The sequence below is a fragment of the Corythoichthys intestinalis genome, chromosome 3 (genome assembly GCF_030265065.1).
Source record: "Corythoichthys intestinalis isolate RoL2023-P3 chromosome 3, ASM3026506v1, whole genome shotgun sequence".
In the NCBI taxonomy this organism is placed as follows: Eukaryota; Metazoa; Chordata; class Actinopteri; order Syngnathiformes; family Syngnathidae; genus Corythoichthys; species Corythoichthys intestinalis.
The window spans coordinates 825103-897191 of NC_080397.1; positions in this window are offsets into that span (position 1 = coordinate 825103).

The following is a 72089-nucleotide window of genomic DNA, read 5'->3' on the forward strand; positions in this document are numbered from 1 at the left end:
AAAGCCATTTAAGCCTTTTCACAGTGAGATCTATGCGATATGGCCGAGAAATGTAATTTTGATGTTAACTCCCAAACCGCTGCGCAGAAGTCAACCAAACTTCACCCAATAGTGTATTGTATCACAATCTAGTAGTTACATTTGAAAATTTTGTTCTATGACATTTTGTTTGAACGCAATCATCAAACTTAATTAAAAAAGTCATTTAAGCCTTATCACAGTGAGATCTATGCGATATGGCCGAGAAATGTAATTTTGATGTTAACTCCCAAACCGCTGCGCAGAAGTCAACCAAACTTCACCCATTAGTGTATTGTATCACAATCTAGTAGTTACATGTGGAAATTTGGTTCTAGGACATTTGATTTGAGCGCAATCCTCAAACTTAGGTCAAAAAAGCCATTTAAGCCTTTTCACAGTGAGATCTATGCGATATGGCCGAGAAATGTAATTTTGATGTTAACTCCCAAACCGCTGCGCAGAAGTCAACCAAACTTCACCCATTAGTGTATTGTATCACAATCTAGTAGTTACATGTGGAAATTTGGTTATTGGACATTTGGTTTGAGCGCAATCATTAAACTTAGGTCAAAAAAGCCATTTAAGCCTTTTCACAGTGAGATCTATGCGATATGGCCGAGAAATGTAATTTTGATGTTAACTCCCAAACCGCTGCGCAGAAGTCAACCAAACTTCACCCATTAGTGTATTGTATCACAATCTAGTAGTTACATGTGGAAATTTGGTTCTAGGACATTTGATTTGAGCGCAATCCTCAAACTTAGGTCAAAAAAGCCATTTAAGCCTTTTCACAGTGAGATCTATGCGATATGGCCGAGAAATGTAATTTTGATGTTAACTCCCAAACCGCTGCGCAGAAGTCAACCAAACTTCACCCAATAGTGTATTGTATCACAATCTAGTAGTTACATTTGAAAATTTCGTTCTATGACATTTTGTTTGAACGCAATCATCAAACTTAATTAAAAAAGTCATTTAAGCCTTTTCACAGTGAGATCTATGCGATATGGCCGAGAAATGTAATTTTGATGTTAACTCCCAAACCTCTGCGCAGAAGTCAACCAAACTTCACCCATTAGTGTATTGTATCACAATCTAGTAGTTACATGTGGAAATTTGGTTCTAGGACATTTGATTTGAGCGCAATCCTCAAACTTAGGTCAAAAAAGCCATTTAAGCCTTTTCACAGTGAGATCTATGCGATATGGCCGAGAAATGTAATTTTGATGTTAACTCCCAAACCGCTGCGCAGAAGTCAACCAAACTTCACCCAATAGTGTATTGTATCACATTCTAGTAGTTACATTTGAAAATTTCGTTCTAGGACATTTGGTTTGAGCGCAATCTTTAAACTTAGGTCAAAAAAGCCATTTAAGCCTTTTCACAGTGAGATCTATGCGATATGGCCGAGAAATGTAATTTTGATGTTAACTCCCAAACCGCTGCGCAGAAGTCAACCAAACTTCACCCAATAGTGTATTGTATCACAATCTAGTAGTTACATTTGAAAATTTTGTTCTAGGACATTTTGTTTGAACGCAATCATCAAACTTAATTAAAAAAGTCATTTAAGCCTTTTCACAGTGAGATCTATGCGATATGGCCGAGAAATGTAATTTTGATGTTAACTCCCAAACCGCTGCGCAGAAGTCAACCAAACTTCACCCAATAGTGTATTGTATCACAATCTAGTAGTTACATTTGGAAATTTGGTTCTTGGACATTTGATTTGAGCGCAATCCTCAAACTTAGGTCAAAAAAGCCATTTAAGCCTTTTCACAGTGAGATCTATGCGATATGGCCGAGAAATGTAATTTTGATGTTAACTCCCAAACCGCTGCGCAGAAGTCAACCAAACTTCACCCAATAGTGTATTGTATCACAATCTAGTAGTTACATTTGAAAATTTTGTTCTAGGACATTTTGTTTGAACGCAATCATCAAACTTTATTAAAAAAGTCATTTAAGCCTTTTCACAGTGAGATCTATGCGATATGGCCGAGAAATGTAATTTTGATGTTAACTCCCAAACCGCTGCGCAGAAGTCAACCAAACTTCACCCAATAGTGTATTTTATCACAATCTAGTAGTTACATTTGGAAATTTAGTTCTTGGACATTTGATTTGAGCGCAATCATTAAACTTAATTAAAAAAGTCATTTAAGCCTTTTCACAGTGAGATCTATGCGATATGGCCGAGAAATGTAATTTTGATGTTAACTCCCAAACCGCTGCGCAGAAGTCAACCAAACTTCACCCAATAGTGTATTGTATCACAATCTAGTAATTACATGTGGAAATTTGGTTCTAGGACATATGATTTGAGCGCAATCCTCAAACTTAGGTCAAAAAAGCCATTTAAGCCTTTTCACAGTGAGATCTATGCGATATGGCCGAGAAATGTAATTTTGATGTTAACTCCCAAACCGCTGCGCAGAAGTCAACCAAACTTCACCCAATAGTGTATTGTATCACAATCTAGTAGTTACATTTGGAAATTTGGTTCTTGGACATTTGATTTGAGCGCAATCCTCAAACTTAGGTCAAAAAAGCCATTTAAGCCTTTTCACAGTGAGATCTATGCGATATGGCCGAGAAATGTAATTTTGATGTTAACTCCCAAACCGCTGCGCAGAAGTCAACCAAACTTCACCCAATAGTGTATTGTATCACAATCTAGTAGTTACATTTGAAAATTTTGTTCTAGGAAATTTTGTTTGAGCGCAATCATCAAACTTAATTAAAAATGTCATTTAAGCCTTTTCACAGTGAGATCTATGCGATATGGCCGAGAAATGTAATTTTGATGTTAACTCCCAAACCGCTGCGCAGAAGTCAACCAAACTTCACCCATTAGTGTATTGTATCACAATCTAGTAGTTACATGTGAAAATTTGGTTCTAGGACATTTGATTTGAGCGCAATCCTCAAACTTAGGTCAAAAAAGCCATTTAAGCCTTTTCACAGTGAGATCTATGCGATATGGCCGAGAAATGTAATTTTGATGTTAACTCCCAAACCGCTGCGCAGAAGTCAACCAAACTTCACCCAATAGTGTATTGTATCACATTCTAGTAGTTACATTTGAAAATTTCGTTCTAGGACATTTGGTTTGAGCGCAATCATTAAACTTAGGTCAAAAAAGCCATTTAAGCCTTTTCACAGTGAGATCTATGCGATATGGCCGAGAAATGTAATTTTGATGTTAACTCCCAAACCGCTGCGCAGAAGTCAACTAAACTTCACCCAATAGTGTATTGTATCACATTCTAGTAGTTACATTTGAAAATTTCGTTCTAGGACATTTGGTTTGAGCGCAATCATTAAACTTAATTAAAAAAGTCATTTAAGCCTTTTCACAGTGAGATCTATGCGATATGGCCGAGAAATGTAATTTTGATGTTAACTCCCAAACCGCTGCGCAGAAGTCAACCAAACTTCACCCAATAGTGTATTGTATCACAATCTAGTAGTTACATGTGGAAATTTGGTTCTAGGACATTTGATTTGAGCGCAATCCTCAAACTTAGGTCAAAAAAGCCATTTAAGCCTTTTCACAGTGAGATCTATGCGATATGGCCGAGAAATGTAATTTTGATGTTAACTCCCAAACCGCTGCGCAGAAGTCAACCAAACTTCACCCAATAGTGTATTGTATCACAATCTAGTAGTTACATTTGAAAATTTTGTTCTAGGAAATTTTGTTTGAGCGCAATCATCAAACTTAATTAAAAATGTCATTTAAGCCTTTTCACAGTGAGATCTATGCGATATGGCCGAGAAATGTAATTTTGATGTTAACTCCCAAACCGCTGCGCAGAAGTCAACCAAACTTCACCCATTAGTGTATTGTATCACAATCTAGTAATTACATGTGGAAATTTGGTTCTAGGACATTTGATTTGAGCGCAATCCTCAAACTTAGGTCAAAAAAGCCATTTAAGCCTTTTCACAGTGAGATCTATGCGATATGGCCGAGAAATGTAATTTTGATGTTAACTCCCAAACCGCTGCGCAGAAGTCAAACAAACTTCACCCAATAGTGTATTGTATCACAATCTAGTAGTTACATTTGAAAATTTTGTTCTATGACATTTTGTTTGAACGCAATCATCAAACTTAATTAAAAAAGTCATTTAAGCCTTTTCACAGTGAGATCTATGCGATATGGCCGAGAAATGTAATTTTGATGTTAACTCCCAAACCGCTGCGCAGAAGTCAACCAAACTTCACCCATTAGTGTATTGTATCACAATCTAGTAGTTACATGTGGAAATTTGGTTATTGGACATTTGGTTTGAGCGCAATCATTAAACTTAGGTCAAAAAAGCCATTTAAGCCTTTTCACAGTGAGATCTATGCGATATGGCCGAGAAATGTAATTTTGATGTTAACTCCCAAACCGCTGCGCAGAAGTCAACCAAACTTCACCCAATAGTGTATTGTATCACAATCTAGTAGTTACATTTGAAAATTTTGTTCTAGGAAATTTTGTTTGAGCGCAATCATCAAACTTAATTAAAAAAGTCATTTAAGCCTTTTCACAGTGAGATCTATGCGATATGGCCGAGAAATGTAATTTTGATGTTAACTCCCAAACCTCTGCGCAGAAGTCAACCAAACTTCACCCATTAGTGTATTGTATCACAATCTAGTAGTTACATGTGGAAATTTGGTTCTAGGACATTTGATTTGAGCGCAATCCTCAAACTTAGGTCAAAAAAGCCATTTAAGCCTTTTCACAGTGAGATCTATGCGATATGGCCGAGAAATGTAATTTTGATGTTAACTCCCAAACCGCTGCGCAGAAGTCAACCAAACTTCACCCAATAGTGTATTGTATCACATTCTAGTAGTTACATTGGAAAATTTCGTTATAGGACATTTGGTTTGAGCGCAATCTTTAAACTTAGGTCAAAAAAGCCATTTAAGCCTTTTCACAGTGAGATCTATGCGATATGGCCGAGAAATGTAATTTTGATGTTAACTCCCAAACCGCTGCGCAGAAGTCAACCAAACTTCACCCAATAGTGTATTGTATCACAATCTAGTAGTTACATTTGAAAATTTTGTTCTAGGACATTTTGTTTGAACGCAATCATCAAACTTAATTAAAAAAGTCATTTAAGCCTTTTCACAGTGAGATCTATGCGATATGGCCGAGAAATGTAATTTTGATGTTAACTCCCAAACCGCTGCGCAGAAGTCAACCAAACTTCACCCAATAGTGTATTGTATCACAATCTAGTAGTTACATTTGGAAATTTGGTTCTTGGACATTTGATTTGAGCGCAATCCTCAAACTTAGGTCAAAAAAGCCATTTAAGCCTTTTCACAGTGAGATCTATGCGATATGGCCGAGAAATGTAATTTTGATGTTAACTCCCAAACCGCTGCGCAGAAGTCAACCAAACTTCACCCAATAGTGTATTGTATCACAATCTAGTAGTTACATTTGAAAATTTTGTTCTAGGACATTTTGTTTGAACGCAATCATCAAACTTAATTAAAAAAGTCATTTAAGCCTTTTCACAGTGAGATCTATGCGATATGGCCGAGAAATGTAATTTTGATGTTAACTCCCAAACCGCTGCGCAGAAGTCAACCAAACTTCACCCAATAGTGTATTTTATCACAATCTAGTAGTTACATTTGGAAATTTAGTTCTTGGACATTTGATTTGAGCGCAATCATTAAACTTAATTAAAAAAGTCATTTAAGCCTTTTCACAGTGAGATCTATGCGATATGGCCGAGAAATGTAATTTTGATGTTAACTCCCAAACCGCTGCGCAGAAGTCAACCAAACTTCACCCATTAGTGTATTGTATCACAATCTAGTAATTACATGTGGAAATTTGGTTCTAGGACATATGATTTGAGCGCAATCCTCAAACTTAGGTCAAAAAAGCCATTTAAGCCTTTTCACAGTGAGATCTATGCGATATGGCCGAGAAATGTAATTTTGATGTTAACTCCCAAACCGCTGCGCAGAAGTCAACCAAACTTCACCCAATAGTGTATTGTATCACAATCTAGTAGTTACATTTGAAAATTTTGTTCTATGACATTTTGTTTGAACGCAATCATCAAACTTAATTAAAAAAGTCATTTCAGCCTTTTCACAGTGAGATCTATGCGATATGGCCGAGAAATGTAATTTTGATGTTAACTCCCAAACCGCTGCGCAGAAGTCAACCAAACTTCACCCATTAGTGTATTGTATCACAATCTAGTAGTTATATGTGGAAATTTGGTTATTGGAAATTTGGTTTGAGCGCAATCATTAAACTTAGGTCAAAAAAGCCATTTAAGCCTTTTCACAGTGAGATCTATACGATATGGCCGAGAAATGTAATTTTGATGTTAACTCCCAAACCTCTGCGCAGAAGTCAACCAAACTTCACCCATTAGTGTATTGTAACACAATCTAGTAGTTATATGTGGAAATTTGGTTCTAGGACATTTGATTTGAGCGCAATCCTCAAACTTAGGTCAAAAAAGCCATTTAAGCCTTTTCACAGTGAGATCTATGCGATATGGCCGAGAAATGTAATTTTGATGTTAACTCCCAAACCGCTGCGCAGAAGTCAACCAAACTTCACCCAATAGTGTATTGTATCACATTCTAGTAGTTACATTTGAAAATTTCGTTCTAGGACATTTGGTTTGAGCGCAATCTTTAAACTTAGGTCAAAAAAGCCATTTAAGCCTTTTCACAGTGAGATCTATGCGATATGGCCGAGAAATGTAATTTTGATGTTAACTCCCAAACCGCTGCGCAGAAGTCAACCAAACTTCACCCAATAGTGTATTGTATCACAATCTAGTAGTTACATTTGAAAATTTTGTTCTAGGACATTTTGTTTGAACGCAATCATCAAACTTAATTAAAAAAGTCATTTAAGCCTTTTCACAGTGAGATCTATGCGATATGGCCGAGAAATGTAATTTTGATGTTAACTCCCAAACCGCTGCGCAGAAGTCAACCAAACTTCACCCAATAGTGTATTGTATCACAATCTAGTAGTTACATTTGAAAATTTTGTTCTATGACATTTTGTTTGAACGCAATCATCAAACTTAATTAAAAAAGTCATTTAAGCCTTTTCACAGTGAGATCTATGCGATATGGCCGAGAAATGTAATTTTGATGTTAACTCCCAAACCGCTGCGCAGAAGTCAACCAAACTTCACCCATTAGTGTATTGTATCACAATCTAGTAGTTACATGTGGAAATTTGGTTATTGGACATTTGGTTTGAGCGCAATCATTAAACTTAGGTCAAAAAAGCCATTTAAGCCTTTTCACAGTGAGATCTATGCGATATGGCCGAGAAATGTAATTTTGATGTTAACTCCCAAACCGCTGCGCAGAAGTCAACCAAACTTCACCCAATAGTGTATTGTATCACAATCTAGTAGTTACATTTGAAAATTTTTTTTCTAGGAAATTTTGTTTGAGCGCAATCATCAAACTTAATTAAAAAAGTCATTTAAGCCTTTTCACAGTGAGATCTATGCGATATGGCCGAGAAATGTAATTTTGATGTTAACTCCCAAACCTCTGCGCAGAAGTCAACCAAACTTCACCCAATAGTGTATTGTATCACAATCTAGTAGTTACATGTGGAAATTTGGTTCTAGGACATTTGATTTGAGAGCAATCTTTAAACTTAGGTCAAAAAAGCCATTTAAGCCTTTTCACAGTGAGATCTATGCGATATGGCCGAGAAATGTAATTTTGATGTTAACTCCCAAACCGCTGCGCAGAAGTCAACCAAACTTCACCCAATAGTGTATTGTATCACAATCTAGTAGTTACATTTGAAAATTTTGTTCTAGGACATTTTGTTTGAACGCAATCATCAAACTTAATTAAAAAAGTCATTTAAGCCTTTTCACAGTGAGATCTATGCGATATGGCCGAGAAATGTAATTTTGATGTTAACTCCCAAACCGCTGCGCAGAAGTCAACCAAACTTCACCCAATAGTGTATTGTATCACAATCTAGTAGTTACATTTGGAAATTTGGTTCTTGGACATTTGATTTGAGCGCAATCCTAAAACTTAGGTCAAAAAAGCCATTTAAGCCTTTTCACAGTGAGATCTATGCGATATGGCCGAGAAATGTAATTTTGATGTTAACTCCCAAACCGCTGCGCAGAAGTCAACCAAACTTCACCCAATAGTGTATTGTATCACATTCTAGTAGTTACATTTGAAAATTTCGTTATAGGACATTTGGTTTGAGCGCAATCTTTAAACTTAGGTCAAAAAAGCCATTTAAGCCTTTTCACAGTGAGATCTATGCGATATGGCCGAGAAATGTAATTTTGATGTTAACTCCCAAACCGCTGCGCAGAAGTCAACCAAACTTCACCCAATAGTGTATTGTATCACAATCTAGTAGTTACATTTGAAAATTTTGTTCTAGGACATTTTGTTTGAACGCAATCATCAAACTTAATTAAAAAAGTCATTTAAGCCTTTTCACAGTGAGATCTATGCGATATGGCCGAGAAATGTAATTTTGATGTTAACTCCCAAACCGCTGCGCAGAAGTCAACCAAACTTCACCCAATAGTGTATTGTATCACAATCTAGTAGTTACATTTGGAAATTTGGTTCTTGGACATTTGATTTGAGCGCAATCCTCAAACTTAGGTCAAAAAAGCCATTTAAGCCTTTTCACAGTGAGATCTATGCGATATGGCCGAGAAATGTAATTTTGATGTTAACTCCCAAACCGCTGCGCAGAAGTCAACCAAACTTCACCCAATAGTGTATTGTATCACAATCTAGTAGTTACATTTGAAAATTTTGTTCTAGGACATTTTGTTTGAACGCAATCATCAAACTTAATTAAAAAAGTCATTTAAGCCTTTTCACAGTGAGATCTATGCGATATGGCCGAGAAATGTAATTTTGATGTTAACTCCCAAACCGCTGCGCAGAAGTCAACCAAACTTCACCCAATAGTGTATTTTATCACAATCTAGTAGTTACATTTGGAAATTTAGTTCTTGGACATTTGATTTGAGCGCAATCATTAAACTTAATTAAAAAAGTCATTTAAGCCTTTTCACAGTGAGATCTATGCGATATGGCCGAGAAATGTAATTTTGATGTTAACTCCCAAACCGCTGCGCAGAAGTCAACCAAACTTCACCCATTAGTGTATTGTATCACAATCTAGTAATTACATGTGGAAATTTGGTTCTAGGACATATGATTTGAGCGCAATCCTCAAACTTAGGTCAAAAAAGCCATTTAAGCCTTTTCACAGTGAGATCTATGCGATATGGCCGAGAAATGTAATTTTGATGTTAACTCCCAAACCGCTGCGCAGAAGTCAACCAAACTTCACCCAATAGTGTATTGTATCACAATCTAGTAGTTACATTTGAAAATTTTGTTCTATGACATTTTGTTTGAACGCAATCATCAAACTTAATTAAAAAAGTCATTTAAGCCTTTTCACAGTGAGATCTATGCGATATGGCCGAGAAATGTAATTTTGATGTTAACTCCCAAACCGCTGCGCAGAAGTCAACCAAACTTCACCCATTAGTGTATTGTATCACAATCTAGTAGTTATATGTGGAAATTTGGTTATTGGAAATTTGGTTTGAGCGCAATCATTAAACTTAGGTCAAAAAAGCCATTTAAGCCTTTTCACAGTGAGATCTATACGATATGGCCGAGAAATGTAATTTTGATGTTAACTCCCAAACCTCTGCGCAGAAGTCAACCAAACTTCACCCAATAGTGTATTGTATCACAATCTAGTAGTTACATTTGAAAATTTTGTTCTATGACATTTTGTTTGACCGCAATCATCAAACTTAATTAAAAAAGTCATTTAAGCCTTTTCACAGTGAGATCTATGCGATATGGCCGAGAAATGTAATTTTGATGTTAACTCCCAAACCGCTGCGCAGAAGTCAACCAAACTTCACCCATTAGTGTATTGTATCACAATCTAGTAGTTACATGTGGAAATTTGGTTATTGGACATTTGGTTTGAGCGCAATCATTAAACTTAGGTCAAAAAAGCCATTTAAGCCTTTTCACAGTGAGATCTATGCGATATGGCCGAGAAATGTAATTTTGATGTTAACTCCCAAACCGCTGCGCAGAAGTCAACCAAACTTCACCCAATAGTGTATTGTATCACAATCTAGTAGTTACATTTGAAAATTTTTTTTCTAGGAAATTTTGTTTGAGCGCAATCATCAAACTTAATTAAAAAAGTCATTTAAGCCTTTTCACAGTGAGATCTATGCGATATGGCCGAGAAATGTAATTTTGATGTTAACTCCCAAACCTCTGCGCAGAAGTCAACCAAACTTCACCCAATAGTGTATTGTATCACAATCTAGTAGTTACATGTGGAAATTTGGTTCTAGGACATTTGATTTGAGCGCAATCCTCAAACTTAGGTCAAAAAAGCCATTTAAGCCTTTTCACAGTGAGATCTATGCGATATGGCCGAGAAATGTAATTTTGATGTTAACTCCCAAACCTCTGCGCAGAAGTCAACCAAACTTCACCCATTAGTGTATTGTATCACAATCTAGTAGTTATATGTGGAAATTTGGTTATTGGAAATTTGGTTTGAGCGCAATCATTAAACTTAGGTCAAAAAAGCCATTTAAGCCTTTTCACAGTGAGATCTATACGATATGGCCGAGAAATGTAATTTTGATGTTAACTCCCAAACCTCTGCGCAGAAGTCAACCAAACTTCACCCATTAGTGTATTGTATCACAATCTAGTAGTTACATGTGGAAATTTGGTTCTAGGACATTTGATTTGAGCGCAATCCTCAAACTTAGGTCAAAAAAGCCATTTAAGCCTTTTCACAGTGAGATCTATGCGATATGGCCGAGAAATGTAATTTTGATGTTAACTCCCAAACCTCTGCGCAGAAGTCAACCAAACTTCACCCATTAGTGTATTGTATCACAATCTAGTAGTTACATGTGGAAATTTGGTTCTAGGACATTTGATTTGAGCGCAATCCTCAAACTTAGGTCAAAAAAGCCATTTAAGCCTTTTCACAGTGAGATCTATGCGATATGGCCGAGAAATGTAATTTTGATGTTAACTCCCAAACCGCTGCGCAGAAGTCAACCAAACTTCACCCAATAGTGTATTGTATCACATTCTAGTAGTTACATTTGAAAATTTCGTTCTAGGACATTTGGTTTGAGCGCAATCTTTAAACTTAGGTCAAAAAAGCCATTTAAGCCTTTTCACAGTGAGATCTATGCGATATGGCCGAGAAATGTAATTTTGATGTTAACTCCCAAACCGCTGCGCAGAAGTCAACCAAACTTCACCCAATAGTGTATTGTATCACAATCTAGTAGTTACATTTGAAAATTTTGTTCTAGGACATTTTGTTTGAACGCAATCATCAAACTTAATTAAAAAAGTCATTTAAGCCTTTTCACAGTGAGATCTATGCGATATGGCCGAGAAATGTAATTTTGATGTTAACTCCCAAACCGCTGCGCAGAAGTCAACCAAACTTCACCCAATAGTGTATTGTATCACAATCTAGTAGTTACATTTGAAAATTTTGTTCTAGGACATTTTGTTTGAACGCAATCATCAAACTTAATTAAAAAAGTCATTTAAGCCTTTTCACAGTGAGATCTATGCGATATGGCCGAGAAATGTAATTTTGATGTTAACTCCCAAACCGCTGCGCAGAAGTCAACCAAACTTCACCCAATAGTGTATTTTATCACAATCTAGTAGTTACATTTGGAAATTTAGTTCTTGGACATTTGATTTGAGCGCAATCATTAAACTTAATTAAAAAAGTCATTTAAGCCTTTTCACAGTGAGATCTATGCGATATGGCCGAGAAATGTAATTTTGATGTTAACTCCCAAACCGCTGCGCAGAAGTCAACCAAACTTCACCCATTAGTGTATTGTATCACAATCTAGTAATTACATGTGGAAATTTGGTTCTAGGACATATGATTTGAGCGCAATCCTCAAACTTAGGTCAAAAAAGCCATTTAAGCCTTTTCACAGTGAGATCTATGCGATATGGCCGAGAAATGTAATTTTGATGTTAACTCCCAAACCGCTGCGCAGAAGTCAACCAAACTTCACCCAATAGTGTATTGTATCACAATCTAGTAGTTACATTTGGAAATTTGGTTCTTGGACATTTGATTTGAGCGCAATCCTCAAACTTAGGTCAAAAAAGCCATTTAAGCCTTTTCACAGTGAGATCTATGCGATATGGCCGAGAAATGTAATTTTGATGTTAACTCCCAAACCGCTGCGCAGAAGTCAACCAAACTTCACCCAATAGTGTATTGTATCACAATCTAGTAGTTACATTTGAAAATTTTGTTCTAGGAAATTTTGTTTGAGCGCAATCATCAAACTTAATTAAAAATGTCATTTAAGCCTTTTCACAGTGAGATCTATGCGATATGGCCGAGAAATGTAATTTTGATGTTAACTCCCAAACCGCTGCGCAGAAGTCAACCAAACTTCACCCATTAGTGTATTGTATCACAATCTAGTAGTTACATGTGAAAATTTGGTTCTAGGACATTTGATTTGAGCGCAATCCTCAAACTTAGGTCAAAAAAGCCATTTAAGCCTTTTCACAGTGAGATCTATGCGATATGGCCGAGAAATGTAATTTTGATGTTAACTCCCAAACCGCTGCGCAGAAGTCAACCAAACTTCACCCAATAGTGTATTGTATCACATTCTAGTAGTTACATTTGAAAATTTCGTTCTAGGACATTTGGTTTGAGCGCAATCATTAAACTTAGGTCAAAAAAGCCATTTAAGCCTTTTCACAGTGAGATCTATGCGATATGGCCGAGAAATGTAATTTTGATGTTAACTCCCAAACCGCTGCGCAGAAGTCAACTAAACTTCACCCAATAGTGTATTGTATCACATTCTAGTAGTTACATTTGAAAATTTCGTTCTAGGACATTTGGTTTGAGCGCAATCATTAAACTTAATTAAAAAAGTCATTTAAGCCTTTTCACAGTGAGATCTATGCGATATGGCCGAGAAATGTAATTTTGATGTTAACTCCCAAACCGCTGCGCAGAAGTCAACCAAACTTCACCCATTAGTGTATTGTATCACAATCTAGTAATTACATGTGGAAATTTGGTTCTAGGACATTTGATTTGAGCGCAATCCTCAAACTTAGGTCAAAAAAGCCATTTAAGCCTTTTCACAGTGAGATCTATGCGATATGGCCGAGAAATGTAATTTTGATGTTAACTCCCAAACCGCTGCGCAGAAGTCAACCAAACTTCACCCAATAGTGTATTGTATCACAATCTAGTAGTTACATTTGAAAATTTTGTTCTATGACATTTTGTTTGAACGCAATCATCAAACTTAATTAAAAAAGTCATTTAAGCCTTTTCACAGTGAGATCTATGCGATATGGCCGAGAAATGTAATTTTGATGTTAACTCCCAAACCGCTGCGCAGAAGTCAACCAAACTTCACCCATTAGTGTATTGTATCACAATCTAGTAGTTACATGTGGAAATTTGGTTATTGGACATTTGGTTTGAGCGCAATCATTAAACTTAGGTCAAAAAAGCCATTTAAGCCTTTTCACAGTGAGATCTATGCGATATGGCCGAGAAATGTAATTTTGATGTTAACTCCCAAACCGCTGCGCAGAAGTCAACCAAACTTCACCCAATAGTGTATTGTATCACAATCTAGTAGTTACATTTGAAAATTTTGTTCTAGGAAATTTTGTTTGAGCGCAATCATCAAACTTAATTAAAAAAGTCATTTAAGCCTTTTCACAGTGAGATCTATGCGATATGGCCGAGAAATGTAATTTTGATGTTAACTCCCAAACCGCTGCGCAGAAATCAACCAAACTTCACCCATTAGTGTATTGTATCACAATCTAGTAGTTACATGTGAAAATTTGGTTCTAGGACATTTGATTTGAGCGCAATCCTCAAACTTAGGTCAAAAAAGCCATTTAAGCCTTTTCACAGTGAGATCTATGCGATATGGCCGAGAAATGTAATTTTGATGTTAACTCCCAAACCGCTGCGCAGAAGTCAACCAAACTTCACCCAATAGTGTATTGTATCACAATCTAGTAGTTACATTTGGAAATTTGGTTCTTGGACATTTGATTTGAGCGCAATCCTCAAACTTAGGTCAAAAAAGCCATTTAAGCCTTTTCACAGTGAGATCTATGCGATATGGCCGAGAAATGTAATTTTGATGTTAACTCCCAAACCGCTGCGCAGAAGTCAACCAAACTTCACCCAATAGTGTATTGTATCACAATCTAGTAGTTACATTTGAAAATTTTGTTCTAGGAAATTTTGTTTGAGCGCAATCATCAAACTTAATTAAAAATGTCATTTAAGCCTTTTCACAGTGAGATCTATGCGATATGGCCGAGAAATGTAATTTTGATGTTAACTCCCAAACCGCTGCGCAGAAGTCAACCAAACTTCACCCATTAGTGTATTGTATCACAATCTAGTAGTTACATGTGAAAATTTGGTTCTAGGACATTTGATTTGAGCGCAATCCTCAAACTTAGGTCAAAAAAGCCATTTAAGCCTTTTCACAGTGAGATCTATGCGATATGGCCGAGAAATGTAATTTTGATGTTAACTCCCAAACCGCTGCGCAGAAGTCAACCAAACTTCACCCAATAGTGTATTGTATCACATTCTAGTAGTTACATTTGAAAATTTCGTTCTAGGACATTTGGTTTGAGCGCAATCATTAAACTTAGGTCAAAAAAGCCATTTAAGCCTTTTCACAGTGAGAACTATGCGATATGGCCGAGAAATGTAATTTTGATGTTAACTCCCAAACCGCTGCGCAGAAGTCAACCAAACTTCACCCAATAGTGTATTGTATCACATTCTAGTAGTTACATTTGAAAATTTCGTTCTAGGACATTTGGTTTGAGCGCAATCATTAAACTTAATTAAAAAAGTCATTTAAGCCTTTTCACAGTGAGATCTATGCGATATGGCCGAGAAATGTAATTTTGATGTTAACTCCCAAACCGCTGCGCAGAAGTCAACCAAACTTCACCCATTAGTGTATTGTATCACAATCTAGTAATTACATGTGGAAATTTGGTTCTAGGACATTTGATTTGAGCGCAATCCTCAAACTTAGGTCAAAAAAGCCATTTAAGCCTTTTCACAGTGAGATCTATGCGATATGGCCGAGAAATGTAATTTTGATGTTAACTCCCAAACCGCTGCGCAGAAGTCAACCAAACTTCACCCAATAGTGTATTGTATCACAATCTAGTAGTTACATTTGAAAATTTTGTTCTATGACATTTTGTTTGAACGCAATCATCAAACTTAATTAAAAAAGTCATTTAAGCCTTATCACAGTGAGATCTATGCGATATGGCCGAGAAATGTAATTTTGATGTTAACTCCCAAACCGCTGCGCAGAAGTCAACCAAACTTCACCCATTAGTGTATTGTATCACAATCTAGTAGTTACATGTGGAAATTTGGTTCTAGGACATTTGATTTGAGCGCAATCCTCAAACTTAGGTCAAAAAAGCCATTTAAGCCTTTTCACAGTGAGATCTATGCGATATGGCCGAGAAATGTAATTTTGATGTTAACTCCCAAACCGCTGCGCAGAAGTCAACCAAACTTCACCCATTAGTGTATTGTATCACAATCTAGTAGTTACATGTGGAAATTTGGTTATTGGACATTTGGTTTGAGCGCATTCATTAAACTTAGGTCAAAAAAGCCATTTAAGCCTTTTCACAGTGAGATCTATGCGATATGGCCGAGAAATGTAATTTTGATGTTAACTCCCAAACCGCTGCGCAGAAGTCAACCAAACTTCACCCATTAGTGTATTGTATCACAATCTAGTAGTTACATGTGGAAATTTGGTTCTAGGACATTTGATTTGAGCGCAATCCTCAAACTTAGGTCAAAAAAGCCATTTAAGCCTTTTCACAGTGAGATCTATGCGATATGGCCGAGAAATGTAATTTTGATGTTAACTCCCAAACCGCTGCGCAGAAGTCAACCAAACTTCACCCAATAGTGTATTGTATCACAATCTAGTAGTTACATTTGAAAATTTTGTTCTATGACATTTTGTTTGAACGCAATCATCAAACTTAATTAAAAAAGTCATTTAAGCCTTTTCACAGTGAGATCTATGCGATATGGCCGAGAAATGTAATTTTGATGTTAACTCCCAAACCTCTGCGCAGAAGTCAACCAAACTTCACCCATTAGTGTATTGTATCACAATCTAGTAGTTACATGTGGAAATTTGGTTCTAGGACATTTGATTTGAGCGCAATCCTCAAACTTAGGTCAAAAAAGCCATTTAAGCCTTTTCACAGTGAGATCTATGCGATATGGCCGAGAAATGTAATTTTGATGTTAACTCCCAAACCGCTGCGCAGAAGTCAACCAAACTTCACCCAATAGTGTATTGTATCACATTCTAGTAGTTACATTTGAAAATTTCGTTCTAGGACATTTGGTTTGAGCGCAATCTTTAAACTTAGGTCAAAAAAGCCATTTAAGCCTTTTCACAGTGAGATCTATGCGATATGGCCGAGAAATGTAATTTTGATGTTAACTCCCAAACCGCTGCGCAGAAGTCAACCAAACTTCACCCAATAGTGTATTGTATCACAATCTAGTAGTTACATTTGAAAATTTTGTTCTAGGACATTTTGTTTGAACGCAATCATCAAACTTAATTAAAAAAGTCATTTAAGCCTTTTCACAGTGAGATCTATGCGATATGGCCGAGAAATGTAATTTTGATGTTAACTCCCAAACCGCTGCGCAGAAGTCAACCAAACTTCACCCAATAGTGTATTGTATCACAATCTAGTAGTTACATTTGGAAATTTGGTTCTTGGACATTTGATTTGAGCGCAATCCTCAAACTTAGGTCAAAAAAGCCATTTAAGCCTTTTCACAGTGAGATCTATGCGATATGGCCGAGAAATGTAATTTTGATGTTAACTCCCAAACCGCTGCGCAGAAGTCAACCAAACTTCACCCAATAGTGTATTGTATCACAATCTAGTAGTTACATTTGAAAATTTTGTTCTAGGACATTTTGTTTGAACGCAATCATCAAACTTTATTAAAAAAGTCATTTAAGCCTTTTCACAGTGAGATCTATGCGATATGGCCGAGAAATGTAATTTTGATGTTAACTCCCAAACCGCTGCGCAGAAGTCAACCAAACTTCACCCAATAGTGTATTTTATCACAATCTAGTAGTTACATTTGGAAATTTAGTTCTTGGACATTTGATTTGAGCGCAATCATTAAACTTAATTAAAAAAGTCATTTAAGCCTTTTCACAGTGAGATCTATGCGATATGGCCGAGAAATGTAATTTTGATGTTAACTCCCAAACCGCTGCGCAGAAGTCAACCAAACTTCACCCAATAGTGTATTGTATCACAATCTAGTAATTACATGTGGAAATTTGGTTCTAGGACATATGATTTGAGCGCAATCCTCAAACTTAGGTCAAAAAAGCCATTTAAGCCTTTTCACAGTGAGATCTATGCGATATGGCCGAGAAATGTAATTTTGATGTTAACTCCCAAACCGCTGCGCAGAAGTCAACCAAACTTCACCCAATAGTGTATTGTATCACAATCTAGTAGTTACATTTGGAAATTTGGTTCTTGGACATTTGATTTGAGCGCAATCCTCAAACTTAGGTCAAAAAAGCCATTTAAGCCTTTTCACAGTGAGATCTATGCGATATGGCCGAGAAATGTAATTTTGATGTTAACTCCCAAACCGCTGCGCAGAAGTCAACCAAACTTCACCCAATAGTGTATTGTATCACAATCTAGTAGTTACATTTGAAAATTTTGTTCTAGGAAATTTTGTTTGAGCGCAATCATCAAACTTAATTAAAAATGTCATTTAAGCCTTTTCACAGTGAGATCTATGCGATATGGCCGAGAAATGTAATTTTGATGTTAACTCCCAAACCGCTGCGCAGAAGTCAACCAAACTTCACCCATTAGTGTATTGTATCACAATCTAGTAGTTACATGTGAAAATTTGGTTCTAGGACATTTGATTTGAGCGCAATCCTCAAACTTAGGTCAAAAAAGCCATTTAAGCCTTTTCACAGTGAGATCTATGCGATATGGCCGAGAAATGTAATTTTGATGTTAACTCCCAAACCGCTGCGCAGAAGTCAACCAAACTTCACCCAATAGTGTATTGTATCACATTCTAGTAGTTACATTTGAAAATTTCGTTCTAGGACATTTGGTTTGAGCGCAATCATTAAACTTAGGTCAAAAAAGCCATTTAAGCCTTTTCACAGTGAGATCTATGCGATATGGCCGAGAAATGTAATTTTGATGTTAACTCCCAAACCGCTGCGCAGAAGTCAACTAAACTTCACCCAATAGTGTATTGTATCACATTCTAGTAGTTACATTTGAAAATTTCGTTCTAGGACATTTGGTTTGAGCGCAATCATTAAACTTAATTAAAAAAGTCATTTAAGCCTTTTCACAGTGAGATCTATGCGATATGGCCGAGAAATGTAATTTTGATGTTAACTCCCAAACCGCTGCGCAGAAGTCAACCAAACTTCACCCATTAGTGTATTGTATCACAATCTAGTAATTACATGTGGAAATTTGGTTCTAGGACATTTGATTTGAGCGCAATCCTCAAACTTAGGTCAAAAAAGCCATTTAAGCCTTTTCACAGTGAGATCTATGCGATATGGCCGAGAAATGTAATTTTGATGTTAACTCCCAAACCGCTGCGCAGAAGTCAAACAAACTTCACCCAATAGTGTATTGTATCACAATCTAGTAGTTACATTTGAAAATTTTGTTCTATGACATTTTGTTTGAACGCAATCATCAAACTTAATTAAAAAAGTCATTTAAGCCTTTTCACAGTGAGATCTATGCGATATGGCCGAGAAATGTAATTTTGATGTTAACTCCCAAACCGCTGCGCAGAAGTCAACCAAACTTCACCCATTAGTGTATTGTATCACAATCTAGTAGTTACATGTGGAAATTTGGTTATTGGACATTTGGTTTGAGCGCAATCATTAAACTTAGGTCAAAAAAGCCATTTAAGCCTTTTCACAGTGAGATCTATGCGATATGGCCGAGAAATGTAATTTTGATGTTAACTCCCAAACCGCTGCGCAGAAGTCAACCAAACTTCACCCAATAGTGTATTGTATCACAATCTAGTAGTTACATTTGAAAATTTTGTTCTAGGAAATTTTGTTTGAGCGCAATCATCAAACTTAATTAAAAAAGCCATTTAAGCCTTTTCACAGTGAGATCTATGCGATATGGCCGAGAAATGTAATTTTGATGTTAACTCCCAAACCTCTGCGCAGAAGTCAACCAAACTTCACCCATTAGTGTATTGTATCACAATCTAGTAGTTACATGTGGAAATTTGGTTCTAGGACATTTGATTTGAGCGCAATCCTCAAACTTAGGTCAAAAAAGCCATTTAAGCCTTTTCACAGTGAGATCTATGCGATATGGCCGAGAAATGTAATTTTGATGTTAACTCCCAAACCGCTGCGCAGAAGTCAACCAAACTTCACCCAATAGTGTATTGTATCACATTCTAGTAGTTACATTTGAAAATTTCGTTATAGGACATTTGGTTTGAGCGCAATCTTTAAACTTAGGTCAAAAAAGCCATTTAAGCCTTTTCACAGTGAGATCTATGCGATATGGCCGAGAAATGTAATTTTGATGTTAACTCCCAAACCGCTGCGCAGAAGTCAACCAAACTTCACCCAATAGTGTATTGTATCACAATCTAGTAGTTACATTTGAAAATTTTGTTCTAGGACATTTTGTTTGAACGCAATCATCAAACTTAATTAAAAAAGTCATTTAAGCCTTTTCACAGTGAGATCTATGCGATATGGCCGAGAAATGTAATTTTGATGTTAACTCCCAAACCGCTGCGCAGAAGTCAACCAAACTTCACCCAATAGTGTATTGTATCACAATCTAGTAGTTACATTTGGAAATTTGGTTCTTGGACATTTGATTTGAGCGCAATCCTCAAACTTAGGTCAAAAAAGCCATTTAAGCCTTTTCACAGTGAGATCTATGCGATATGGCCGAGAAATGTAATTTTGATGTTAACTCCCAAACCGCTGCGCAGAAGTCAACCAAACTTCACCCAATAGTGTATTGTATCACAATCTAGTAGTTACATTTGAAAATTTTGTTCTAGGACATTTTGTTTGAACGCAATCATCAAACTTAATTAAAAAAGTCATTTAAGCCTTTTCACAGTGAGATCTATGCGATATGGCCGAGAAATGTAATTTTGATGTTAACTCCCAAACCGCTGCGCAGAAGTCAACCAAACTTCACCCAATAGTGTATTTTATGACAATCTAGTAGTTACATTTGGAAATTTAGTTCTTGGACATTTGATTTGAGCGCAATCATTAAACTTAATTAAAAAAGTCATTTAAGCCTTTTCACAGTGAGATCTATGCGATATGGCCGAGAAATGTAATTTTGATGTTAACTCCCAAACCGCTGCGCAGAAGTCAACCAAACTTCACCCATTAGTGTATTGTATCACAATCTAGTAATTACATGTGGAAATTTGGTTCTAGGACATATGATTTGAGCGCAATCCTCAAACTTAGGTCAAAAAAGCCATTTAAGCCTTTTCACAGTGAGATCTATGCGATATGGCCGAGAAATGTAATTTTGATGTTAACTCCCAAACCGCTGCGCAGAAGTCAACCAGACTTCACCCAATAGTGTATTGTATCACAATCTAGTAGTTACATTTGAAAATTTTGTTCTATGACATTTTGTTTGAACGCAATCATCAAACTTAATTAAAAAAGTCATTTCAGCCTTTTCACAGTGAGATCTATGCGATATGGCCGAGAAATGTAATTTTGATGTTAACTCCCAAACCGCTGCGCAGAAGTCAACCAAACTTCACCCATTAGTGTATTGTATCACAATCTAGTAGTTACATGTGAAAATTTGGTTCTAGGACATTTGATTTGAGCGCAATCCTCAAACTTAGGTCAAAAAAGCCATTTAAGCCTTTTCACAGTGAGATCTATGCGATATGGCCGAGAAATGTAATTTTGATGTTAACTCCCAAACCGCTGCGCAGAAGTCAACCAAACTTCACCCAATAGTGTATTGTATCACAATCTAGTAGTTACATTTGGAAATTTGGTTCTTGGACATTTGATTTGAGCGCAATCCTCAAACTTAGGTCAAAAAAGCCATTTAAGCCTTTTCACAGTGAGATCTATGCGATATGGCCGAGAAATGTAATTTTGATGTTAACTCCCAAACCGCTGCGCAGAAGTCAACCAAACTTCACCCAATAGTGTATTGTATCACAATCTAGTAGTTACATTTGAAAATTTTGTTCTAGGAAATTTTGTTTGAGCGCAATCATCAAACTTAATTAAAAATGTCATTTAAGCCTTTTCACAGTGAGATCTATGCGATATGGCCGAGAAATGTAATTTTGATGTTAACTCCCAAACCGCTGCGCAGAAGTCAACCAAACTTCACCCATTAGTGTATTGTATCACAATCTAGTAGTTACATGTGAAAATTTGGTTCTAGGACATTTGATTTGAGCGCAATCCTCAAACTTAGGTCAAAAAAGCCATTTAAGCCTTTTCACAGTGAGATCTATGCGATATGGCCGAGAAATGTAATTTTGATGTTAACTCCCAAACCGCTGCGCAGAAGTCAACCAAACTTCACCCAATAGTGTATTGTATCACATTCTAGTAGTTACATTTGAAAATTTCGTTCTAGGACATTTGGTTTGAGCGCAATCATTAAACTTAGGTCAAAAAAGCCATTTAAGCCTTTTCACAGTGAGAACTATGCGATATGGCCGAGAAATGTAATTTTGATGTTAACTCCCAAACCGCTGCGCAGAAGTCAACCAAACTTCACCCAATAGTGTATTGTATCACATTCTAGTAGTTACATTTGAAAATTTCGTTCTAGGACATTTGGTTTGAGCGCAATCATTAAACTTAATTAAAAAAGTCATTTAAGCCTTTTCACAGTGAGATCTATGCGATATGGCCGAGAAATGTAATTTTGATGTTAACTCCCAAACCGCTGCGCAGAAGTCAACCAAACTTCACCCATTAGTGTATTGTATCACAATCTAGTAATTACATGTGGAAATTTGGTTCTAGGACATTTGATTTGAGCGCAATCCTCAAACTTAGGTCAAAAAAGCCATTTAAGCCTTTTCACAGTGAGATCTATGCGATATGGCCGAGAAATGTAATTTTGATGTTAACTCCCAAACCGCTGCGCAGAAGTCAACCAAACTTCACCCAATAGTGTATTGTATCACAATCTAGTAGTTACATTTGAAAATTTTGTTCTATGACATTTTGTTTGAACGCAATCATCAAACTTAATTAAAAAAGTCATTTAAGCCTTATCACAGTGAGATCTATGCGATATGGCCGAGAAATGTAATTTTGATGTTAACTCCCAAACCGCTGCGCAGAAGTCAACCAAACTTCACCCATTAGTGTATTGTATCACAATCTAGTAGTTACATGTGGAAATTTGGTTCTAGGACATTTGATTTGAGCGCAATCCTCAAACTTAGGTCAAAAAAGCCATTTAAGCCTTTTCACAGTGAGATCTATGCGATATGGCCGAGAAATGTAATTTTGATGTTAACTCCCAAACCGCTGCGCAGAAGTCAACCAAACTTCACCCATTAGTGTATTGTATCACAATCTAGTAGTTACATGTGGAAATTTGGTTATTGGACATTTGGTTTGAGCGCATTCATTAAACTTAGGTCAAAAAAGCCATTTAAGCCTTTTCACAGTGAGATCTATGCGATATGGCCGAGAAATGTAATTTTGATGTTAACTCCCAAACCGCTGCGCAGAAGTCAACCAAACTTCACCCATTAGTGTATTGTATCACAATCTAGTAGTTACATGTGGAAATTTGGTTCTAGGACATTTGATTTGAGCGCAATCCTCAAACTTAGGTCAAAAAAGCCATTTAAGCCTTTTCACAGTGAGATCTATGCGATATGGCCGAGAAATGTAATTTTGATGTTAACTCCCAAACCGCTGCGCAGAAGTCAACCAAACTTCACCCAATAGTGTATTGTATCACAATCTAGTAGTTACATTTGAAAATTTTGTTCTATGACATTTTGTTTGAACGCAATCATCAAACTTAATTAAAAAAGTCATTTAAGCCTTTTCACAGTGAGATCTATGCGATATGGCCGAGAAATGTAATTTTGATGTTAACTCCCAAACCTCTGCGCAGAAGTCAACCAAACTTCACCCATTAGTGTATTGTATCACAATCTAGTAGTTACATGTGGAAATTTGGTTCTAGGACATTTGATTTGAGCGCAATCCTCAAACTTAGGTCAAAAAAGCCATTTAAGCCTTTTCACAGTGAGATCTATGCGATATGGCCGAGAAATGTAATTTTGATGTTAACTCCCAAACCGCTGCGCAGAAGTCAACCAAACTTCACCCAATAGTGTATTGTATCACATTCTAGTAGTTACATTTGAAAATTTCGTTCTAGGACATTTGGTTTGAGCGCAATCTTTAAACTTAGGTCAAAAAAGCCATTTAAGCCTTTTCACAGTGAGATCTATGCGATATGGCCGAGAAATGTAATTTTGATGTTAACTCCCAAACCGCTGCGCAGAAGTCAACCAAACTTCACCCAATAGTGTATTGTATCACAATCTAGTAGTTACATTTGAAAATTTTGTTCTAGGACATTTTGTTTGAACGCAATCATCAAACTTAATTAAAAAAGTCATTTAAGCCTTTTCACAGTGAGATCTATGCGATATGGCCGAGAAATGTAATTTTGATGTTAACTCCCAAACCGCTGCGCAGAAGTCAACCAAACTTCACCCAATAGTGTATTGTATCACAATCTAGTAGTTACATTTGGAAATTTGGTTCTTGGACATTTGATTTGAGCGCAATCCTCAAACTTAGGTCAAAAAAGCCATTTAAGCCTTTTCACAGTGAGATCTATGCGATATGGCCGAGAAATGTAATTTTGATGTTAACTCCCAAACCGCTGCGCAGAAGTCAACCAAACTTCACCCAATAGTGTATTGTATCACAATCTAGTAGTTACATTTGAAAATTTTGTTCTAGGACATTTTGTTTGAACGCAATCATCAAACTTTATTAAAAAAGTCATTTAAGCCTTTTCACAGTGAGATCTATGCGATATGGCCGAGAAATGTAATTTTGATGTTAACTCCCAAACCGCTGCGCAGAAGTCAACCAAACTTCACCCAATAGTGTATTTTATCACAATCTAGTAGTTACATTTGGAAATTTAGTTCTTGGACATTTGATTTGAGCGCAATCATTAAACTTAATTAAAAAAGTCATTTAAGCCTTTTCACAGTGAGATCTATGCGATATGGCCGAGAAATGTAATTTTGATGTTAACTCCCAAACCGCTGCGCAGAAGTCAACCAAACTTCACCCAATAGTGTATTGTATCACAATCTAGTAATTACATGTGGAAATTTGGTTCTAGGACATATGATTTGAGCGCAATCCTCAAACTTAGGTCAAAAAAGCCATTTAAGCCTTTTCACAGTGAGATCTATGCGATATGGCCGAGAAATGTAATTTTGATGTTAACTCCCAAACCGCTGCGCAGAAGTCAACCAAACTTCACCCAATAGTGTATTGTATCACAATCTAGTAGTTACATTTGGAAATTTGGTTCTTGGACATTTGATTTGAGCGCAATCCTCAAACTTAGGTCAAAAAAGCCATTTAAGCCTTTTCACAGTGAGATCTATGCGATATGGCCGAGAAATGTAATTTTGATGTTAACTCCCAAACCGTTGCGCAGAAGTCAACCAAACTTCACCCAATAGTGTATTTTATCACAATCTAGTAGTTACATTTGGAAATTTAGTTCTTGGACATTTGATTTGAGCGCAATCATTAAACTTAATTAAAAAAGTCATTTAAGCCTTTTCACAGTGAGATCTATGCGATATGGCCGAGAAATGTAATTTTGATGTTAACTCCCAAACCGCTGCGCAGAAGTCAACCAAACTTCACCCATTAGTGTATTGTATCACAATCTAGTAATTACATGTGGAAATTTGGTTCTAGGACATATGATTTGAGCGCAATCCTCAAACTTAGGTCAAAAAAGCCATTTAAGCCTTTTCACAGTGAGATCTATGCGATATGGCCGAGAAATGTAATTTTGATGTTAACTCCCAAACCGCTGCGCAGAAGTCAACCAGACTTCACCCAATAGTGTATTGTATCACAATCTAGTAGTTACATTTGAAAATTTTGTTCTATGACATTTTGTTTGAACGCAATCATCAAACTTAATTAAAAAAGTCATTTCAGCCTTTTCACAGTGAGATCTATGCGATATGGCCGAGAAATGTAATTTTGATGTTAACTCCCAAACCGCTGCGCAGAAGTCAACCAAACTTCACCCATTAGTGTATTGTATCACAATCTAGTAGTTACATGTGAAAATTTGGTTCTAGGACATTTGATTTGAGCGCAATCCTCAAACTTAGGTCAAAAAAGCCATTTAAGCCTTTTCACAGTGAGATCTATGCGATATGGCCGAGAAATGTAATTTTGATGTTAACTCCCAAACCGCTGCGCAGAAGTCAACCAAACTTCACCCAATAGTGTATTGTATCACAATCTAGTAGTTACATTTGGAAATTTGGTTCTTGGACATTTGATTTGAGCGCAATCCTCAAACTTAGGTCAAAAAAGCCATTTAAGCCTTTTCACAGTGAGATCTATGCGATATGGCCGAGAAATGTAATTTTGATGTTAACTCCCAAACCGCTGCGCAGAAGTCAACCAAACTTCACCCAATAGTGTATTGTATCACAATCTAGTAGTTACATTTGAAAATTTTGTTCTAGGAAATTTTGTTTGAGCGCAATCATCAAACTTAATTAAAAATGTCATTTAAGCCTTTTCACAGTGAGATCTATGCGATATGGCCGAGAAATGTAATTTTGATGTTAACTCCCAAACCGCTGCGCAGAAGTCAACCAAACTTCACCCATTAGTGTATTGTATCACAATCTAGTAGTTACATGTGAAAATTTGGTTCTAGGACATTTGATTTGAGCGCAATCCTCAAACTTAGGTCAAAAAAGCCATTTAAGCCTTTTCACAGTGAGATCTATGCGATATGGCCGAGAAATGTAATTTTGATGTTAACTCCCAAACCGCTGCGCAGAAGTCAACCAAACTTCACCCAATAGTGTATTGTATCACATTCTAGTAGTTACATTTGAAAATTTCGTTCTAGGACATTTGGTTTGAGCGCAATCATTAAACTTAGGTCAAAAAAGCCATTTAAGCCTTTTCACAGTGAGAACTATGCGATATGGCCGAGAAATGTAATTTTGATGTTAACTCCCAAACCGCTGCGCAGAAGTCAACCAAACTTCACCCAATAGTGTATTGTATCACATTCTAGTAGTTACATTTGAAAATTTCGTTCTAGGACATTTGGTTTGAGCGCAATCATTAAACTTAATTAAAAAAGTCATTTAAGCCTTTTCACAGTGAGATCTATGCGATATGGCCGAGAAATGTAATTTTGATGTTAACTCCCAAACCGCTGCGCAGAAGTCAACCAAACTTCACCCATTAGTGTATTGTATCACAATCTAGTAATTACATGTGGAAATTTGGTTCTAGGACATTTGATTTGAGCGCAATCCTCAAACTTAGGTCAAAAAAGCCATTTAAGCCTTTTCACAGTGAGATCTATGCGATATGGCCGAGAAATGTAATTTTGATGTTAACTCCCAAACCGCTGCGCAGAAGTCAACCAAACTTCACCCAATAGTGTATTGTATCACAATCTAGTAGTTACATTTGAAAATTTTGTTCTATGACATTTTGTTTGAACGCAATCATCAAACTTAATTAAAAAAGTCATTTAAGCCTTATCACAGTGAGATCTATGCGATATGGCCGAGAAATGTAATTTTGATGTTAACTCCCAAACCGCTGCGCAGAAGTCAACCAAACTTCACCCATTAGTGTATTGTATCACAATCTAGTAGTTACATGTGGAAATTTGGTTCTAGGACATTTGATTTGAGCGCAATCCTCAAACTTAGGTCAAAAAAGCCATTTAAGCCTTTTCACAGTGAGATCTATGCGATATGGCCGAGAAATGTAATTTTGATGTTAACTCCCAAACCGCTGCGCAGAAGTCAACCAAACTTCACCCATTAGTGTATTGTATCACAATCTAGTAGTTACATGTGGAAATTTGGTTATTGGACATTTGGTTTGAGCGCATTCATTAAACTTAGGTCAAAAAAGCCATTTAAGCCTTTTCACAGTGAGATCTATGCGATATGGCCGAGAAATGTAATTTTGATGTTAACTCCCAAACCGCTGCGCAGAAGTCAACCAAACTTCACCCATTAGTGTATTGTATCACAATCTAGTAGTTACATGTGGAAATTTGGTTCTAGGACATTTGATTTGAGCGCAATCCTCAAACTTAGGTCAAAAAAGCCATTTAAGCCTTTTCACAGTGAGATCTATGCGATATGGCCGAGAAATGTAATTTTGATGTTAACTCCCAAACCGCTGCGCAGAAGTCAACCAAACTTCACCCAATAGTGTATTGTATCACAATCTAGTAGTTACATTTGAAAATTTTGTTCTATGACATTTTGTTTGAACGCAATCATCAAACTTAATTAAAAAAGTCATTTAAGCCTTTTCACAGTGAGATCTATGCGATATGGCCGAGAAATGTAATTTTGATGTTAACTCCCAAACCTCTGCGCAGAAGTCAACCAAACTTCACCCATTAGTGTATTGTATCACAATCTAGTAGTTACATGTGGAAATTTGGTTCTAGGACATTTGATTTGAGCGCAATCCTCAAACTTAGGTCAAAAAAGCCATTTAAGCCTTTTCACAGTGAGATCTATGCGATATGGCCGAGAAATGTAATTTTGATGTTAACTCCCAAACCGCTGCGCAGAAGTCAACCAAACTTCACCCAATAGTGTATTGTATCACATTCTAGTAGTTACATTTGAAAATTTCGTTCTAGGACATTTGGTTTGAGCGCAATCTTTAAACTTAGGTCAAAAAAGCCATTTAAGCCTTTTCACAGTGAGATCTATGCGATATGGCCGAGAAATGTAATTTTGATGTTAACTCCCAAACCGCTGCGCAGAAGTCAACCAAACTTCACCCAATAGTGTATTGTATCACAATCTAGTAGTTACATTTGAAAATTTTGTTCTAGGACATTTTGTTTGAACGCAATCATCAAACTTAATTAAAAAAGTCATTTAAGCCTTTTCACAGTGAGATCTATGCGATATGGCCGAGAAATGTAATTTTGATGTTAACTCCCAAACCGCTGCGCAGAAGTCAACCAAACTTCACCCAATAGTGTATTGTATCACAATCTAGTAGTTACATTTGGAAATTTGGTTCTTGGACATTTGATTTGAGCGCAATCCTCAAACTTAGGTCAAAAAAGCCATTTAAGCCTTTTCACAGTGAGATCTATGCGATATGGCCGAGAAATGTAATTTTGATGTTAACTCCCAAACCGCTGCGCAGAAGTCAACCAAACTTCACCCAATAGTGTATTGTATCACAATCTAGTAGTTACATTTGAAAATTTTGTTCTAGGACATTTTGTTTGAACGCAATCATCAAACTTTATTAAAAAAGTCATTTAAGCCTTTTCACAGTGAGATCTATGCGATATGGCCGAGAAATGTAATTTTGATGTTAACTCCCAAACCGCTGCGCAGAAGTCAACCAAACTTCACCCAATAGTGTATTTTATCACAATCTAGTAGTTACATTTGGAAATTTAGTTCTTGGACATTTGATTTGAGCGCAATCATTAAACTTAATTAAAAAAGTCATTTAAGCCTTTTCACAGTGAGATCTATGCGATATGGCCGAGAAATGTAATTTTGATGTTAACTCCCAAACCGCTGCGCAGAAGTCAACCAAACTTCACCCAATAGTGTATTGTATCACAATCTAGTAATTACATGTGGAAATTTGGTTCTAGGACATATGATTTGAGCGCAATCCTCAAACTTAGGTCAAAAAAGCCATTTAAGCCTTTTCACAGTGAGATCTATGCGATATGGCCGAGAAATGTAATTTTGATGTTAACTCCCAAACCGCTGCGCAGAAGTCAACCAAACTTCACCCAATAGTGTATTGTATCACAATCTAGTAGTTACATTTGGAAATTTGGTTCTTGGACATTTGATTTGAGCGCAATCCTCAAACTTAGGTCAAAAAAGCCATTTAAGCCTTTTCACAGTGAGATCTATGCGATATGGCCGAGAAATGTAATTTTGATGTTAACTCCCAAACCGCTGCGCAGAAGTCAACCAAACTTCACCCAATAGTGTATTGTATCACAATCTAGTAGTTACATTTGAAAATTTTGTTCTAGGAAATTTTGTTTGAGCGCAATCATCAAACTTAATTAAAAATGTCATTTAAGCCTTTTCACAGTGAGATCTATGCGATATGGCCGAGAAATGTAATTTTGATGTTAACTCCCAAACCGCTGCGCAGAAGTCAACCAAACTTCACCCATTAGTGTATTGTATCACAATCTAGTAGTTACATGTGAAAATTTGGTTCTAGGACATTTGATTTGAGCGCAATCCTCAAACTTAGGTCAAAAAAGCCATTTAAGCCTTTTCACAGTGAGATCTATGCGATATGGCCGAGAAATGTAATTTTGATGTTAACTCCCAAACCGCTGCGCAGAAGTCAACCAAACTTCACCCAATAGTGTATTGTATCACATTCTAGTAGTTACATTTGAAAATTTCGTTCTAGGACATTTGGTTTGAGCGCAATCATTAAACTTAGGTCAAAAAAGCCATTTAAGCCTTTTCACAGTGAGATCTATGCGATATGGCCGAGAAATGTAATTTTGATGTTAACTCCCAAACCGCTGCGCAGAAGTCAACTAAACTTCACCCAATAGTGTATTGTATCACATTCTAGTAGTTACATTTGAAAATTTCGTTCTAGGACATTTGGTTTGAGCGCAATCATTAAACTTAATTAAAAAAGTCATTTAAGCCTTTTCACAGTGAGATCTATGCGATATGGCCGAGAAATGTAATTTTGATGTTAACTCCCAAACCGCTGCGCAGAAGTCAACCAAACTTCACCCATTAGTGTATTGTATCACAATCTAGTAATTACATGTGGAAATTTGGTTCTAGGACATTTGATTTGAGCGCAATCCTCAAACTTAGGTCAAAAAAGCCATTTAAGCCTTTTCACAGTGAGATCTATGCGATATGGCCGAGAAATGTAATTTTGATGTTAACTCCCAAACCGCTGCGCAGAAGTCAAACAAACTTCACCCAATAGTGTATTGTATCACAATCTAGTAGTTACATTTGAAAATTTTGTTCTATGACATTTTGTTTGAACGCAATCATCAAACTTAATTAAAAAAGTCATTTAAGCCTTTTCACAGTGAGATCTATGCGATATGGCCGAGAAATGTAATTTTGATGTTAACTCCCAAACCGCTGCGCAGAAGTCAACCAAACTTCACCCATTAGTGTATTGTATCACAATCTAGTAGTTACATGTGGAAATTTGGTTCTTGGACATTTGGTTTGAGCGCAATCATTAAACTTAGGTCAAAAAAGCCATTTAAGCCTTTTCACAGTGAGATCTATGCGATATGGCCGAGAAATGTAATTTTGATGTTAACTCCCAAACCGCTGCGCAGAAGTCAACCAAACTTCACCCAATAGTGTATTGTATCACAATCTAGTAGTTACATTTGAAAATTTTGTTCTAGGAAATTTTGTTTGAGCGCAATCATCAAACTTAATTAAAAAAGCCATTTAAGCCTTTTCACAGTGAGATCTATGCGATATGGCCGAGAAATGTAATTTTGATGTTAACTCCCAAACCTCTGCGCAGAAGTCAACCAAACTTCACCCATTAGTGTATTGTATCACAATCTAGTAGTTACATGTGGAAATTTGGTTCTAGGACATTTGATTTGAGCGCAATCCTCAAACTTAGGTCAAAAAAGCCATTTAAGCCTTTTCACAGTGAGATCTATGCGATATGGCCGAGAAATGTAATTTTGATGTTAACTCCCAAACCGCTGCGCAGAAGTCAACCAAACTTCACCCAATAGTGTATTGTATCACATTCTAGTAGTTACATTTGAAAATTTCGTTATAGGACATTTGGTTTGAGCGCAATCTTTAAACTTAGGTCAAAAAAGCCATTTAAGCCTTTTCACAGTGAGATCTATGCGATATGGCCGAGAAATGTAATTTTGATGTTAACTCCCAAACCGCTGCGCAGAAGTCAACCAAACTTCACCCAATAGTGTATTGTATCACAATCTAGTAGTTACATTTGAAAATTTTGTTCTAGGACATTTTGTTTGAACGCAATCATCAAACTTAATTAAAAAAGTCATTTAAGCCTTTTCACAGTGAGATCTATGCGATATGGCCGAGAAATGTAATTTTGATGTTAACTCCCAAACCGCTGCGCAGAAGTCAACCAAACTTCACCCAATAGTGTATTGTATCACAATCTAGTAGTTACATTTGGAAATTTGGTTCTTGGACATTTGATTTGAGCGCAATCCTCAAACTTAGGTCAAAAAAGCCATTTAAGCCTTTTCACAGTGAGATCTATGCGATATGGCCGAGAAATGTAATTTTGATGTTAACTCCCAAACCGCTGCGCAGAAGTCAACCAAACTTCACCCAATAGTGTATTGTATCACAATCTAGTAGTTACATTTGAAAATTTTGTTCTAGGACATTTTGTTTGAACGCAATCATCAAACTTAATTAAAAAAGTCATTTAAGCCTTTTCACAGTGAGATCTATGCGATATGGCCGAGAAATGTAATTTTGATGTTAACTCCCAAACCGCTGCGCAGAAGTCAACCAAACTTCACCCAATAGTGTATTGTATCACAATCTAGTAGTTACATTTGAAAATTTTGTTCTAGGACATTTTGTTTGAACGCAATCATCAAACTTAATTAAAAAAGTCATTTAAGCCTTTTCACAGTGAGATCTATGCGATATGGCCGAGAAATGTAATTTTGATGTTAACTCCCAAACCGCTGCGCAGAAGTCAACCAAACTTCACCCAATAGTGTATTTTATCACAATCTAGTAGTTACATTTGGAAATTTAGTTCTTGGACATTTGATTTGAGCGCAATCATTAAACTTAATTAAAAAAGTCATTTAAGCCTTTTCACAGTGAGATCTATGCGATATGGCCGAGAAATGTAATTTTGATGTTAACTCCCAAACCGCTGCGCAGAAGTCAACCAAACTTCACCCATTAGTGTATTGTATCACAATCTAGTAATTACATGTGGAAATTTGGTTCTAGGACATATGATTTGAGCGCAATCCTCAAACTTAGGTCAAAAAAGCCATTTAAGCCTTTTCACAGTGAGATCTATGCGATATGGCCGAGAAATGTAATTTTGATGTTAACTCCCAAACCGCTGCGCAGAAGTCAACCAGACTTCACCCAATAGTGTATTGTATCACAATCTAGTAGTTACATTTGAAAATTTTGTTCTATGACATTTTGTTTGAACGCAATCATCAAACTTAATTAAAAAAGTCATTTCAGCCTTTTCACAGTGAGATCTATGCGATATGGCCGAGAAATGTAATTTTGATGTTAACTCCCAAACCGCTGCGCAGAAGTCAACCAAACTTCACCCATTAGTGTATTGTATCACAATCTAGTAGTTACATGTGAAAATTTGGTTCTAGGACATTTGGTTTGAGCGCAATATTTAAACTTAGGTCAAAAAAGCCATTTAAGCCTTTTCACAGTGAGATCTATGCGATATGGCCGAGAAATGTAATTTTGATGTTAACTCCCAAACCGCTGCGCAGAAGTCAACCAAACTTCACCCAATAGTGTATTGTATCACAATCTAGTAGTTACATTTGGAAATTTGGTTCTTGGACATTTGATTTGAGCGCAATCCTCAAACTTAGGTCAAAAAAGCCATTTAAGCCTTTTCACAGTGAGATCTATGCGATATGGCCGAGAAATGTAATTTTGATGTTAACTCCCAAACCGCTGCGCAGAAGTCAACCAAACTTCACCCAATAGTGTATTGTATCACAATCTAGTAGTTACATTTGAAAATTTTGTTCTAGGAAATTTTGTTTGAGCGCAATCATCAAACTTAATTAAAAATGTCATTTAAGCCTTTTCACAGTGAGATCTATGCGATATGGCCGAGAAATGTAATTTTGATGTTAACTCCCAAACCGCTGCGCAGAAGTCAACCAAACTTCACCCATTAGTGTATTGTATCACAATCTAGTAGTTACATGTGAAAATTTGGTTCTAGGACATTTGATTTGAGCGCAATCCTCAAACTTAGGTCAAAAAAGCCATTTAAGCCTTTTCACAGTGAGATCTATGCGATATGGCCGAGAAATGTAATTTTGATGTTAACTCCCAAACCGCTGCGCAGAAGTCAACCAAACTTCACCCAATAGTGTATTGTATCACATTCTAGTAGTTACATTTGAAAATTTCGTTCTAGGACATTTGGTTTGAGCGCAATCATTAAACTTAGGTCAAAAAAGCCATTTAAGCCTTTTCACAGTGAGAACTATGCGATATGGCCGAGAAATGTAATTTTGATGTTAACTCCCAAACCGCTGCGCAGAAGTCAACCAAACTTCACCCAATAGTGTATTGTATCACATTCTAGTAGTTACATTTGAAAATTTCGTTCTAGGACATTTGGTTTGAGCGCAATCATTAAACTTAATTAAAAAAGTCATTTAAGCCTTTTCACAGTGAGATCTATGCGATATGGCCGAGAAATGTAATTTTGATGTTAACTCCCAAACCGCTGCGCAGAAGTCAACCAAACTTCACCCATTAGTGTATTGTATCACAATCTAGTAATTACATGTGGAAATTTGGTTCTAGGACATTTGATTTGAGCGCAATCCTCAAACTTAGGTCAAAAAAGCCATTTAAGCCTTTTCACAGTGAGATCTATGCGATATGGCCGAGAAATGTAATTTTGATGTTAACTCCCAAACCGCTGCGCAGAAGTCAACCAAACTTCACCCAATAGTGTATTGTATCACAATCTAGTAGTTACATTTGAAAATTTTGTTCTATGACATTTTGTTTGAACGCAATCATCAAACTTAATTAAAAAAGTCATTTAAGCCTTATCACAGTGAGATCTATGCGATATGGCCGAGAAATGTAATTTTGATGTTAACTCCCAAACCGCTGCGCAGAAGTCAACCAAACTTCACCCATTAGTGTATTGTATCACAATCTAGTAGTTACATGTGGAAATTTGGTTCTAGGACATTTGATTTGAGCGCAATCCTCAAACTTAGGTCAAAAAAGCCATTTAAGCCTTTTCACAGTGAGATCTATGCGATATGGCCGAGAAATGTAATTTTGATGTTAACTCCCAAACCGCTGCGCAGAAGTCAACCAAACTTCACCCATTAGTGTATTGTATCACAATCTAGTAGTTACATGTGGAAATTTGGTTATTGGACATTTGGTTTGAGCGCATTCATTAAACTTAGGTCAAAAAAGCCATTTAAGCCTTTTCACAGTGAGATCTATGCGATATGGCCGAGAAATGTAATTTTGATGTTAACTCCCAAACCGCTGCGCAGAAGTCAACCAAACTTCACCCATTAGTGTATTGTATCACAATCTAGTAGTTACATGTGGAAATTTGGTTCTAGGACATTTGATTTGAGCGCAATCCTCAAACTTAGGTCAAAAAAGCCATTTAAGCCTTTTCACAGTGAGATCTATGCGATATGGCCGAGAAATGTAATTTTGATGTTAACTCCCAAACCGCTGCGCAGAAGTCAACCAAACTTCACCCAATAGTGTATTGTATCACAATCTAGTAGTTACATTTGAAAATTTTGTTCTATGACATTTTGTTTGAACGCAATCATCAAACTTAATTAAAAAAGTCATTTAAGCCTTTTCACAGTGAGATCTATGCGATATGGCCGAGAAATGTAATTTTGATGTTAACTCCCAAACCTCTGCGCAGAAGTCAACCAAACTTCACCCATTAGTGTATTGTATCACAATCTAGTAGTTACATGTGGAAATTTGGTTCTAGGACATTTGATTTGAGCGCAATCCTCAAACTTAGGTCAAAAAAGCCATTTAAGCCTTTTCACAGTGAGATCTATGCGATATGGCCGAGAAATGTAATTTTGATGTTAACTCCCAAACCGCTGCGCAGAAGTCAACCAAACTTCACCCAATAGTGTATTGTATCACATTCTAGTAGTTACATTTGAAAATTTCGTTCTAGGACATTTGGTTTGAGCGCAATCTTTAAACTTAGGTCAAAAAAGCCATTTAAGCCTTTTCACAGTGAGATCTATGCGATATGGCCGAGAAATGTAATTTTGATGTTAACTCCCAAACCGCTGCGCAGAAGTCAACCAAACTTCACCCAATAGTGTATTGTATCACAATCTAGTAGTTACATTTGAAAATTTTGTTCTAGGACATTTTGTTTGAACGCAATCATCAAACTTAATTAAAAAAGTCATTTAAGCCTTTTCACAGTGAGATCTATGCGATATGGCCGAGAAATGTAATTTTGATGTTAACTCCCAAACCGCTGCGCAGAAGTCAACCAAACTTCACCCAATAGTGTATTGTATCACAATCTAGTAGTTACATTTGGAAATTTGGTTCTTGGACATTTGATTTGAGCGCAATCCTCAAACTTAGGTCAAAAAAGCCATTTAAGCCTTTTCACAGTGAGATCTATGCGATATGGCCGAGAAATGTAATTTTGATGTTAACTCCCAAACCGCTGCGCAGAAGTCAACCAAACTTCACCCAATAGTGTATTGTATCACAATCTAGTAGTTACATTTGAAAATTTTGTTCTAGGACATTTTGTTTGAACGCAATCATCAAACTTTATTAAAAAAGTCATTTAAGCCTTTTCACAGTGAGATCTATGCGATATGGCCGAGAAATGTAATTTTGATGTTAACTCCCAAACCGCTGCGCAGAAGTCAACCAAACTTCACCCAATAGTGTATTTTATCACAATCTAGTAGTTACATTTGGAAATTTAGTTCTTGGACATTTGATTTGAGCGCAATCATTAAACTTAATTAAAAAAGTCATTTAAGCCTTTTCACAGTGAGATCTATGCGATATGGCCGAGAAATGTAATTTTGATGTTAACTCCCAAACCGCTGCGCAGAAGTCAACCAAACTTCACCCAATAGTGTATTGTATCACAATCTAGTAATTACATGTGGAAATTTGGTTCTAGGACATATGATTTGAGCGCAATCCTCAAACTTAGGTCAAAAAAGCCATTTAAGCCTTTTCACAGTGAGATCTATGCGATATGGCCGAGAAATGTAATTTTGATGTTAACTCCCAAACCGCTGCGCAGAAGTCAACCAAACTTCACCCAATAGTGTATTGTATCACAATCTAGTAGTTACATTTGGAAATTTGGTTCTTGGACATTTGATTTGAGCGCAATCCTCAAACTTAGGTCAAAAAAGCCATTTAAGCCTTTTCACAGTGAGATCTATGCGATATGGCCGAGAAATGTAATTTTGATGTTAACTCCCAAACCGCTGCGCAGAAGTCAACCAAACTTCACCCAATAGTGTATTGTATCACAATCTAGTAGTTACATTTGAAAATTTTGTTCTAGGAAATTTTGTTTGAGCGCAATCATCAAACTTAATTAAAAATGTCATTTAAGCCTTTTCACAGTGAGATCTATGCGATATGGCCGAGAAATGTAATTTTGATGTTAACTCCCAAACCGCTGCGCAGAAGTCAACCAAACTTCACCCATTAGTGTATTGTATCACAATCTAGTAGTTACATGTGAAAATTTGGTTCTAGGACATTTGATTTGAGCGCAATCCTCAAACTTAGGTCAAAAAAGCCATTTAAGCCTTTTCACAGTGAGATCTATGCGATATGGCCGAGAAATGTAATTTTGATGTTAACTCCCAAACCGCTGCGCAGAAGTCAACCAAACTTCACCCAATAGTGTATTGTATCACATTCTAGTAGTTACATTTGAAAATTTCGTTCTAGGACATTTGGTTTGAGCGCAATCATTAAACTTAGGTCAAAAAAGCCATTTAAGCCTTTTCACAGTGAGATCTATGCGATATGGCCGAGAAATGTAATTTTGATGTTAACTCCCAAACCGCTGCGCAGAAGTCAACTAAACTTCACCCAATAGTGTATTGTATCACATTCTAGTAGTTACATTTGAAAATTTCGTTCTAGGACATTTGGTTTGAGCGCAATCATTAAACTTAATTAAAAAAGTCATTTAAGCCTTTTCACAGTGAGATCTATGCGATATGGCCGAGAAATGTAATTTTGATGTTAACTCCCAAACCGCTGCGCAGAAGTCAACCAAACTTCACCCATTAGTGTATTGTATCACAATCTAGTAATTACATGTGGAAATTTGGTTCTAGGACATTTGATTTGAGCGCAATCCTCAAACTTAGGTCAAAAAAGCCATTTAAGCCTTTTCACAGTGAGATCTATGCGATATGGCCGAGAAATGTAATTTTGATGTTAACTCCCAAACCGCTGCGCAGAAGTCAAACAAACTTCACCCAATAGTGTATTGTATCACAATCTAGTAGTTACATTTGAAAATTTTGTTCTATGACATTTTGTTTGAACGCAATCATCAAACTTAATTAAAAAAGTCATTTAAGCCTTTTCACAGTGAGATCTATGCGATATGGCCGAGAAATGTAATTTTGATGTTAACTCCCAAACCGCTGCGCAGAAGTCAACCAAACTTCACCCATTAGTGTATTGTATCACAATCTAGTAGTTACATGTGGAAATTTGGTTATTGGACATTTGGTTTGAGCGCAATCATTAAACTTAGGTCAAAAAAGCCATTTAAGCCTTTTCACAGTGAGATCTATGCGATATGGCCGAGAAATGCAATTTTGATGTTAACTCCCAAACCGCTGCGCAGAAGTCAACCAAACTTCACCCAATAGTGTATTGTATCACAATCTAGTAGTTACATTTGAAAATTTTGTTCTAGGAAATTTTGTTTGAGCGCAATCATCAAACTTAATTAAAAAAGCCATTTAAGCCTTTTCACAGTGAGATCTATGCGATATGGCCGAGAAATGTAATTTTGATGTTAACTCCCAAACCTCTGCGCAGAAGTCAACCAAACTTCACCCATTAGTGTATTGTATCACAATCTAGTAGTTACATGTGGAAATTTGGTTCTAGGACATTTGATTTGAGCGCAATCCTCAAACTTAGGTCAAAAAAGCCATTTAAGCCTTTTCACAGTGAGATCTATGCGATATGGCCGAGAAATGTAATTTTGATGTTAACTCCCAAACCGCTGCGCAGAAGTCAACCAAACTTCACCCAATAGTGTATTGTATCACATTCTAGTAGTTACATTTGAAAATTTCGTTATAGGACATTTGGTTTGAGCGCAATCTTTAAACTTAGGTCAAAAAAGCCATTTAAGCCTTTTCACAGTGAGATCTATGCGATATGGCCGAGAAATGTAATTTTGATGTTAACTCCCAAACCGCTGCGCAGAAGTCAACCAAACTTCACCCAATAGTGTATTGTATCACAATCTAGTAGTTACATTTGAAAATTTTGTTCTAGGACATTTTGTTTGAACGCAATCATCAAACTTAATTAAAAAAGTCATTTAAGCCTTTTCACAGTGAGATCTATGCGATATGGCCGAGAAATGTAATTTTGATGTTAACTCCCAAACCGCTGCGCAGAAGTCAACCAAACTTCACCCAATAGTGTATTGTATCACAATCTAGTAGTTACATTTGGAAATTTGGTTCTTGGACATTTGATTTGAGCGCAATCCTCAAACTTAGGTCAAAAAAGCCATTTAAGCCTTTTCACAGTGAGATCTATGCGATATGGCCGAGAAATGTAATTTTGATGTTAACTCCCAAACCGCTGCGCAGAAGTCAACCAAACTTCACCCAATAGTGTATTGTATCACAATCTAGTAGTTACATTTGAAAATTTTGTTCTAGGACATTTTGTTTGAACGCAATCATCAAACTTAATTAAAAAAGTCATTTAAGCCTTTTCACAGTGAGATCTATGCGATATGGCCGAGAAATGTAATTTTGATGTTAACTCCCAAACCGCTGCGCAGAAGTCAACCAAACTTCACCCAATAGTGTATTTTATCACAATCTAGTAGTTACATTTGGAAATTTAGTTCTTGGACATTTGATTTGAGCGCAATCATTAAACTTAATTAAAAAATTCATTTAAGCCTTTTCACAGTGAGATCTATGCGATATGGCCGAGAAATGTAATTTTGATGTTAACTCCCAAACCGCTGCGCAGAAGTCAACCAAACTTCACCCATTAGTGTATTGTATCACAATCTAGTAATTACATGTGGAAATTTGGTTCTAGGACATATGATTTGAGCGCAATCCTCAAACTTAGGTCAAAAAAGCCATTTAAGCCTTTTCACAGTGAGATCTATGCGATATGGCCGAGAAATGTAATTTTGATGTTAACTCCCAAACCGCTGCGCAGAAGTCAACCAAACTTCACCCAATAGTGTATTGTATCACAATCTAGTAGTTACATTTGAAAATTTTGTTCTATGACATTTTGTTTGAACGCAATCATCAAACTTAATTAAAAAAGTCATTTCAGCCTTTTCACAGTGAGATCTATGCGATATGGCCGAGAAATGTAATTTTGATGTTAACTCCCAAACCGCTGCGCAGAAGTCAACCAAACTTCACCCATTAGTGTATTGTATCACAATCTAGTAGTTATATGTGGAAATTTGGTTATTGGAAATTTGGTTTGAGCGCAATCATTAAACTTAGGTCAAAAAAGCCATTTAAGCCTTTTCACAGTGAGATCTATACGATATGGCCGAGAAATGTAATTTTGATGTTAACTCCCAAACCTCTGCGCAGAAGTCAACCAAACTTCACCCATTAGTGTATTGTAACACAATCTAGTAGTTATATGTGGAAATTTGGTTCTAGGACATTTGATTTGAGCGCAATCCTCAAACTTAGGTCAAAAAAGCCATTTAAGCCTTTTCACAGTGAGATCTATGCGATATGGCCGAGAAATGTAATTTTGATGTTAACTCCCAAACCGCTGCGCAGAAGTCAACCAAACTTCACCCAATAGTGTATTGTATCACATTCTAGTAGTTACATTTGAAAATTTCGTTCTAGGACATTTGGTTTGAGCGCAATCTTTAAACTTAGGTCAAAAAAGCCATTTAAGCCTTTTCACAGTGAGATCTATGCGATATGGCCGAGAAATGTAATTTTGATGTTAACTCCCAAACCGCTGCGCAGAAGTCAACCAAACTTCACCCAATAGTGTATTGTATCACAATCTAGTAGTTACATTTGAAAATTTTGTTCTAGGACATTTTGTTTGAACGCAATCATCAAACTTAATTAAAAAAGTCATTTAAGCCTTTTCACAGTGAGATCTATGCGATATGGCCGAGAAATGTAATTTTGATGTTAACTCCCAAACCGCTGCGCAGAAGTCAACCAAACTTCACCCAATAGTGTATTGTATCACAATCTAGTAGTTACATTTGAAAATTTTGTTCTATGACATTTTGTTTGAACGCAATCATCAAACTTAATTAAAAAAGTCATTTAAGCCTTTTCACAGTGAGATCTATGCGATATGGCCGAGAAATGTAATTTTGATGTTAACTCCCAAACCGCTGCGCAGAAGTCAACCAAACTTCACCCATTAGTGTATTGTATCACAATCTAGTAGTTACATGTGGAAATTTGGTTATTGGACATTTGGTTTGAGCGCAATCATTAAACTTAGGTCAAAAAAGCCATTTAAGCCTTTTCACAGTGAGATCTATGCGATATGGCCGAGAAATGTAATTTTGATGTTAACTCCCAAACCGCTGCGCAGAAGTCAACCAAACTTCACCCAATAGTGTATTGTATCACAATCTAGTAGTTACATTTGAAAATTTTTTTTCTAGGAAATTTTGTTTGAGCGCAATCATCAAACTTAATTAAAAAAGTCATTTAAGCCTTTTCACAGTGAGATCTATGCGATATGGCCGAGAAATGTAATTTTGATGTTAACTCCCAAACCTCTGCGCAGAAGTCAACCAAACTTCACCCAATAGTGTATTGTATCACAATCTAGTAGTTACATGTGGAAATTTGGTTCTAGGACATTTGATTTGAGAGCAATCTTTAAACTTAGGTCAAAAAAGCCATTTAAGCCTTTTCACAGTGAGATCTATGCGATATGGCCGAGAAATGTAATTTTGATGTTAACTCCCAAACCGCTGCGCAGAAGTCAACCAAACTTCACCCAATAGTGTATTGTATCACAATCTAGTAGTTACATTTGAAAATTTTGTTCTAGGACATTTTGTTTGAACGCAATCATCAAACTTAATTAAAAAAGTCATTTAAGCCTTTTCACAGTGAGATCTATGCGATATGGCCGAGAAATGTAATTTTGATGTTAACTCCCAAACCGCTGCGCAGAAGTCAACCAAACTTCACCCAATAGTGTATTGTATCACAATCTAGTAGTTACATTTGGAAATTTGGTTCTTGGACATTTGATTTGAGCGCAATCCTAAAACTTAGGTCAAAAAAGCCATTTAAGCCTTTTCACAGTGAGATCTATGCGATATGGCCGAGAAATGTAATTTTGATGTTAACTCCCAAACCGCTGCGCAGAAGTCAACCAAACTTCACCCAATAGTGTATTGTATCACATTCTAGTAGTTACATTTGAAAATTTCGTTATAGGACATTTGGTTTGAGCGCAATCTTTAAACTTAGGTCAAAAAAGCAATTTAAGCCTTTTCACAGTGAGATCTATGCGATATGGCCGAGAAATGTAATTTTGATGTTAACTCCCAAACCGCTGCGCAGAAGTCAACCAAACTTCACCCAATAGTGTATTGTATCACAATCTAGTAGTTACATTTGAAAATTTTGTTCTAGGACATTTTGTTTGAACGCAATCATCAAACTTAATTAAAAAAGTCATTTAAGCCTTTTCACAGTGAGATCTATGCGATATGGCCGAGAAATGTAATTTTGATGTTAACTCCCAAACCGCTGCGCAGAAGTCAACCAAACTTCACCCAATAGTGTATTGTATCACAATCTAGTAGTTACATTTGGAAATTTGGTTCTTGGACATTTGATTTGAGCGCAATCCTCAAACTTAGGTCAAAAAAGCCATTTAAGCCTTTTCACAGTGAGATCTATGCGATATGGCCGAGAAATGTAATTTTGATGTTAACTCCCAAACCGCTGCGCAGAAGTCAACCAAACTTCACCCAATAGTGTATTGTATCACAATCTAGTAGTTACATTTGAAAATTTTGTTCTAGGACATTTTGTTTGAACGCAATCATCAAACTTAATTAAAAAAGTCATTTAAGCCTTTTCACAGTGAGATCTATGCGATATGGCCGAGAAATGTAATTTTGATGTTAACTCCCAAACCGCTGCGCAGAAGTCAACCAAACTTCACCCAATAGTGTATTTTATCACAATCTAGTAGTTACATTTGGAAATTTAGTTCTTGGACATTTGATTTGAGCGCAATCATTAAACTTAATTAAAAAAGTCATTTAAGCCTTTTCACAGTGAGATCTATGCGATATGGCCGAGAAATGTAATTTTGATGTTAACTCCCAAACCGCTGCGCAGAAGTCAACCAAACTTCACCCATTAGTGTATTGTATCACAATCTAGTAATTACATGTGGAAATTTGGTTCTAGGACATATGATTTGAGCGCAATCCTCAAACTTAGGTCAAAAAAGCCATTTAAGCCTTTTCACAGTGAGATCTATGCGATATGGCCGAGAAATGTAATTTTGATGTTAACTCCCAAACCGCTGCGCAGAAGTCAACCAAACTTCACCCAATAGTGTATTGTATCACAATCTAGTAGTTACATTTGGAAATTTGGTTCTTGGACATTTGATTTGAGCGCAATCCTCAAACTTAGGTCAAAAAAGCCATTTAAGCCTTTTCACAGTGAGATCTATGCGATATGGCCGAGAAATGTAATTTTGATGTTAACTCCCAAACCGCTGCGCAGAAGTCAACCAAACTTCACCCAATAGTGTATTGTATCACAATCTAGTAGTTACATTTGAAAATTTTGTTCTAGGACATTTTGTTTGAACGCAATCATCAAACTTAATTAAAAAAGTCATTTAAGCCTTTTCACAGTGAGATCTATGCGATATGGCCGAGAAATGTAATTTTGATGTTAACTCCCAAACCGCTGCGCAGAAGTCAACCAAACTTCACCCAATAGTGTATTTTATCACAATCTAGTAGTTACATTTGGAAATTTAGTTCTTGGACATTTGATTTGAGCGCAATCATTAAACTTAATTAAAAAAGTCATTTAAGCCTTTTCACAGTGAGATCTATGCGATATGGCCGAGAAATGTAATTTTGATGTTAACTCCCAAACCGCTGCGCAGAAGTCAACCAAACTTCACCCATTAGTGTATTGTATCACAATCTAGTAATTACATGTGGAAATTTGGTTCTAGGACATATGATTTGAGCGCAATCCTCAAACTTAGGTCAAAAAAGCCATTTAAGCCTTTTCACAGTGAGATCTATGCGATATGGCCGAGAAATGTAATTTTGATGTTAACTCCCAAACCGCTGCGCAGAAGTCAACCAAACTTCACCCAATAGTGTATTGTATCACAATCTAGTAGTTACATTTGAAAATTTTGTTCTATGACATTTTGTTTGAACGCAATCATCAAACTTAATTAAAAAAGTCATTTAAGCCTTTTCACAGTGAGATCTATGCGATATGGCCGAGAAATGTAATTTTGATGTTAACTCCCAAACCGCTGCGCAGAAGTCAACCAAACTTCACCCATTAGTGTATTGTATCACAATCTAGTAGTTATATGTGGAAATTTGGTTATTGGAAATTTGGTTTGAGCGCAATCATTAAACTTAGGTCAAAAAAGCCATTTAAGCCTTTTCACAGTGAGATCTATGCGATATGGCCGAGAAATGTAATTTTGATGTTAACTCCCAAACCTCTGCGCAGAAGTCAACCAAACTTCACCCATTAGTGTATTGTATCACAATCTAGTAGTTACATGTGGAAATTTGGTTCTAGGACATTTGATTTGAGCGCAATCCTCAAACTTAGGTCAAAAAAGCCATTTAAGCCTTTTCACAGTGAGATCTATGCGATATGGCCGAGAAATGTAATTTTGATGTTAACTCCCAAACCGCTGCGCAGAAGTCAACCAAACTTCACCCAATAGTGTATTGTATCACATTCTAGTAGTTACATTTGAAAATTTCGTTCTAGGACATTTGGTTTGAGCGCAATCTTTAAACTTAGGTCAAAAAAGCCATTTAAGCCTTTTCACAGTGAGATCTATGCGATATGGCCGAGAAATGTAATTTTGATGTTAACTCCCAAACCGCTGCGCAGAAGTCAACCAAACTTCACCCAATAGTGTATTGTATCACAATCTAGTAGTTACATTTGAAAATTTTGTTCTAGGACATTTTGTTTGAACGCAATCATCAAACTTAATTAAAAAAGTCATTTAAGCCTTTTCACAGTGAGATCTATGCGATATGGCCGAGAAATGTAATTTTGATGTTAACTCCCAAACCGCTGCGCAGAAGTCAACCAAACTTCACCCAATAGTGTATTGTATCACAATCTAGTAGTTACATTTGAAAATTTTGTTCTATAACATTTTGTTTGAACTCAATCATCAAACTTAATTAAAAAAGTCATTTAAGCCTTTTCACAGTGAGATCTATGCGATATGGCCGAGAAATGTAATTTTGATGTTAACTCCCAAACCGCTGCGCAGAAGTCAACCAAACTTCACCCATTAGTGTATTGTATCACAATCTAGTAGTTACATGTGGAAATTTGGTTATTGGACATTTGGTTTGAGCGCAATCATTAAACTTAGGTCAAAAAAGCCATTTAAGCCTTTTCACAGTGAGATCTATGCGATATGGCCGAGAAATGTAATTTTGATGTTAACTCCCAAACCGCTGCGCAGAAGTCAACCAAACTTCACCCAATAGTGTATTGTATCACAATCTAGTAGTTACATTTGAAAATTTTTTTTCTAGTAAATTTTGTTTGAGCGCAATCATCAAACTTAATTAAAAAAGTCATTTAAGCCTTTTCACAGTGAGATCTATGCGATATGGCCGAGAAATGTAATTTTGATGTTAACTCCCAAACCTCTGCGCAGAAGTCAACCAAACTTCACCCAATAGTGTTTGTATCACAATCTAGTAGTTACATGTGGAAATTTGGTTCTAGGACATTTGATTTGAGAGCAATCTTTAAACTTAGGTCAAAAAAGCCATTTAAGCCTTTTCACAGTGAGATCTATGCGATATGGCCGAGAAATGTAATTTTGATGTTAACTCCCAAACCGCTGCGCAGAAGTCAACCAAACTTCACCCAATAGTGTATTGTATCACAATCTAGTAGTTACATTTGAAAATTTTGTTCTAGGACATTTTGTTTGAAAGCAATCATCAAACTTAATTAAAAAAGTCATTTAAGCCTTTTCACAGTGAGATCTATGCGATATGGCCGAGAAATGTAATTTTGATGTTAACTCCCAAACCGCTGCGCAGAAGTCAACCAAACTTCACCCAATAGTGTATTGTATCACATTCTAGTAGTTACATTTGGAAATTTGGTTCTTGGACATTTGATTTGAGCGCAATCCTAAAACTTAGGTCAAAAAAGCCATTTAAGCCTTTTCACAGTGAGATCTATGCGATATGGCCGAGAAATGTAATTTTGATGTTAACTCCCAAACCGCTGCGCAGAAGTCAACCAAACTTCACCCAATAGTGTATTGTATCACAATCTAGTAGTTACATTTGAAAATTTTGTTCTAGGACATTTTGTTTGAACGCAATCATCAAACTTAATTAAAAAAGTCATTTAAGCCTTTTCACAGTGAGATCTATGCGATATGGCCGAGAAATGTAATTTTGATGTTAACTCCCAAACCGCTGCGCAGAAGTCAACCAAACTTCACCCAATAGTGTATTGTATCACATTCTAGTAGTTACATTTAAAAATTTCGTTCTAGGACATTTGGTTTGAGCGCAATCATTAAACTTAGGTCAAAAAAGCCATTTAAGCCTTTTCACAGTTGAGATCTATGCGATATGGCCGAGAAATGTAATTTTGATGTTAACTCCCAAACCGCTGCGCAGAAGTCAACTAAACTTCACCCAATAGTGTATTGTATCACATTCTAGTAGTTACATTTCAAAATTTCGTTCTAGGACATTTGGTTTGAGCGCAATCATTAAACTTAATTAAAAAAGTCATTTAAGCCTTTTCACAGTGAGATCTATGCGATATGGCCGAGAAATGTAATTTTGATGTTAACTCCCAAACCGCTGCGCAGAAGTCAACCAAACTTCACCCATTAGTGTATTGTATCACAATCTAGTAATTAAATGTTGAAATTTGGTTCTAGGACATTTGATTTGAGCGCAATCCTCAAACTTAGGTCAAAAAAGCCATTTAAGCCTTTTCACAGTGAGATCTATGCGATATGGCCGAGAAATGTAATTTTGATGTTAACTCCCAAACCGCTGCGCAGAAGTCAACCAAACTTCACCCAATAGTGTATTGTATCACAATCTAGTAGTTACATTTGAAAATTTTGTTCTATGACATTTTGTTTGAACGCAATCATCAAACTTAATTAAAAAAGTCATTTAAGCCTTTTCACAGTGAGATCTATGCGATATGGCCGAGAAATGTAATTTTGATGTTAACTCCCAAACCGCCTCGCAGAAGTCAACCAAACTTCACCCATTAGTGTGTTGTATCACAATCTAGTAGTTACATGTGGAAATTTGGTTATTGGACATTTGGTTTGAGCGCAATCATTAAACTTAGGTCAAAAAAGCCATTTAAGCCTTTTCACAGTGAGATCTATGCGATATGGCCGAGAAATGTAATTTTGATGTTAACTCCAAAACCGCTGCGCAGAAGTCAACCAAACTTCACCCAATAGTGTATTGTATCACAATCTAGTAGTTACATTTGAAAATTTTGTTCTAGGAACTTTTGTTTGAGCGCAATCATCAAACTTAATTAAAAAAGTCATTTAAGCCTTTTCACAGTGAGATCTATGCGATATGGCCGAGAAATGTAATTTTGATGTTAACTCCCAAACCTCTGCGCAGAAGTCAACCAAACTTCACCCATTAGTGTATTGTATCACAATCTAGTAGTTACATGTGGAAATTTGGTTCTAGGACATTTGATTTGAGCGCAATCCTCAAACTTAGGTCAAAAAAGCCATTTAAGCCTTTTCACAGTGAGATCTATGCGATATGGCCGAGAAATGTAATTTTGATGTTAACTCCCAAACCGCTGCGCAGAAGTCAACCAAACTTCACCCAATAGTGTATTGTATCACATTCTAGTAGTTACATTTGAAAATTTCGTTCTAGGACATTTGGTTTGAGCGCAATCTTTAAACTTAGGTCAAAAAAGCCATTTAAGCCTTTTCACAGTGAGATCTATGCGATATGGCCGAGAAATGTAATTTTGATGTTAACTCCCAAACCGCTGCGCAGAAGTCAACCAAACTTCACCCAATAGTGTATTGTATCACAATCTAGTAGTTACATTTGAAATTTTTGTTCTAGGACATTTTGTTTGAACGCAATCATCAAACTTAATTAAAAAAGTCATTTAAGCCTTTTCACAGTGAGATCTATGCGATATGGCCGAGAAATGTAATTTTGATGTTAACTCCCAAACCGCTGCGCAGAAGTCAACCAAACTTCACCCAATAGTGTATTGTATCACAATCTAGTAGTTACATTTGAAAATTTTGTTCTAGGACATTTTGTTTGAACGCAATCATCAAACTTAATTAAAAAAGTCATTTAAGCCTTTTCACGGTGAGATCTATGCGATATGGCCGAGAAATGTAATTTTGATGTTAACTCCCAAACCGCTGCGCAGAAGTCAACCAAACTTCACCCAATAGTGTATTGTATCACATTCTAGTAGTTACATTTGAAAATTTCGTTCTAGGACATTTGGTTTGAGCGCAATCATTAAACTTAGGTCAAAAAAGCCATTTAAGCCTTTTCACAGTGAGATCTATGCGATATGGCCGAGAAATGTAATTTTGATGTTAACTCCCAAACCGCTGCGCAGAAGTCAACTAAACTTCACCCAATAGTGTATTGTATCACATTCTAGTAGTTACATTTGAAAATTTCGTTCTAGGACATTTGGTTTGAGCGCAATCATTAAACTTAATTAAAAAAGTCATTTAAGCCTTTTCACAGTGAGATCTATGCGATATGGCCGAGAAATGTAATTTTGATGTTAACTCCCAAACCGCTGCGCAGAAGTCAACCAAACTTCACCCATTAGTGTATTGTATCACAATCTAGTAATTACATGTGGAAATTTGGTTCTAGGACATTTGATTTGAGCGCAATCCTCAAACTTAGGTCAAAAAAGCCATTTAAGCCTTTTCACAGTGAGATCTATGCGATATGGCCGAGAAATGTAATTTTGATGTTAACTCCCAAACCGCTGCGCAGAAGTAAACCAAACTTCACCCATTAGTGTATTGTATCACAATCTAGTAGTTACATTTGAAAATTTTGTTCTATGACATTTTGTTTGAACGCAATCATCAAACTTAATTAAAAAAGTCATTTAAGCCTTTTCACAGTGAGATCTATGCGATATGGCCGAGAAATGTAATTTTGATGTTAACTCCCAAACCGCTGCGCAGAAGTCAACCAAACTTCACCCATTAGTGTATTGTATCACAATCTAGTAGTTACATGTAGAAATTTGGTTATTGGACATTTGGTTTGAGCGCAATCATTAAACTTAGGTCAAAAAAGCCATTTAAGCCTTTTCACAGTGAGATCTATGCGATATGGCCGAGAAATGTAATTTTGATGTTAACTCCCAAACCGCTGCGCAGAAGTCAACCAAACTTCACCCAATAGTGTATTGTATCACAATCTAGTAGTTACATTTGAAAATTTTGTTCTAGGAAATTTTGTTTGAGCGCAATCATCAAACTTAATTAAAAAAGTCATTTAAGCCTTTTCACAGTGAGATCTATACGATATGGCCGAGAAATGTAATTTTGATGTTAACTCCCAAACCTCTGCGCAGAAGTCAACCAAACTTCACCCATTAGTGTATTGTATCACAATCTAGTAGTTACATGTGGAAATTTGGTTCTAGGACATTTGATTTGAGCGCAATCCTCAAACTTAGGTCAAAAAAGCCATTTAAGCCTTTTCACAGTGAGATCTATGCGATATGGCCGAGAAATGTAATTTTGATGTTAACTCCCAAACCGCTGCGCAGAAGTCAACCAAACTTCACCCAATAGTGTATTGTATCACAATCTAGTAGTTACATTTGAAAATTTTGTTCTAGGACATTTTGTTTGAACGCAATCATCAAACTTAATTAAAAAAGTCATTTAAGCCTTTTCACAGTGAGATCTATGCGATATGGCCGAGAAATGTAATTTTGATGTTAACTCCCAAACCGCTGCGCAGAAGTCAACCAAACTTCACCCAATAGTGTATTGTATCACATTCTAGTAGTTACATTTGAAAATTTCGTTCTAGGACATTTGGTTTGAGCGCAATTATTAAACTTAGGTCAAAAAAGCCATTTAAGCCTTTTCACAGTGAGATCTATGCGATATGGCCGAGAAATGTAATTTTGATGTTAACTCCCAAACCGCTGCGCAGAAGTCAACCAAACTTCACCCAATAGTGTATTGTATCACAATCTAGTAGTTACATTTGAAAATTTTGTTCTAGGAAATTTTGTTTGAGCGCAATCATCAAACTTAATTAAAAAAGTCATTTAAGCCTTTTCACAGTGAGATCTATGCGATATGGCCGAGAAATGTAATTTTGATGTTAACTCCCAAACCGCTGCGCAGAAGTCAACCAAACTTCACCCAATAGTGTATTGTATCACAATCTAGTAGTTACATTTGGAAATTTGGTTCTTGGACATTTGATTTGAGCGCAATCCTCAAACTTAGGTCAAAAAAGCCATTTAAGCCTTTTCACAGTGAGATCTATGCGATATGGCCGAGAAATGTAATTTTGATGTTAACTCCCAAACCGCTGCGCAGAAGTCAACCAAACTTCACCCATTAGTGTATTGTATCACAATCTAGTAATTACATGTGGAAATTTGGTTCTAGGACATTTGATTTGAGCGCAATCCTCAAACTTAGGTCAAAAAAGCCATTTAAGCCTTTTCACAGTGAGATCTATGCGATATGGCCGAGAAATGTAATTTTGATGTTAACTCCCAAACCGCTGCGCAGAAGTAAACCAAACTTCACCCATTAGTGTATTGTATCACAATCTAGTAGTTACATTTGAAAATTTTGTTCTATGACATTTTGTTTGAACGCAATCATCAAACTTAATTAAAAAAGTCATTTAAGCCTTTTCACAGTGAGATCTATGCGATATGGCCGAGAAATGTAATTTTGATGTTAACTCCCAAACCGCTGCGCAGAAGTCAACCAAACTTCACCCATTAGTGTATTGTATCACAATCTAGTAGTTACATGTAGAAATTTGGTTATTGGACATTTGGTTTGAGCGCAATCATTAAACTTAGGTCAAAAAAGCCATTTAAGCCTTTTCACAGTGAGATCTATGCGATATGGCCGAGAAATGTAATTTTGATGTTAACTCCCAAACCGCTGCGCAGAAGTCAACCAAACTTCACCCAATAGTGTATTGTATCACAATCTAGTAGTTACATTTGAAAATTTTGTTCTAGGAAATTTTGTTTGAGCGCAATCATCAAACTTAATTAAAAAAGTCATTTAAGCCTTTTCACAGTGAGATCTATACGATATGGCCGAGAAATGTAATTTTGATGTTAACTCCCAAACCTCTGCGCAGAAGTCAACCAAACTTCACCCATTAGTGTATTGTATCACAATCTAGTAGTTACATGTGGAAATTTGGTTCTAGGACATTTGATTTGAGCGCAATCCTCAAACTTAGGTCAAAAAAGCCATTTAAGCCTTTTCACAGTGAGATCTATGCGATATGGCCGAGAAATGTAATTTTGATGTTAACTCCCAAACCGCTGCGCAGAAGTCAACCAAACTTCACCCAATAGTGTATTGTATCACAATCTAGTAGTTACATTTGAAAATTTTGTTCTAGGACATTTTGTTTGAACGCAATCATCAAACTTAATTAAAAAAGTCATTTAAGCCTTTTCACAGTGAGATCTATGCGATATGGCCGAGAAATGTAATTTTGATGTTAACTCCCAAACCGCTGCGCAGAAGTCAACCAAACTTCACCCAATAGTGTATTGTATCACATTCTAGTAGTTACATTTGAAAATTTCGTTCTAGGACATTTGGTTTGAGCGCAATTATTAAACTTAGGTCAAAAAAGCCATTTAAGCCTTTTCACAGTGAGATCTATGCGATATGGCCGAGAAATGTAATTTTGATGTTAACTCCCAAACCGCTGCGCAGAAGTCAACCAAACTTCACCCAATAGTGTATTGTATCACAATCTAGTAGTTACATTTGAAAATTTTGTTCTAGGAAATTTTGTTTGAGCGCAATCATCAAACTTAATTAAAAAAGTCATTTAAGCCTTTTCACAGTGAGATCTATGCGATATGGCCGAGAAATGTAATTTTGATGTTAACTCCCAAACCGCTGCGCAGAAGTCAACCAAACTTCACCCAATAGTGTATTGTATCACAATCTAGTAGTTACATTTGGAAATTTGGTTCTTGGACATTTGATTTGAGCGCAATCCTCAAACTTAGGTCAAAAAAGCCATTTAAGCCTTTTCACAGTGAGATCTATGCGATATGGCCGAGAAATGTAATTTTGATGTTAACTCCCAAACCGCTGCGCAGAAGTCAACCAAACTTCACCCAATAGTGTATTGTATCACAATCTAGTAGTTACATTTGAAAATTTTGTTCTAGGAAATTTTGTTTGAGCGCAATCATCAAACTTAATTAAAAATGTCATTTAAGCCTTTTCACAGTGAGATCTATGCGATATGGCCGAGAAATGTAATTTTGATGTTAACTCCCAAACCGCTGCGCAGAAGTCAACCAAACTTCACCCAATAGTGTATTGTATCACATTCTAGTAGTTACATTTGAAAATTTCGTTCTAGGACATTTGGTTTGAGCGCAATCATTAAACTTAGGTCAAAAAAGCCATTTAAGCCTTTTCACAGTGAGATCTATGCGATATGGCCGAGAAATGTAATTTTGATGTTAACTCCCAAACCGCTGCGCAGAAGTCAACTAAACTTCACCCAATAGTGTATTGTATCACATTCTAGTAGTTACATTTGAAAATTTCGTTCTAGGACATTTGGTTTGAGCGCAATCATTAAACTTAATTAAAAAAGTCATTTAAGCCTTTTCACAGTGAGATCTATGCGATATGGCCGAGAAATGTAATTTTGATGTTAACTCCCAAACCGCTGCGCAGAAGTCAACCAAACTTCACCCATTAGTGTATTGTATCACAATCTAGTAATTACATGTGGAAATTTGGTTCTAGGACATTTGATTTGAGCGCAATCCTCAAACTTAGGTCAAAAAAGCCATTTAAGCCTTTTCACAGTGAGATCTATGCGATATGGCCGAGAAATGTAATTTTGATGTTAACTCCCAAACCGCTGCGCAGAAGTCAACCAAACTTCACCCAATAGTGTATTGTATCACAATCTAGTAGTTACATTTGAAAATTTTGTTCTATGACATTTTGTTTGAACGCAATCATCAAACTTAATTAAAAAAGTCATTTAAGCCTTTTCACAGTGAGATCTATGCGATATGGCCGAGAAATGTAATTTTGATGTTAACTCCCAAACCGCTGCGCAGAAGTCAACCAAACTTCACCCATTAGTGTATTGTATCACAATCTAGTAGTTACATGTGGAAATTTGGTTATTGGACATTTGGTTTGAGCGCAATCATTAAACTTAGGTCAAAAAAGCCATTTAAGCCTTTTCACAGTGAGATCTATGCGATATGGCCGAGAAATGTAATTTTGATGTTAACTCCCAAACCGCTGCGCAGAAGTCAACCAAACTTCACCCAATAGTGTATTGTATCACAATCTAGTAGTTACATTTGAAAATTTTGTTCTAGGAAATTTTGTTTGAGCGCAATCATCAAACTTAATTAAAAAAGTCATTTAAGCCTTTTCACAGTGAGATCTATGCGATATGGCCGAGAAATGTAATTTTGATGTTAACTCCCAAACCTCTGCGCAGAAGTCAACCAAACTTCACCCATTAGTGTATTGTATCACAATCTAGTAGTTACATGTGGAAATTTGGTTCTAGGACATTTGATTTGAGCGCAATCCTCAAACTTAGGTCAAAAAAGCCATTTAAGCCTTTTCACAGTGAGATCTATGCGATATGGCCGAGAAATGTAATTTTGATGTTAACTCCCAAACCGCTGCGCAGAAGTCAACCAAACTTCACCCAATAGTGTATTGTATCACATTCTAGTAGTTACATTTGAAAATTTCGTTATAGGACATTTGGTTTGAGCGCAATCTTTAAACTTAGGTCAAAAAAGCCATTTAAGCCTTTTCACAGTGAGATCTATGCGATATGGCCGAGAAATGTAATTTTGATGTTAACTCCCAAACCGCTGCGCAGAAGTCAACCAAACTTCACCCAATAGTGTATTGTATCACAATCTAGTAGTTACATTTGAAAATTTTGTTCTAGGACATTTTGTTTGAACGCAATCATCAAACTTAATTAAAAAAGTCATTTAAGCCTTTTCACAGTGAGATCTATGCGATATGGCCGAGAAATGTAATTTTGATGTTAACTCCCAAACCGCTGCGCAGAAGTCAACCAAACTTCACCCATTAGTGTATTGTATCACAATCTAGTAATTACATGTGGAAATTTGGTTCTAGGACATATGATTTGAGCGCAATCCTCAAACTTAGGTCAAAAAAGCCATTTAAGCCTTTTCACAGTGAGATCTATGCGAAATGTCCGAGAAATGTAATTTTGATGTTAACTCCCAAACCGCTGCGCAGAAGTCAACCAAACTTCACCCAATAGTGTATTGTATCACATTCTAGTAGTTACATTTGAAAATTTCGTTATAGGACATTTGGTTTGAGCGCAATCTTTAAACTTAGGTCAAAAAAGCCATTTAAGCCTTTTCACAGTGAGATCTATGCGATATGGCCGAGAAATGTAATTTTGATGTTAACTCCCAAACCGCTGCGCAGAAGTCAACCAAACTTCACCCAATAGTGTATTGTATCACAATCTAGTAGTTACATTTGAAAATTTTGTTCTAGGACATTTTGTTTGAACGCAATCATCAAACTTAATTAAAAAAGTCATTTAAGCCTTTTCACAGTGAGATCTATGCGATATGGCCGAAAAATGTAATTTTGATGTTAACTCCCAAACCGCTGCGCAGAAGTCAACCAAACTTCACCCAATAGTGTATTGTATCACAATCTAGTAGTTACATTTGGAAATTTGGTTCTTGGACATTTGATTTGAGCGCAATCCTCAAACTTAGGTCAAAAAAGCCATTTAAGCCTTTTCACAGTGAGATCTATGCGATATGGCCGAGAAATGTAATTTTGATGTTAATTCCCAAACCGCTGCGCAGAAGTCAACCAAACTTCACCCAATAGTGTATTGTATCACAATCTAGTAGTTACATTTGAAAATTTTGTTCTAGGACATTTTGTTTGAACGCAATCATCAAACTTAATTAAAAAAGTCATTTAAGCCTTTTCACAGTGAGATCTATGCGATATGGCCGAGAAATGTAATTTTGATGTTAACTCCCAAACCGCTGCGCAGAAGTCAACCAAACTTCACCCAATAGTGTATTTTATCACAATCTAGTAGTTACATTTGGAAATTTAGTTCTTGGACATTTGATTTGAGCGCAATCATTAAACTTAATTAAAAAAGTCATTTAAGCCTTTTCACAGTGAGATCTATGCGATATGGCCGAGAAATGTAATTTTGATGTTAACTCCCAAACCGCTGCGCAGAAGTCAACCAAACTTCACCCATTAGTGTATTGTATCACAATCTAGTAATTACATGTGGAAATTTGGTTCTAGGACATATGATTTGAGCGCAATCCTCAAACAGGTCAAAAAAGCCATTTAAGCCTTTTCACAGTGAGATCTATGCGATATGGCCGAGAAATGTAATTTTGATGTTAACTCCCAAACCGCTGCGCAGAAGTCAACCAAACTTCACCCAATAGTGTATTGTATCACAATCTAGTAGTTACATTTGAAAATTTTGTTCTATGACATTTTGTTTGAACGCAATCATCAAACTTAATTAAAAAAGTCATTTAAGCCTTTTCACAGTGAGATCTATGCGATATGGCCGAGAAATGTAATTTTGATGTTAACTCCCAAACCGCTGCGCAGAAGTCAACCAAACTTCACCCATTAGTGTATTGTATCACAATCTAGTAGTTATATGTGGAAATTTGGTTATTGGAAATTTGGTTTGAGCGCAATCATTAAACTTAGGTCAAAAAAGCCATTTAAGCCTTTTCACAGTGAGATCTATACGATATGGCCGAGAAATGTAATTTTGATGTTAACTCCCAAACCTCTGCGCAGAAGTCAACCAAACTTCACCCATTAGTGTATTGTATCACAATCTAGTAGTTACATGTGGAAATTTGGTTCTAGGACATTTGATTTGAGCGCAGTCCTCAAACTTAGGTCAAAAAAGCCATTTAAGCCTTTTCACAGTGAGATCTATGCGATATGGCCGAGAAATGTAATTTTGATGTTAACTCCCAAACCGCTGCGCAGAAGTCAACCAAACTTCACCCAATAGTGTATTGTATCACATTCTAGTAGTTACATTTGAAAATTTCGTTCTAGGACATTTGGTTTGAGCGCAATCTTTAAACTTAGGTCAAAAAAGCCATTTAAGCCTTTTCACAGTGAGATCTATGCGATATGGCCGAGAAATGTAATTTTGATGTTAACTCCCAAACCGCTGCGCAGAAGTCAACCAAACTTCACCCAATAGTGTATTGTATCACAATCTAGTAGTTACATTTGAAAATTTTGTTCTAGGACATTTTGTTTGAACGCAATCATCAAACTTAATTAAAAAAGTCATTTAAGCCTTTTCACAGTGAGATCTATGCGATATGGCCGAGAAATGTAATTTTGATGTTAACTCCCAAACCGCTGCGCAGAAGTCAACCAAACTTCACCCAATAGTGTATTGTATCACAATCTAGTAGTTACATTTGAAAATTTTGTTCTATGACATTTTGTTTGAACGCAATCATCAAACTTAATTAAAAAAGTCATTTAAGCCTTTTCACAGTGAGATCTATGCGATATGGCCGAGAAATGTAATTTTGATGTTAACTCCCAAACCGCTGCGCAGAAGTCAACCAAACTTCACCCATTAGTGTATTGTATCACAATCTAGTAGTTACATGTGGAAATTTGGTTATTGGACATTTGGTTTGAGCGCAATCATTAAACTTAGGTCAAAAAAGCCATTTAAGCCTTTTTTACAGTGAGATCTATGCGATATGGCCGAGAAATGTAATTTTGATGTTAACTCCCAAACCGCTGCGCAGAAGTCAACCAAACTTCACCCAATAGTGTATTGTATCACAATCTAGTAGTTACATTTGAAAATTTTTTTTCTAGGAAATTTTGTTTGAGCGCAATCATCAAACTTAATTAAAAAAGTCATTTAAGCCTTTTCACAGTGAGATCTATGCGATATGGCCGAGAAATGTAATTTTGATGTTAACTCCCAAACCTCTGCGCAGAAGTCAACCAAACTTCACCCAATAGTGTATTGTATCACAATCTAGTAGTTACATGTGGAAATTTGGTTCTAGGACATTTGATTTGAGAGCAATCTTTAAACTTAGGTCAAAAAAGCCATTTAAGCCTTTTCACAGTGAGATCTATGCGATATGGCCGAGAAATGTAATTTTGATGTTAACTCCCAAACCGCTGCGCAGAAGTCAACCAAACTTCACCCAATAGTGTATTGTATCACAATCTAGTAGTTACATTTGAAAATTTTGTTCTAGGACATTTTGTTTGAACGCAATCATCAAACTTAATTAAAAAAGTCATTTAAGCCTTTTCACAGTGAGATCTATGCGATATGGCCGAGAAATGTAATTTTGATGTTAACTCCCAAACCGCTGCGCAGAAGTCAACCAAACTTCACCCAATAGTGTATTGTATCACAATCTAGTAGTTACATTTGGAAATTTGGTTCTTGGACATTTGATTTGAGCGCAATCCTAAAACTTAGGTCAAAAAAGCCATTTAAGCCTTTTCACAGTGAGATCTATGCGATATGGCCGAGAAATGTAATTTTGATGTTAACTCCCAAACCGCTGCGCAGAAGTCAACCAAACTTCACCCAATAGTGTATTGTATCACAATCTAGTAGTTACATTTGAAAATTTTGTTCTAGGACATTTTGTTTGAACGCAATCATCAAACTTAATTAAAAAAGTCATTTAAGCCTTTTCACAGTGAGATCTATGCGATATGGCCGAGAAATGTAATTTTGATGTTAACTCCCAAACCGCTGCGCAGAAGTCAACCAAACTTCACCCAATAGTGTATTGTATCACATTCTAGTAGTTACATTTGAAAATTTCGTTCTAGGACATTTGGTTTGAGCGCAATCATTAAACTTAGGTCAAAAAAGCCATTTAAGCCTTTTCACAGTGAGATCTATGCGATATGGCCGAGAAATGTAATTTTGATGTTAACTCCCAAACCGCTGCGCAGAAGTCAACTAAACTTCACCCAATAGTGTATTGTATCACATTCTAGTAGTTACATTTGAAAATTTCGTTCTAGGACATTTGGTTTGAGCGCAATCATTAAACTTAATTAAAAAAGTCATTTAAGCCTTTTCACAGTGAGATCTATGCGATATGGCCGAGAAATGTAATTTTGATGTTAACTCCCAAACCGCTGCGCAGAAGTCAACCAAACTTCACCCATTAGTGTATTGTATCACAATCTAGTAATTACATGTGGAAATTTGGTTCTAGGACATTTGATTTGAGCGCAATCCTCAAACTTAGGTCAAAAAAGCCATTTAAGCCTTTTCACAGTGAGATCTATGCGATATGGCCGAGAAATGTAATTTTGATGTTAACTCCCAAACCGCTGCGCAGAAGTCAACCAAACTTCACCCAATAGTGTATTGTATCACAATCTAGTAGTTACATTTGAAAATTTTGTTCTATGACATTTTGTTTGAACGCAATCATCAAACTTAATTAAAAAAGTCATTTAAGCCTTTTCACAGTGAGATCTATGCGATATGGCCGAGAAATGTAATTTTGATGTTAACTCCCAAACCGCCTCGCAGAAGTCAACCAAACTTCACCCATTAGTGTGTTGTATCACAATCTAGTAGTTACATGTGGAAATTTGGTTATTGGACATTTGGTTTGAGCGCAATCATTAAACTTAGGTCAAAAAAGCCATTTAAGCCTTTTCACAGTGAGATCTATGCGATATGGCCGAGAAATGTAATTTTGATGTTAACTCCAAAACCGCTGCGCAGAAGTCAACCAAACTTCACCCAATAGTGTATTGTATCACAATCTAGTAGTTACATTTGAAAATTTTGTTCTAGGAAATTTTGTTTGAGCGCAATCATCAAACTTAATTAAAAAAGTCATTTAAGCCTTTTCACAGTGAGATCTATGCGATATGGCCGAGAAATGTAATTTTGATGTTAACTCCCAAACCTCTGCGCAGAAGTCAACCAAACTTCACCCATTAGTGTATTGTATCACAATCTAGTAGTTACATGTGGAAATTTGGTTCTAGAACATTTGATTTGAGCGCAATCCTCAAACTTAGGTCAAAAAAGCCATTTAAGCCTTTTCACAGTGAGATCTATGCGATATGGCCGAGAAATGTAATTTTGATGTTAACTCCCAAACCGCTGCGCAGAAGTCAACCAAACTTCACCCAATAGTGTATTGTATCACATTCTAGTAGTTACATTTGAAAATTTCGTTCTAGGACATTTGGTTTGAGCGCAATCTTTAAACTTAGGTCAAAAAAGCCATTTAAGCCTTTTCACAGTGAGATCTATGCGATATGGCCGAGAAATGTAATTTTGATGTTAACTCCCAAACCGCTGCGCAGAAGTCAACCAAACTTCACCCAATAGTGTATTGTATCACAATCTAGTAGTTACATTTGAAAATTTTGTTCTAGGACATTTTGTTTGAACGCAATCATCAAACTTAATTAAAAAAGTCATTTAAGCCTTTTCACAGTGAGATCTATGCGATATGGCCGAGAAATGTAATTTTGATGTTAACTCCCAAACCGCTGCGCAGAAGTCAACCAAACTTCACCCATTAGTGTATTGTATCACAATCTAGTAGTTACATTTGAAAATTTTGTTCTAGGACATTTTGTTTGAACGCAATCATCAAACTTAATTAAAAAAGTCATTTAAGCCTTTTCACAGTGAGATCTATGCGATATGGCCGAGAAATGTAATTTTGATGTTAACTCCCAAACCGCTGCGCAGAAGTCAACCAAACTTCACCCAATAGTGTATTGTATCACAATCTAGTAGTTACATTTGAAAATTTTGTTCTATGACATTTTGTTTGAACGCAATCATCAAACTTAATTAAAAAAGTCATTTAAGCCTTTTCACAGTGAGATCTATGCGATATGGCCGAGAAATGTAATTTTGATGTTAACTCCCAAACCGCTGCGCAGAAGTCAACCAAACTTCACCCATTAGTGTATTGTATCACAATCTAGTAGTTACATGTAGAAATTTGGTTATTGGACATTTGGTTTGAGCGCAATCATTAAACTTAGGTCAAAAAAGCCATTTAAGCCTTTTCACAGTGAGATCTATGCGATATGGCCGAGAAATGTAATTTTGATGTTAACTCCCAAACCGCTGCGCAGAAGTCAACCAAACTTCACCCAATAGTGTATTGTATCACAATCTAGTAGTTACATTTGAAAATTTTGTTCTAGGAAATTTTGTTTGAGCGCAATCATCAAACTTAATTAAAAAAGTCATTTAAGCCTTTTCACAGTGAGATCTATACGATATGGCCGAGAAATGTAATTTTGATATTAACTCCCAAACCTCTGCGCAGAAGTCAACCAAACTTCACCCATTAGTGTATTGTATCACAATCTAGTAGTTACATGTGGAAATTTGGTTCTAGGACATTTGATTTGAGCGCAATCCTCAAACTTAGGTCAAAAAAGCCATTTAAGCCTTTTCACAGTGAGATCTATGCGATATGGCCGAGAAATGTAATTTTGATGTTAACTCCCAAACCGCTGCACAGAAGTCAACCAAACTTCACCCAATAGTGTATTGTATCACATTCTAGTAGTTACATTTGAAAATTTCGTTCTAGGACATTTGGTTTGAGCGCAATCTTTAAACTTAGGTCAAAAAAGCCATTTAAGCCTTTTCACAGTGAGATCTATGCGATATGGCCGAGAAATGTAATTTTGATGTTAACTCCCAAACCGCTGCGCAGAAGTCAACCAAACTTCACCCAATAGTGTATTGTATCACAATCTAGTAGTTACATTTGAAAATTTTGTTCTAGGACATTTTGTTTGAACGCAATCATCAAACTTAATTAAAAAAGTCATTTAAGCCTTTTCACAGTGAGATCTATGCGATATGGCCGAGAAATGTAATTTTGATGTTAACTCCCAAACCGCTGCGCAGAAGTCAACCAAACTTCACCCAATAGTGTATTGTATCACAATCTAGTAGTTACATTTGGAAATTTGGTTCTTGGACATTTGATTTGAGCGCAATCCTCAAACTTAGGTCAAAAAAGCCATTTAAGCCTTTTCACAGTGAGATCTATGCGATATGGCCGAGAAATGTAATTTTGATGTTAACTCCCAAACCGCTGCGCAGAAGTCAACCAAACTTCACCCAATAGTGTATTGTATCACAATCTAGTAGTTACATTTGAAAATTTTGTTCTAGGACATTTTGTTTGAACGCAATCATCAAACTTAATTAAAAAAGTCATTTAAGCCTTTTCACAGTGAGATCTATGCGATATGGCCGAGAAATGTAATTTTGATGTTAACTCCCAAACCGCTGCGCAGAAGTCAACCAAACTTCACCCAATAGTGTATTGTATCACATTCTAGTAGTTACATTTGAAAATTTCGTTCTAGGACATTTGGTTTGAGCGCAATTATTAAACATAGGTCAAAAAAGCCATTTAAGCCTTTTCACAGTGAGATCTATGCGATATGGCCGAGAAATGTAATTTTGATGTTAACTCCCAAACCGCTGCGCAGAAGTCAACCAAACTTCACCCAATAGTGTATTGTATCACATTCTAGGAGTTACATTTGAAAATTTCGTTCTAGGACATTTGGTTTGAGCGCAATTATTAAACATAGGTCAAAAAAGCCATTTAAGCCTTTTCACAGTGAGATCTATGCGATATGGCCGAGAAATGTAATTTTGATGTTAACTCCCAAACCGCTGCGCAGAAGTCAACCAAACTTCACCCAATAGTGTATTGTATCACAATCTAGTAGTTACATGTGGAAATTTGGTTCTAGGACATTTGATTTGAGCGCAATCCTCAAACTTAGGTCAAAAAAGCCATTTAAGCCTTTTCACAGTGAGATCTATGCGATATGGCCGAGAAATGTAATTTTGATGTTAACTCCCAAACCGCTGCGCAGAAGTCAACCAAACTTCACCCAATAGTGTATTGTATCACATTCTAGTAGTTACATTTGAAAATTTCGTTCTAGGACATTTGGTTTGAGCGCAATCTTTAAACTTAGGTCAAAAAAGCCATTTAAGCCTTTTCACAGTGAGATCTATGCGATATGGCCGAGAAATGTAATTTTGATGTTAACTCCCAAACCGCTGTGCAGAAGTCAACCAAACTTCACCAAATAGTGTATTGTATCACAATCTAGTAGTTACATTTGAAAATTTTGTTCTAGGAAATTTTGTTTGAGCGCAATCATCAAACTTAATTAAAAAAGTCATTTAAGCCTTTTCACAGTGAGATCTATGCGATATGGCCGAGAAATGTAATTTTGATGTTAACTCCCAAACCTCTGCGCAGAAGTCAACCAAACTTCACCCATTAGTGTATTGTATCACAATCTAGTAGTTACATGTGGAAATTTGGTTCTAGGACATTTGATTTGAGCGCAATCCTCAAACTTAGGTCAAAAAAGCCATTTAAGCCTTTTCACAGTGAGATCTATGCGATATGGCCGAGAAATGTAATTTTGATGTTAACTCCCAAACCGCTGCGCAGAAGTCAACCAAACTTCACCCAATAGTGTATTGTATCACATTCTAGTAGTTACATTTGAAAATTTCGTTCTAGGACATTTGGTTTGAGCGCAATCTTTAAACTTAGGTCAAAAAAGCCATTTAAGCCTTTTCACAGTGAGATCTATGCGATATGGCCGAGAAATGTAATTTTGATGTTAACTCCCAAACCGCTGCGCAGAAGTCAACCAAACTTCACCCAATAGTGTATTGTATCACAATCTAGTAGTTGCATTTGAAAATTTTGTTCTAGGACATTTTGTTTGAACGCAATCATCAAACTTAATTAAAAAAGTCATTTAAGCCTTTTCACAGTGAGATCTATGCGATATGGCCGAGAAATGTAATTTTGATGTTAACTCCCAAACCGCTGCGCAGAAGTCAACCAAACTTCACCCAATAGTGTATTGTATCACAATCTAGTAGTTACATTTGGAAATTTGGTTCTTGGACATTTGATTTGAGCGCAATCCTCAAACTTAGGTCAAAAAAGCCATTTAAGCCTTTTCACAGTGAGATCTATGCGATATGGCCGAGAAATGTAATTTTGATGTTAACTCCCAAACCGCTGCGCGGAAGTCAACCAAACTTCACCCAATAGTGTATTGTATCACAATCTAGTAGTTACATTTGAAAATTTTGTTCTAGGACATTTTGTTTGAACGCAATCATCAAACTTAATTAAAAAAGTCATTTAAGCCTTTTCACAGTGAGATCTATTCGATATGGCCGAGAAATGTAATTTTGATGTTAACTCCCAAACCGCTGCGCAGAAGTCAACCAAACTTCACCCAATAGTGTATTTTATCACAATCTAGTAGTTACATTTGGAAATTTAGTTCTTGGACATTTGATTTGAGCGCAATCATTAAACTTAATTAAAAAAGTCATTTAAGCCTTTTCACAGTGAGATCTATGCGATATGGCCGAGAAATGTAATTTTGATGTTAACTCCCAAACCGCTGCGCAGAAGTCAACCAAACTTCACCCATTAGTGTATTGTATCACAATCTAGTAATTACATGTGGAAATTTGGTTCTAGGACATTTGATTTGAGCGCAATCCTCAAACTTAGGTCAAAAAAGCCATTTAAGCCTTTTCACAGTGAGATCTATGCGATATGGCCGAGAAATGTAATTTTGATGTTAACTCCCAAACCGCTGCGCAGAAGTCAACCAAACTTCACCCAATAGTGTATTGTATCACAATCTAGTAGTTACATTTGAAAATTTTGTTCTATGACATTTTGTTTGAACGCAATCATCAAACTTAATTAAAAAAGTCATTTAAGCCTTTTCACAGTGAGATCTATGCGATATGGCCGAGAAATGTAATTTTGATGTTAACTCCCAAACCGCTGCGCAGAAGTCAACCAAACTTCACCCATTAGTGTATTGTATCACAATCTAGTAGTTATATGTGGAAATTTGGTTATTGGAAATTTGGTTTGAGCGCAATCATTAAACTTAGGTCAAAAAAGCCATTTAAGCCTTTTCACAGTGAGATCTATGCGATATGGCCGAGAAATGTAATTTTGATGTTAACTCCCAAACCGCTGCGCAGAAGTCAACCAAACTTCACCCATTAGTGTATTGTATCACAATCTAGTAGTTACATGTGGAAATTTGGTTATTGGACATTTGGTTTGAGCGCAATCATTAAACTTAGGTCAAAAAAGCCATTTAAGCCTTTTCACAGTGAGATCTATGCGATATGGCCGAGAAATGTAATTTTGATGTTAACTCCCAAACCGCTGTGCAGAAGTCAACCAAACTTCACCCAATAGTGTATTGTATCACAATCTAGTAGTTACATTTGAAAATTTTGTTCTAGGAAATTTTGTTTGAGCGCAATCATCAAACTTAATTAAAAAAGTCATTTAAGCCTTTTCACAGTGAGATCTATGCGATATGGCCGAGAAATGTAATTTTGATGTTAACTCCCAAACCTCTGCGCAGAAGTCAACCAAACTTCACCCATTAGTGTATTGTATCACAATCTAGTAGTTACATGTGGAAATTTGGTTCTAGGACATTTGATTTGAGCGCAATCCTCAAACTTAGGTCAAAAAAGCCATTTAAGCCTTTTCACAGTGAGATCTATGCGATATGGCCGAGAAATGTAATTTTGATGTTAACTCCCAAACCGCTGCGCAGAAGTCAACCAAACTTCACCCAATAGTGTATTGTATCACAATCTAGTAGTTGCATTTGAAAATTTTGTTCTAGGACATTTTGTTTGAACGCAATCATCAAACTTAATTAAAAAAGTCATTTAAGCCTTTTCACAGTGAGATCTATGCGATATGGCCGAGAAATGTAATTTTGATGTTAACTCCCAAACCGCTGCGCAGAAGTCAACCAAACTTCACCCAATAGTGTATTGTATCACAATCTAGTAGTTACATTTGGAAATTTGGTTCTTGGACATTTGATTTGAGCGCAATCCTCAAACTTAGGTCAAAAAAGCCATTTAAGCCTTTTCACAGTGAGATCTATGCGATATGGCCGAGAAATGTAATTTTGATGTTAACTCCCAAACCGCTGCGCGGAAGTCAACCAAACTTCACCCAATAGTGTATTGTATCACAATCTAGTAGTTACATTTGAAAATTTTGTTCTAGGACATTTTGTTTGAACGCAATCATCAAACTTAATTAAAAAAGTCATTTAAGCCTTTTCACAGTGAGATCTATTCGATATGGCCGAGAAATGTAATTTTGATGTTAACTCCCAAACCGCTGCGCAGAAGTCAACCAAACTTCACCCAATAGTGTATTTTATCACAATCTAGTAGTTACATTTGGAAATTTAGTTCTTGGACATTTGATTTGAGCGCAATCATTAAACTTAATTAAAAAAGTCATTTAAGCCTTTTCACAGTGAGATCTATGCGATATGGCCGAGAAATGTAATTTTGATGTTAACTCCCAAACCGCTGCGCAGAAGTCAACCAAACTTCACCCATTAGTGTATTGTATCACAATCTAGTAATTACATGTGGAAATTTGGTTCTAGGACATTTGATTTGAGCGCAATCCTCAAACTTAGGTCAAAAAAGCCATTTAAGCCTTTTCACAGTGAGATCTATGCGATATGGCCGAGAAATGTAATTTTGATGTTAACTCCCAAACCGCTGCGCAGAAGTCAACCAAACTTCACCCAATAGTGTATTGTATCACAATCTAGTAGTTACATTTGAAAATTTTGTTCTATGACATTTTGTTTGAACGCAATCATCAAACTTAATTAAAAAAGTCATTTAAGCCTTTTCACAGTGAGATCTATGCGATATGGCCGAGAAATGTAATTTTGATGTTAACTCCCAAACCGCTGCGCAGAAGTCAACCAAACTTCACCCATTAGTGTATTGTATCACAATCTAGTAGTTATATGTGGAAATTTGGTTATTGGAAATTTGGTTTGAGCGCAATCATTAAACTTAGGTCAAAAAAGCCATTTAAGCCTTTTCACAGTGAGATCTATGCGATATGGCCGAGAAATGTAATTTTGATGTTAACTCCCAAACCGCTGCGCAGAAGTCAACCAAACTTCACCCAATAGTGTATTGTATCACAATCTAGTAGTTACATTTGAAAATTTTGTTCTAGGAAATTTTGTTTGAGCGCAATCATCAAACTTAATTAAAAAAGTCATTTAAGCCTTTTCACAGTGAGATCTATGCGATATGGCCGAGAAATGTAATTTTGATGTTAACTCCCAAACCTCTGCGCAGAAGTCAACCAAACTTCACCCATTAGTGTATTGTATCACAATCTAGTAGTTACATGTGGAAATTTGGTTCTAGGACATTTGATTTGAGCGCAATCCTCAAACTTAGGTCAAAAAAGCCATTTAAGCCTTTTCACAGTGAGATCTATGCGATATGGCCGAGAAATGTAATTTTGATGTTAACTCCCAAACTGCTGCGCAGAAGTCAACCAAACTTCACCCAATAGTGTATTGTATCACATTCTAGTAGTTACATTTGAAAATTTCGTTCTAGGACATTTGGTTTGAGCGCAATCTTTAAACTTAGGTCAAAAAAGCCATTTAAGCCTTTTCACAGTGAGATCTATGCGATATGGCCGAGGAATGTAATTTTGATGTTAACTCCCAAACCGCTGCGCAGAAGTCAACCAAACTTCACCCAATAGTGTATTGTATCACAATCTAGTATTTACATTTGAAAATTTTGTTCTAGGACATTTTGTTTGAACGCAATCATCAAACTTAATTAAAAAAGTCATTTAAGCCTTTTCACAGTGAGATCTATGCGATATGGCCGAGAAATGTAATTTTGATGTTAACTCCCAAACCGCTGCGCAGAAGTCAACCAAACTTCACCCAATAGTGTATTGTATCACAATCTAGTAGTTACATTTGGAAATTTGGTTCTTGGACATTTGATTTGAGCGCAATCCTCAAACTTAGGTCAAAAAAGCCATTTAAGCCTTTTCACAGTGAGATCTATGCGATATGGCCGAGAAATGTAATTTTGATGTTAACTCCCAAACCGCTGCGCAGAAGTCAACCAAACTTCACCCAATAGTGTATTGTATCACAATCTAGTAGTTACATTTGAAAATTTTGTTCTAGGACATTTTGTTTGAACGCAATCATCAAACTTAATTAAAAAAGTCATTTAAGCCTTTTCACAGTGAGATCTATGCGATATGGCCGAGAAATGTAATTTTGATGTTAACTCCCAAACCGCTGCGCAGAAGTCAACCAAACTTCACCCAATAGTGTATTTTATCACAATCTAGTAGTTACATTTGGAAATTTAGTTCTAGGACATTTGATTTGAGCGCAATCATTAAACTTAATTAAAAAAGTCATTTAAGCCTTTTCACAGTGAGATCTATGCGATATGGCCGAGAAATGTAATTTTGATGTTAACTCCCAAACCGCTGCGCAGAAGTCAACCAAACTTCACCCATTAGTGTATTGTATCACAATCTAGTAATTACATGTGGAAATTTGGTTCTAGGACATTTGATTTGAGCGCAATCCTCAAACTTAGGTCAAAAAAGCCATTTAAGCCTTTTCACAGTGAGATCTATGCGATATGGCCGAGAAATGTAATTTTGATGTTAACTCCCAAACCGCTGCGCAGAAGTCAACCAAACTTCACCCAATAGTGTATTGTATCACATTCTAGTAGTTACATTTGAAAATTTTGTTCTATGACATTTTGTTTGAACGCAATCATCAAACTTAATTAAAAAAGTCATTTAAGCCTTTTCACAGTGAGATCTATGCGATATGGCCGAGAAATGTAATTTTGATGTTAACTCCCAAACCGCTGCGCAGAAGTCAACCAAACTTCACCCATTAGTGTATTGTATCACATTCTAGTAGTTACATTTGAAAATTTCGTTCTAGGACATTTGGTTTGAGCGCAATCTTTAAACTTAGGTCAAAAAAGCCATTTAAGCCTTTTCACAGTGAGATCTATGCGATATGTCCGAGAAATGTAATTTTGATGTTAACTCCCAAACCGCTGCGCAGAAGTCAACCAAACTTCACCCAATAGTGTATTGTATCACAATCTAGTAGTTACATTTGAAAATTTTGTTCTAGGACATTTTGTTTGAACGCAATCATCAAACTTAATTAAAAAAGTCATTTAAGCCTTTTCACAGTGAGATCTATTTGATATGGCCGAGAAATGTAATTTTGATGTTAACTCCCAAACCGCTGCGCAGAAGTCAACCAAACTTCACCCAATAGTGTATTGTATCACAATCTAGTAGTTACATTTGAAAATTTTGTTCTAGGACATTTTGTTTGAACGCAATCATCAAACTTAATTAAAAAAGTCATTTAAGCCTTTTCACAGTGAGATCTATGCGATATGGCCGAGAAATGTAATTTTGATGTTAACTCCCAAACCGCTGCGCAGAAGTCAACCAAACTTCACCCAATAGTGTATTGTATCACATTCTAGTAGTTACATTTGAAAATTTCGTTCTAGGACATTTGGTTTGAGCGCAATCATTAAACTTAGGTCAAAAAAGCCATTTAAGCCTTTTCACAGTGAGATCTATGCGATATGGCCGAGAAATGTAATTTTGATGTTAACTCCCAAACCGCTGCGCAGAAGTCAACTAAACTTCACCCAATAGTGTATTGTATCACATTCTAGTAGTTACATTTGGAAATTTCGTTCTAGGACATTTGGTTTGAGCGCAATCATTAAACTTAATTAAAAAAGTCATTTAAGCCTTTTCACAGTGAGATCTATGCGATATGGCCGAGAAATGTAATTTTGATGTTAACTCCCAAACCGCTGCGCAGAAGTCAACCAAACTTCACCCAATAGTGTATTGTATCACAATCTATTAGTTACATTTGGAAATTTGGTTCTTGGACATTTGATTTGAGCGCAATCCTCAAACTTAGGTCAAAAAAGCCATTTAAGCCTTTTCACAGTGAGATCTATGCGATATGGCCGAGAAATGTAATTTTGATGTTAACTCCCAAACCGCTGCGCAGAAGTCAACCAAACTTCACCCATTAGTGTATTGTATCACAATCTAGTAGTTACATGTGGAAATTTGGTTATTGGACATTTGGTTTGAGCGCAATCATTAAACTTAGGTCAAAAAAGCCATTTTAACCTTTTCACAGTGAGATCTATGCGATATGGCCGAGAAATGTAATTTTGATGTTAACTCCCAAACCGCTGCGCAGAAGTCAACCAAACTTCACCCAATAGTGTATTGTATCACATTCTAGTAGTTACATTTGAAAATTTTGTTCTAGGAAATTTTGTTTGAGCGCAATCATCAAACTTAATTAAAAAAGTCATTTAAGCCTTTTCACAGTGAGATCTATGCGATATGGCCGAGAAATGTAATTTTGATGTTAACTCCCAAACCTCTGCGCAGAAGTCAACCAAACTTCACCCATTAGTGTATTGTATCACAATCTAGTAGTTACATGTGGAAATTTGGTTCTAGGACATTTGATTTGAGCGCAATCCTCAAACTTAGGTCAAAAAAGCCATTTAAGCCTTTTCACAGTGAGATCTATGCGATATGGCCGAGAAATGTAATTTTGATGTTAACTCCCAAACCGCTGCGCAGAAGTCAACCAAACTTCACCCAATAGTGTATTGTATCACATTCTAGTAGTTACATTTGAAAATTTCGTTCTAGGACATTTGGTTTGAACGCAATCTTTAAACTTAGGTCAAAAAAGCCATTTAAGCCTTTTCACAGTGAGATCTATGCGATATGGCCGAGAAATGTAATTTTGATGTTAACTCCCAAACCGCTGCGCAGAAGTCAACCAAACTTTACCCAATAGTGTATTGTATCACAATCTTGTAGTTGCATTTGAAAATTTTGTTCTAGGACATTTTGTTTGAACGCAATCATCAAACTTAATTAAAAAAGTCATTTAAGCCTTTTCACAGTGAGATCTATGCGATATGGCCGAGAAATGTAATTTTGATGTTAACTCCCAAACCGCTGCGCAGAAGTCAACCAAACTTCACCCATTAGTGTATTGTATCACAATCTAGTAGTTACATGTAGAAATTTGGTTATTGGACATTTGGTTTGAGCGCAATCATTAAACTTAGGTCAAAAAAGCCATTTAAGCCTTTTCACATTGAGATCTATGCGATATGGCCGAGAAATGTAATTTTGATGTTAACTCCCAAACCGCTGCGCAGAAGTCAACCAAACTTCACCCAATAGTGTATTGTATCACAATCTAGTAGTTACATTTGAAAATTTTGTTCTAGGAAATTTTGTTTGAGCGCAATCCTCAAACTTAATTAAAAAAGTCATTTAAGCCTTTTCACAGTGAGATCTATACGATATGGCCGAGAAATGTAATTTTGATGTTAACTCCCAAACCGCTGCGCAGAAGTCAACCAAACTTCACCCATTAGTGTATTGTATCACAATCTAGTAGTTACATGTGGAAATTTGGTTCTAGGACATTTGATTTGAGCGCAATCCTCAAACTTAGGTCAAAAAAGCCATTTAAGCCTTTTCACAGTGAGATCTATGCGATATGGCCGAGAAATGTAATTTTGATGTTAACTCCCAAACCGCTGCGCAGAAGTCAACCAAACTTCACCCAATAGTGTATTGTATCACAATCTAGTAGTTACATTTGAAAATTTTGTTCTATGACATTTTGTTTGAACGCAATCATCAAACTTAATTAAAAAAGTCATTTAAGCCTTTTCACAGTGAGATCTATGCGATATGGCCGAGAAATGTAATTTTGATGTTAACTCCCAAACCGCTGCGCAGAAGTCAACCAAACTTCACCCATTAGTGTATTGTATCACAATCTAGTAGTTACATGTAGAAATTTGGTTATTGGACATTTGGTTTGAGCGCAATCATTAAACTTAGGTCAAAAAAGCCATTTAAGCCTTTTCACAGTGAGATCTATGCGATATGGCCGAGAAATGTAATTTTGATGTTAACTCCCAAACCGATGCGCAGAAGTCAACCAAACTTCACCCAATAGTGTATTGTATCACAATCTAGTAGTTACATTTGAAAATTTTGTTCTAGGAAATTTTGTTTGAGCGCAATCATCAAACTTAATTAAAAAAGTCATTTAAGCCTTTTCACAGTGAGATCTATACGATATGGCCGAGAAATGTAATTTTGATGTTAACTCCCAAACCGCTGCGCAGAAGTCAACCAAACTTCACCCAATAGTGTATTGTATCACATTCTAGTAGTTACATTTGAAAATTTCGTTCTAGGACATTTGGTTTGAGCGCAATCATTAAACTTAGGTCAAAAAAGCCATTTAAGCCTTTTCACAGTGAGATCTATGCGATATGGCCGAGAAATGTAATTTTGATGTTAACTCCCAAACCGCTGCGCAGAAGTCAACTAAACTTCACCCAATAGTGTATTGTATCACATTCTAGTAGTTACATTTGAAAATTTCGTTCTAGGACATTTGGTTTGAGCGCAATCATTAAACTTAATTAAAAAAGTCATTTAAGCCTTTTCACAGTGAGATCTATGCGATATGGCCGAGAAATGTAATTTTGATGTTAACTCCCAAACCGCTGCGCAGAAGTCAACCAAACTTCACCCAATAGTGTATTGTATCACAATCTATTAGGTACATTTGGAAATTTGGTTCTTGGACATTTGATTTGAGCGCAATCCTCAAACTTAGGTCAAAAAAGCCATTTAAGCCTTTTCACAGTGAGATCTATGCGATATGGCCGAGAAATGTAATTTTGATGTTAACTCCCAAACCGCTGCGCAGAAGTCAACCAAACTTCACCCAATAGTGTATTGTATCACAATCTAGTAGTTACATTTGGAAATTTGGTTCTTGGACATTTGATTTGAGC